Source organism: Dromiciops gliroides, chromosome 3 (genome assembly GCF_019393635.1).
Source record: "Dromiciops gliroides isolate mDroGli1 chromosome 3, mDroGli1.pri, whole genome shotgun sequence".
Taxonomy (NCBI): Eukaryota; Metazoa; Chordata; class Mammalia; order Microbiotheria; family Microbiotheriidae; genus Dromiciops; species Dromiciops gliroides.
In genome coordinates, this window is record NC_057863.1 from 238,232,582 (window position 1) to 238,293,529 (window position 60,948).

At 35.7% G+C, this 60,948-nt stretch overlaps 1 non-coding gene and 1 pseudogene across 1 annotated transcript; one reads left to right on the plus strand and one right to left on the minus strand.

Moving 5' to 3' along the window:
• The first annotated feature begins 46,255 nt into the window (after positions 1–46,255).
• Positions 46,256–46,360, plus strand: LOC122752109. The gene has a single exon (XR_006355909.1). It is a non-coding gene; the product is annotated as a U6 spliceosomal RNA (small nuclear RNA).
• Positions 46,361–57,196: 10,836 nt separating this feature from the next.
• On the minus strand, positions 57,197–60,101 carry LOC122751792 (annotated as a pseudogene).
• Between the last annotated feature and the right edge of the window lie 847 nt (positions 60,102–60,948).

Genomic DNA, 60,948 nt, shown 5'->3' on the forward strand with positions numbered 1-60,948 from the left:
TTAAAATTGTAATTTTCCCATGAATCCTTCATTGTTAAAAATGTCACAACCAATACACACTCACCAAACTCCCCTTCCTTGAGTTCAGATCTGGTTTCAGACACTTACTGTGTGACCCCAGCAAGTCACTTAATCCTGTTTGCCTCAGATTCCTTTTGTGTAAAATGAGCTAGAGAAAGAAATGGGAAATCTCTCTGGTATCTTTGGGGTCACAAAGAATAGGACATGACTGAAAATGCCAGAACAACAACAACAACAATAAAAATGGATGGAAAGGGGCAGCTTGGTGGGGCAATGTATAAAGTACTGGCCCTGGATTTAGGAGGACTTGAGTTCAAATCTGGCCTCAGACACTTGACACTTATTAGCTGTGTGACCCTGGGCAAGTCACTTAATCCTCATTGTTCCACAACAGCAACAACAACAACAACAACAACAAAAGACTAGAAAAAAATGATCATATCCCTGTTTTCATAGGTATAGACAACTCCCTCTACTAACATAGATCAGAACCTCGCTGTATCATTTATAGCTTTATACTCAATAGTCTAGGCATCAAAAGGTTAAGTGACTTATCCAGAGTCTGATAGTTAATGTGTGCCAGTGGAAGGACTTGAACTACAGTCTTTCTGTTTCCTTATTCTAGCCTTAATCCACTCCATACTGCTTCTTTTACTGTAAGACTATATTTCAAAGGCAGGCCTTTGGTTATTGAGGAAACTTGTAGTCCTTAAAACATTATATAATTCCCCAAATACCTTTCTGCCTATTATCCTCTTCTTATTCTAGTTCTAGGCCCAGTTCATCATCTAGCTATACTGTCTATCTAAGTAAATCTCTATAGGGTTCCAGCCAACTGTATATTATAGTTTGGAAAATCATCTACTTGATTTTTCATGAAGTCTTTGGGGAGGCTTGATATCTTTTTAAAGAGGTTCTTCAATATTCTGGTAATTTTATAAATCATGAAGGAATAAAGAGTTGTTATACACACACACACACACACACACACACACACACACAAACACATGTATATATTTGTTTATTGCGGGGTAATGAGAGTTAAGTGACTTGCCCAGGGTCAGACAGCTAGTGTCAAGTGTCTGAGACTGGATTTGAATTCAGGTCCTCCTGAATCCAGGGCTGGTGCTTTATCCACTGTGCCACCTAGCTGCCCCGGACTTGCTATCTTTAAAACATAAGGCATCTTTTTTTTTTCCTTCTGAGTCTTTATTGCAATCACTTAAAATATCACTTTTTGGTTGAAATTCTACAGTATACCTATAAAAATATCTATACCTTTTTGGTTTTACATCACAATCATATCTTGATTTAACCTTCTTGTCTTGTAACAAAAAACAATAAAGTAAAAGCAACCAATTTAGTAGTCATATCTGACAAGGACATGTAACATTCTTTATCTCTTAGCTATTCTTTAAATCCCAACTCAAAAACTATCTTTTGCAGGGACCCTTTCATGATTCCTCCAGTTTGTGAGACTCTTTCTTCCCTGTTGACCCTAAATAGTACTTTTTATGCACATTTTGTATGCACCTAAAAAGTATTAATTTTTGTTTGTTTGTTTGTTTGTTTGTATATGCCATATCACTCTACTGGATTTTAACATGCTATGAAGGATTGGAAGCTATCTAACCTAAAACTTAAATCTCCTTTGTTAGGTAACCCAGTGCTTCTAAACAAAGTAGGCACTTCTCTATTGTTTATTTGAGCAGAATTCATTCATTTAATTTTACTCATTCAATAAATAGATATGAATAGATATTCAATGGAAGTACTATCCTTAAGTATAAAGATTGTGAGCTATCCTGTTTCCATTTTGTTGTAACTATTGTGCATTCATCCTGTAACTATTTGTGAAAGACCAATGTATTTAATGATATGTGCTAAGAGCATTGGGGGGATGCAAAATAAAAGTATGTGAGCTCAGAATTTAATAATCTTAATTTATGTATAAACTTAAATTACTTGGATATAAAACAATATTCTTATCAAGGGTATAGATGATATAAATATTATTTGGCTTCAAAGGAGAAGACATCATTGATTTAAAGAGCTATCAGTGGGGGCAGCTAGATGGCGCAGTGGTTAAAGCGCTGGCCCTGGATTCAGGAGTACCTGAGTTCAAATCCAGCCTCAGACACTTGACACTTACTAGCTGTGTAACCCTGGGCAACTCACTTAACCCCCATTGCCCCACAAAAAAAAAAGAACTATCAGTGATCTTAGAGAGCAGTCTAATCTTATAATTCTACAAATGAGGGAAGTGGAAAATAAAATTATAAAAAAAAAACCACAAAAGGAATGTCCATTTTTATTCAGTTGTTTCAGTCACATCTGATTCTTCATGACCCCATTTGGTGCTTTACTGGTAGAGATATTAGAATGGTTTGCCATTTTCTTCTCCAGCTCATTTTATCAATGAGGAAACTGAGGCAAATAGGCTTAAGTGACTCACCTAGAATCACCCGTAGTCGAACTGACAAAGATGAGTCTTCCTGAATCTAGAACTGATACTCAATACACTATGTCACTTAGCTTCCCCTCCCCATTCCCCTGCAAAGACATGCCCAACAGAGGTTAAATAGCACCCATTTGCAATGAACATCTCCCTCCTATGATCATGGCCCATTTACTATTTTAATCACTCATTTAACTTACTGTAATTATATGCTCCCTAATGATATACCTTGTGTTAACATTTTAGTTGATAAGTAAGCTAGCATTTATTAACATCTACTATGTTCCAAGCACTATGTTAAGTTCTGGGGATATAGAGAAACTCTTTGTTTTTATAATATTATATGTGTACAGGTTTTGAATCTTCACAAGACTGTAAGCACCTTGAGGGCACATTTATATTCTTTCAGTACTCTTGGTACTATGCACATATTAGTCATTTAGGAAATATTTGTAGAAGGAATGAGTGGCTAGATAAATTTGTTTATCTCCACCTACTATAAGCAAAACTCCAAATATAAATACCCTTATGGTAATTCAATAGTGGCACAGTGGAAAAAACAACAATTTAGAAGCAGAGGAACTGGGTTTGCATCTGGACTTTACCTCTGACCATCTGTGTCACCTGTGTCACCTTGTTCAGCTTATTGAAGTCTCTGGGCCCCAGATAATGAGGGAATTAGATTAGAAGATCTCTGAGGTTCTTCCTAGCTCTAAAATGGTGTAAGGGGCTAAAATTCTAGCTATACTATCTAAAATCTAATGAGTGGTCATCAATAAATTATAAGCCTTAGCAAGGGTATTTAACTGTTTAAGTATTTTTAAAGAACATTAGGATCATAGAGAAAGGTAAAAATCTAACTATTTCTAAGAGACCCCATCATCCAACCAGCCATGGCAAGGTCAGGAACCAAAAGAGGAAGAATCCCTCTGCCAGCATCTACTTCTTACTTCATGTCCTCCTCCCAGAAATAGGAGGCTCCTCAAGTTGATTGGCTGGTAGCTTTGATAGACAGTATCCATGAACAAACATCACTTCCTGATGCCAAGGAACTGACCATATGGCTTGCCCTCTGATGCCTTCTCATCATGGTGGAGCTTTCCTACAGTAGCTCTCCAGAAAGTGGCATCATTCCAATTGTTACAATGGGTTTATGTCCCTCAGGAGTTTGCTTCTTAAAAACAATATGGAAAAGAAACTACTTTCTTTAAGAACATAATCAAGAATAATATGACCACACATGAAATTCTGAGATCTTTTTATATTCAAAATCTAGAAAATATTTCCCTCCACCAGCATGACTTCAAAAACTTATTACAGGTTTTATGGTATATGGTATATCTAGCCTTTAAAGGATAGATCAAATGACCAGACAATTACAGAGGTAGAATTATAAGGGACCATGGATATCATCTAATTCCATTCCATACTTCAGAGATGAGAAAACTAACATCCAAAATCACAGGCATAGTAAATGACAGAGTCAAGATTTGAACTCGGCTCTTTCTGATGACAAATCCAACACTTTCCCCTGCATTAAAATGAAGAAAAGAAACATTAGCCATGAAGGAACTCCAGCCCCCAAATGGAGTATCATATCACTTACAATTCATTTTCCTTAAATGAACCCAACTTTCCTCATGTTTTGGAGATCTTTTTGAGGAATAGACTTATATTAATTGACCTCTAGTTATTTTAGGATGTAAGTGGTTATCCTACAGTGTTTCAGATCTATAGAAACTAAAAAGAAAATAGGCTGCTTCTAACTTTGATATTCATTTAGGCCAAATAACCAAGGTGGTCTGGCCAGCTCCTTAAGTCCAGCAAAGACATTAGATACCAAAGCCAAGAGTTAATGGTATGGAATAATGAGATAAATGAGTTCTTCACTTAGATGTTAAGAATAATGAAGTTTTTTCACTTTTCTATTGACACCTTCCATGCATTAGAACATACAATTTCCCAAACATTATTCATTTACATTGTACTGCTCTCTGAGATCATTGCTGGCAAGAATACTCATTAATAACAAATCATTATCTCCCAGTCTTTTGGTTTCTTATAATATTTGCCTGTCTGGTATACTTCACAATGCCCCAGAGATATTTTTGTCTCATGATGACTACACCCAGTTCTGCCTACATACTATCAATTATCCTAATGATTCAGCATCTGGTATGGAAATAAAGTGTCTGGAATAATAAGCAAATGAAGGAAGAACTGATTTACTACTTTATAAAGGAAAAGGTAAAAAGCTTCAATGAGTTCATCTCTCTCTCTTTCTCTGATTTTATCTAAGCCCATCATGATGAAATAAGCAACAATCACCAAACAATGATAATGAAGGGGTTTTTTTGGCCATAGACATTTTCAAACATCTATCAAGTCAGACAGGGGTTGTGATTTGTGTCAATGAAGGAAGAACCCACAATGTTGAAATCACACATCTTCAAAATATTTTAATATTGAAGTAATGTCAAGCCACAAACCACTCAGCCTAAAGAAGTCATAGCATCTTGATTTTGGAAGGGACCTCATAGGTCACCTACCCCAACCATTACTTGCTGAAGTAATCCTTACAATCTCTTTGACAAATTGGTCATTACATGCATGCATCTAGTGATTGGGAACTCTGTACTTTGAAAAGCAGTTCATTCATTCAAAGTACAATGTAGTCACATAATATTTAGGACCAAAATCTATCTCCTTGTTACTTCTACTAAGTAGAAGTTTTGTGGTCTGGAATAAGAGAAAATACTGTTCCATAATGTGCAGGGTACTCCAAGTATTTAAAACACTCAAAATTGCCATAACATTTTTAGAAATCATGCCCTTGATTTATATTGAAAATATGGTCAATAACATATCTTTTTCATTTAAAATGTTGTCAATCCGGGGCAGCTAGGTGGCGCAGTGGATAGAGCACCAGCCTTGGATTCAGAAGTACCTGAGTTCAAATCCGACCTCAGACACTTAACCCTTACTAGCTGTGGGACCCTGGGCAAGTCACTTAACCCCAATTGCCTCACTAAAAAAAAATGTTGTCAATCCAAGTCTCCCCTATCTTGTATTTTGACAATTTATTTATTTGAATATAAGTGCAAATATTCACATTTATTCCTGTTAAATTTTGTTTTGTTTTGATGTCATCATTCTAGCCTGAAATGTAATTCAGCCACCTATCACATCATTAACCCTTTCTATATGAACATTTATTCAGCTGTCTAGTATAATTTCAACTCATGGATAAAATTGTTAACTAGGATTGACCATTACAGGACCCTGTGGTGCACTGCTAGAGACCTCTCTTCAGGTTAACATCAATCAACAGTCTTTTTAAAAAAATATGTTCAGTTAGATATATGATTATGTACTGTCTTTTCCAGGTTATTCCCTGAGAGGAGACATGAGATCTATATAAGAACCATACTCTTAGATAACATCTGCATGAGTCTAATCTGGAATAGTTTCTCATCAATGTTCATCATGTAGAAGTATAGCTGGGTGTTACAGTGGTTGGAGCACAGGACTTGGAGTCAGAAAGATCTGAGTTCAGCTTCATCTCTGACACTAGCTGTATGACTTTGGGCAAATCACTTACCTCTATCTGTCTAAATTTCCTCATCTGTAAAGTACAAATAATAATAGTACCTACCTCCCAGGATTACTGTTATGATTCAACCTTAAATTATTATTGTTAACCATCATCCCAAGTAATTTGTGGAGCAGTGTCTAGATTCTCAGTTTACCTTGCTATTCAAAGACTGATATGGTCTAGTAAGTTTTCCTACTCAGAAATGTTTACTTCCTTGTTGACACAGAAATAGAATTTGTTTCCCTTGTACAAATCTAAAAAGGACTTACCTGGAAGGCAAGGAAAACACATAAACTCACATCAGAAATCAGTTGGAACAGAGATCCTAAATACTGCAGGAGAATTTATGGGTGTTGATTGACATATTTCTATATGATCATTCCAGCTATGAAAACATAAGGAGCTAATTATACAAAAAAAAATTCTTAGCAAAGTTGAGAAAGATGATTTTCTCAGACAAGATCACTAGTGTCTAAGTTGTCCTTAATCATGTTTGTTTTTTTTTTAAGTCTGTTTAGATGGTACTTTTTCTGTTTACAACATTCTATGGAAAGTAATTTTGCATCAAAATTAATTAGCCTTTCCAGGTCATGATAAGGATCTTTAAAAACAAAGGGACAATGAAATACTGTGGTAAACTGAATCTCACTTGGTAAGTAAACAGCTTTACTCACAAGGGAGACAGAAGATATTAGCAAGTACTTGCAAACACAGGAAAATATCTAACTCAATACAAACATGTAGCCCTTGTAAATTCAGAGGATCCTTACTTCAAATCCCCATCTCACAAATGAGTTTTGTATCTTGAGCAAGTTCACATCTTTCACTCAGGGTTATGGGAGTACCATAAGGAGTCAGAGAATAATTCTCTAATGAAATCACTTCATACAACCCTGGCAATGTGCTTTCTTGTCAGACTATCTATTGGAAATCAATTTATTCAGCCAGTCTTAAGTAGCTTTTAGAAAATAATTTTTACTAAGATGATTTGATTTTGTGATTTATGTGAGTATCCTCACTCCCTCCATTGCTCTCACTCCAACTTCTTATATGAAACTCTCCTGAAGATTTCTTTAAATCTACATATGTTTACTTCTTGTTTCTTAATTTATCAAGGGACCTCCAGGAATTTTACTGTTGACAATTCAATTTATATTAACAAATATTTGTTGTTATTGATATTAACCCAGCATTAGGGGTATGAAAATTACCTAAATTTCAGGAAAGAAGTATAAGGTGGGACATGTGCTAATCACATAAAATCATCTGCCTACCTTTCTGATATAAGGTAACTATTGTAGGAAAGTTTACATTGCTCAACAATAAAAGTATTCATTTATTGTTTTTCCTTTTGCACCTAAGATCTCAGAATTGTTTACAGTCAGTGACAGCACCATTGTGAAACAGGTATCTTTTGCTGGGATCAGTTTTCTTATATTTTTGTCTCCTTTCTGTTAGCAGAATTTCCACTGGCTTTGAATGATGGTCTGATGCAAATGAGAAATTACTTGGAGACTTTTATAGGTGACTAAAAAAAATAGCTCATCAAAATAGGACCAGATGTTAGTCTAGTTTTTTCTAGCCCCTTAAAGGACCCAAAAGAATAGGCTATGAAAACTACTCTGGGCCTTCCTTCTAATGCTGCTTTACAAGAAGTTAGTTAGTCAATAAGCATTTATTAAGAGCCTACTATGTAATAGGGTAGTCCCAGTATAAATTGCTTTTGTCCATCCTTATTTTGGCATTTTTGGACCCATTCCTTCAGTTTCTTTCTTCATTCTGATATGATGACCAATACTCTCTCATCAGATTTTAACTCTTGTCTATGAGGTCTCAGGCTCTTCTCTTCTTTTGGTTTAACTCTTGGTCCCTAAAGAAAAAGCGTCAATCCAAATCAACAGCAGAATTGGAAAGATGTAAATTGTCAATGAAGATCCACTTATCACTCACTGTTTTCCCATCTTTAATACACTGCCTGACCCCAGTTTCTTGCATTCTTCAATTTGTTGGCAACAACAATGTTGGAGCAAACCTAACATAAGTACCCTTTTGGTTCTGGTTCAATGATGAAACAAAATGAGGTACTTTCAATGCTAAGCACTCCCAAGATGTTTAGTTTGCCATAACACAGCAAAGATATGCAACAAGTAACAGTGACATAGCTTCTCTGGACAATGGTCCCTTTCCTCCAATCATGCCATCTCCATATAGAAAAGTATCTGATCAGCAGGGCAGGGTATGGTTACTTGAGTGTTCTTCAGATATCTACCAAATCCAAGGGATACCAACTCCACATGTGTGGTTGTCTATCAGGAAAGTGCATCAAAAGGAGCCAATCAAATTCTAGGCACTGTTTTGTTGCTCTTTATGGAAAACTAAGCCTAATTATGGGGAATTGAGGGAACCAGGGTCCTATCAGAAATCATAATCAAGAATATTAATAATCTAGACCAACGCTTCTTAAACTGTGGTTTGTGACCCCATGTGGAGTCACATAACTGAATTTGGGGGTCACACAATATTTGAACAGTAAAAGGTTATGTATACTTATTTTATATACCTATATATCCAGGGTCGCATAAAATTTACTCTGGCAAATAGAGGTCGCCAGTGGAAAAAGTTGAAGAAGCCCTGATCTAGACAATGTACAATACAGTCAGTCAAGATTTAAATGGATTGAAAAAAAAACAGCCTTCCTTTTAAAATATTCATCATCTTATTCTCCTAAAACATATGCCAAAGACCTCCAAAGCCCTTTATTTTCAATGTAATTTTCATATTTATGTTAAAAAGTATATCTCATGTTCTTTTTTTTTGGAGGGGGCAATGAGGATTAAATGACTTGCCCAGGGTCAGTTAGTGTCAAGTGTCTGAGGCCAGATTTAAACTCAGGTTCTCATGAATCCAGGGCTGGTGCTTTATCCACTGTACCATCTTGCTACCCCCTCATGTTCTTTTAAAGTCTGTATAAAAATTAGGGCCCTTGCTCTCCAAAAATCTTAGACTTTGATAAGACTTTCCCACCTCTCTACCTACTAAAAACAGGGCAGCATGATATGTAGGTGTTTGAACTCCATAGACTTGAGCCTTAGTAACTACATTAACTCTGAGAAGTGTTTATCCTTCATAATCCCCTTTTAAGAAGAATAAAAACTGTTTGCATTGAATCCTGTGTGATATTCCCCTGGTAAGGCCCCAAACAGCCACTGTGTCCAGACATACCTTGAGAAATTCCATTTCACAAATCTGATCATTGTGGCTATTAAAAACATATTTAATAATGATAGAGAATTTCAGAAACAATTGAGTAACTCTGTGAGGTAGAGCAGGCCAAGAGTAGAGAGGCTGGATGGTGTCACTCCTCTGGAAAGAAGAGCTGGGCCAGGAAAGCTTCACTCCATCAGGCATAGGGCCCAATGGAACATTAGCAACAATGCTTCTCTTGTCACCACTTGACTGTCTTTCTTTTTTAGTTCCTCTCACTATATAGTACAGTTCCTTGTTTTTTACTTCCTTTGCCTTCCCCCAATTTTCATCAACCCTGATTCCTTCTATATTTAGCAAATAACCTAATTTAAAAAAAATAACCTCTAACAAAAAAGAGTTCATCCTCTCCTAGGAGTGGATTTTCTCTGTCCTTGTGTGATCTACTCTAGTCTCTTTCTCTTTTTTTGGGGGGGGGGCACCTTTAGAATACTATCTTGTATCACAATGAAGTGGGATTAGGAGTTTCGGCTCTGCTACTAATTCACTGCTCTAAACCTCAGTTTCCTTATCTCAAAAAGGGTTGGACTGAAATATCGTGCTGTAAGAGATTTGATGTAAAAATCAAATTAATGTAAACCTAAAGACACTATTTAAATGTCAGCCATTATAATTATTCAGGTTGGAGATTTCTGAATAATGAAATTTAATAAATATGCAACTTTAAACTGGAAGAAAGCTCTACTTTTTATGAACTCAGCAATTAATATTTTCCCCTTGATTTTTATTCATATCATAAGACATAAGCTTATTGATCTGGTGCACTGGGAAAGCATTGAATTTAAAATCAGGAGGCCTGAAATCAAGTCCTATTTCTGCCATGCAATATTTGTGTGACCTTGGGAATGTCACATAAGTTCTCTGAATCTCTTCTGCAAAAAGAGGATAATATTACTATCCAGGTAGGACTGTAGAAAGGGAAATACTTTGCAAACTGAAAAGGAGAATGTAATACCTGGGGGACATCTCCAACTTGCAGAATGGTCCTCTAAACAAATCTATCCTGAGTTCAAGGTCATCCGCAGGTTTTTGCCCACTCAAAACCATAGTTCATGAGCCCCTGCCAGTATATATCACATCACAAAGAACATCATTAATTCAAAGACATAGTAATAGTAAGAAATAATAGTGAGAAAAGTAGCACAAAGTTATTTCTCCATAAAATTGGGACATATTCTCTAACAAATAGGCATATAATCAGTGGCAAGAACAATACACATTAGAAACACATGTAGCCAGTACATATTCATGTAGAGTGGCCAATGTCTTTTGGTTGTTATTGTGCTATTACTGCTAGAACTGCTCGTGCTGGTGTCTTGTAGCATTCAGTCTCTTAGAGATTTGTAATTTCTAATGGACGTTGTGAATCCTGTAGCCAGGACTTAAGATTGTTTGGCTGGTCCCATGTTTGCTGCTAGTTATTTCCAATTACTCTTCCCCTATCCTTGGTGGATATATAGCTTCTGGATTCAACTGGCATCTGTAGCTGAGATACTGCTTTTTTCTCTTAGATGAAATGGATTCTGTCATTCTATTATTTAAATCCCAGAGACTTTCTTTTACCATAGTTTGTTTTAATATGCAAAATCCCTAATAAAATCAGTCATCAAACTAGAGGGGGAAAATCTTCCTTTGCTTTTAGTTTACCAGAATGCAATCTGTCTGTTTCTCTGAGCCTTTACTGGAATGTGTGCTGCTCCATACAATGCCTTTGGGATATATCATCCTTCGTTTACTATTTTACTTTTGTAGCATAATCAGAAAGTTGTTATTCCAGGAATTTTTGAGGTTTTCACCAGTTTTCCCAAGAGTTTTTCTTAATCCTTCAATATTCAAATCATTGTCTTTTGAAGCTCCTATTAACTATTAGGAACAGACTGACTAACAAAGACATAACCTAAATGGGTGGAGATGACCATGGGTAGTCACTCATATTAATTTTAGAAGAATGCTTAATTTTAAAAGTGATCAGTTTCTTATGGGATATTTTCATGTTTTGGCAGTCTTTGCTTCTCTATATGATCTCATAGGGAGGTAGCCTGGTGAAGTGGTTAGAGAGCCAGTCTCAGAGACAAGAAGACCTGGATTCAAATCTCAGCTCTTTTATATACTGACTGTATTATCCCTTAGTAATTTACAACTTCTTGGTGCCCCACTTAACTCTATAAGACATTAAATTACTAAATCTTGATTTTTTTTACAGAAATACCCATCATGTTTTCACTCCTCTCCCGACTTCATTTGACTCTTGGGACTTCTCAAATTCTCATTTTTTAGCTCCTTTTGTTATTTGTTGTCTTCCATCTTTAGAATATAAGCACTTGGATGGCAGGACCCATCTTTCTTTTTGCTTATAGTTGCATTTTCAGCACTTAGTACAGATCCTGACACATAGCAAGTACTTTAAAATGTGTTAACTTGGGGGCAGCTAGGTGGTACAGTGGATAAAGCACAGGCCCTGGCTTCAGGAGTTCTCTGAATCAATGAATTCACAGGTCTTAAATAAAAAGAACAAGAAGACATAACCTTGTAACTTTAGGGACTCAGGCAAAAAAAGTTCAGATAATATTGATCCCTTATATATGGCTGAGCTATTATTGAGAGAGAAGATGACATAATGGTAAGGATATGACTTGCAGTTTTAGAAGACCTGGGTTTGATTCTCAGGTCTGACATTAACTAGACATTTACTAAGACTTCACTTCTTTGAATGTTCCCTCCTCTATAAATAAACATTACTGGACTAAAGGATCTCTTTGATCCCCTTGAGCTCTGACTAATATTTAGTTTGATAAGATTATCAATAATTTGACATGATTAAATCATAAATCTTATTACATTATCTAAGGACAATAGATGGCATCTATACTGACCTATGATTTACCAAGTATCCATTCTTTGATATCTCCAACAACTAATTATCTAGCCTTTGCTTTTGACTCCTAATGTGAGAAGAAATTCCACTATTTCCTCAAGCAGTCTATTCCACTTTCTGATAGTTCTAGGCATAGGAATACACACTATATTTATGATTTCATTGATAGAAAGAACACTTGGGGCAGCTGGGTGGCACAGTGGATAGAGCTGGGCCTGGAATCAGGGAGATCTGATCTGTCCTTTGACACTAGTTGTGTGACCTTGGGCAAGCCATTCATTCAGCCTTTGTTTACCTCAGTTTCCTCTACTATAAAATGAAGGTATAACAGCACTTATCTCCCACTTTTGTTGTGAGAGTTAAATGAGATATTTATTAAACACAATAAGGTTCCTGGAACATAGTAAATAAGTAAATATAAAATACAAATATTCATGCTTATTCCCTTTCCTTCTACTCCATTTCCTGGATTAGAAAACTTCCTCTTTCGATGAAGGTGGCTATAGTCTCTGTAATTTATAGTTTTTAAGGGCTTTGTAGAGCACTAAGAGGCAGAGCACACAGACAACATGTTTCAGTGGTAGGACCTTAATCCAGATGCTCATTGTTTTCTATTCACTATACAAATTTTTAGGAACTGGGCTCTTACAACAAGAACAAATATGCCAGGGGCAGCTAGGTGGCACAGTGGATAAAGCACCGGCCCTGGATTTAGGAGGACGTGAGTTCAAATCCAGCCTTAGACACTTAACATTTACTAGCCGTGTGACTCTGGGCAAGTCACTTAGCTCTCATTGCCCCACCAAAAAAAAAAAAAAAAAAGAACAAATATGCCTCTTTGCACTTTTTACTTGTTTCTTGTACTGCTCTCTGGAGTCAAGGATCATAAATATAATGGCTCTCCTACTTGATAATCCTTCAAGTACTTGAAGATTGTTATCATATCTCCCTAAAATCTTCTCCTTCAGCTGAAACATCTGAAGTCATTCTTTTGATCTTAAGTCTCTTAGGATTCACATCACCCTCTTCTAGACACATTCTATTTTGCATATACGTTTTCTCAGAAGTGAAACCTAGAACTGAACACATCATCAAAGCTATTGCCTAAGATCAGGACAGAACTATTTCTTCCCACTTTTTTAATGCAGCATAGGATGCCATTTGGTTTTTTCTTTCTTCCTCAAAACAATTCTGTGAAGTGGGCAGGATAGCCAACACTATCTCCATGATACAGATAAGGACATAAGGATCACACAGCTAATAATTCTCAGACAGGATTTGAACCCAGTTTTTGTGATACAACAGATCTACACTTAAATACTTTTATTTTAAAAGGTCATAAACCAAATTTATTGCAAAAAGATCCACAATCCTAGCAGTTGCCTTATCGATAGGATTTCTGGTAATGAGCCCAGGCTCCAGGTCAGCCAAACTTCTTGGACTCGCAGTGACTAGGGTCAAGCACCAGCAGAGTTCAGTCACACTGGATAAGGATGTCCTTTATTTCCTTCTTGGAAGCCTCACCCGCATATTTCTGATAATAGGCCACCAGGGCTTTGCCGGATAATATAAATCTGGGGGACATGGCTTCCTGCTTTCACTCGTACCCAGATATCTATGCCAGCAAAATGTTCCTTGCCCAGTAGGAGGACAGGTTCCAACAACTTGTACTTCAGGGTTCTAGGCTCAATTATTACCTCTTTTGCAGTGCAAATAATTATTTTAAAGCAGATGACATTCCTTGGTTCTATAAAAAGTGATATACTCAAATGCCAACAGCCATTCAGATGTTAAAATTATTTACATATCATCTGAAGATATCCCTATCTCATTAAGAGTTATTAGTCAGGGCAGATAGGTGGTACAGTGGATTAAGTACCAGCCCTGAATTCAGAAGGACCTGATTTCAAATCCAGCCTCAGACACTTGACACTTAATAGCTGTGTGACCATGGGCAAGTCACTTAAACCTCATCCTCCCCCCCCACCCCCCCCCGCCAAAAAAAATAATTAGTATTATAACCGTCTATTTATGTAAGATATGAAATTCAAAACAAGGTTCTAAAAGCAGTAACCACAAACTATTCTCAATTAAAATAAATAAACATATGAAAGAATGAATCCTTCAGCAATTCCTACTTCTAATATATTAATTCTGAAGTGTATCTAGCTAAAATGTATTCTCCATCTTCAGGACACTGTTTGGCATTTAGGGCATTGAGAAATGAAATGAAAAGTTGATGTAATTCTATGATGATAAACATTTGGTTATAAAAAGCAAACTTGGAGCATAGAAATAAACACAGTGTTAGTGAAGAGAGGAAAGGAGAAAAGAGAGGAGAGGAGAGGAAAGGAGAGAAGAGAGGAAAGGAGAGGAGAGGAACAAGGAAAGGAGAATATGAATTTTCTTCAACCTGGGATTTAAGAGAAGTTAAAGATTGGCTTACTTTGCATATTTGTCTTCCAAGATGTGGAACAATTTAATGGATGGATACTCGCCATCTGCTATAATCAATTTAAAGTTTGTTTGATCATGTTATTTTCCTCTTTCTACTTTTTTATTTTGTTTTAAGCGACCTGAATAGTGACAGTTAAAATGTGCATTTATTCTAAATGGCTACGATTTTTGAGGACTTTGCCAGAATCACATAAGCATTTTCAATTTTTCTTTCTTCATATACTCAGTTTTTTTCCTTTATGTGTGTCAGCTTCATGTAGTTTTGAAAGACGTGCTATAGTACGTAAAATATTCAAAGGTATCATACCAATTAAGGATACATTGTCTATTTCTTAAAATAATCTCCATTTTAACCAGTTTGTGTCTTGTGGAACATTCATAAATTCCCAGTTCATTCAAATGCCTACGCAAAAATTGTGGACAACTGAGGCCCAAGAAATAGTTAAGGGATTTAGAAGAAATGTGAAGGAGAGTACTTTTTTATCTAGAATATAGGTGTTCCTAAGTGGCATAATATTTTGCAAATACTTCAGTGTAGTTATGATCTTGTTGAATATTATACATTTCTTATTCATTTTAAACTCTATTAACAATTTTAAATATGTTTTCATTCTCTGAAAGAATTAGTCAAATGCAAAAGTTTGAAGAAATATTAATTCCCCTAGTCTTGGCTACATGAGTAATAATGAACTCACATGTTTGAGTACCATCAAATAATAATTATGACCAGTCACTAAGATATATTCCTTTTAAAATGATAGGATTTTATTTATCAAATATTACATGTTATAATTTACAAATGCCAAATATGCTAATATAACACCTATTTTTAAAACAATTTCCTTATAAACACTATAGCTGTGGTTGTTCTAACTTTATTTTAATATAATGTTATTTCATTAAATATTTCACAATAACATGTAAATATTATCAACATTAATTTTTAAAAATTTAAGTTCTAAATTCTCTCCCTCTCTCCTTGAGGTCAAGCAATTTCATACCAATTATACATATGAATTCTTACAAAATATATTTCCATTTTATCCATGATACAAAAGAAAACACAAACAAAACTAAGAAAAATAAAGTTAAAAAAATACACTTCAATCTGCATTCAGAGTTTATTAGTTCTCTCTCTGGAAGTAGATAGCATTTACTATCATGGGTCTTTTAGGATTGTGTTAGATCATTGTCCGGACAAGAGTAGGTAAGTCTTTCACAGTTGATCATCCCTCTAAAATTTCTATTACAATGTACAATATTATCCTCTCTGTTCCCTTCAATTTGCATCAGTTCATGTAAGCCTTCCCATGTTTTTCTGAAACTATCCTGCTCATCATTTTTTTAATAGCACAATAGTATGCTACAATCATATAACACAACTTATTCAACCAAACCCCAAATACTGGGCATCCACTCAATTTCCAATTCTTTACCACCACTGAAAGAGGTGCTATAAACATTTTTGTACAAATGAGTCCTTTCCCTTTTCTTTGTTCTCTTTGGGATACAGAACTAGAAGAGGTATTGCTAGGTTGAAAGGATATGCACTGTTTTATAGTTCTTTGGGCATAGTTCTAAATTGTTCTCCAGAATGGTTGGATCAGTTTACATCTCCAACCATTGGGACATGAGTGTCCTAATTTTTCCACATCACTTATAGCATTTGTCATTTCCTTTTTGTCACACTAGCCAATTTGAGAGGGGTAAGGTGGTATCTCATTTTTGATACTAGTAATTTGATATTCCTTTCTTTTTGTAAGTCAAATTAGCTAATGTTTTATTTCATTGGTTTTTTTTTCATAAAGCCAACTTCTAGTTTTATTTATTAGTTCAATTTTTTTAAACTTTCAATTCTATTCATTCTTCCCTTGATTTTCAGGATTTCTAATTTGGTATTTAATTAAGGATTTTTAGTTTGTTCTTTCTCTCTATGTTTTTTTTTTAATTGCATGCCTAATTCACTGATGTACTCTTTCACTATTGATGGGTGTAAGCATTTAGAAATATAAATTTTCCCCAAAGTACGGCTTTGGCTGAATCCCACAAATTTTGGAATGTTGTCTCATTGCTGTCATTCTTTTAAATAAAATTATCGATTGTGTCTATGACTTTTTTCCCACTCACTCTTTGGGATCGGAGTATTTAGTTTCCAATTAATTTTTAATTGTTAATTTGTGCTTTCATGGCCCTTTGTTGAATGTAATTTTATAACATTTTCATCTGAAAGGGGTGCATTTAATAGTTCTGCTTTTCTGCATTAGGTTGTGAGTCTCTTATGTCCTAATATATGAACAATTGTTGTGAAGGGGTCATGTAGGGTGGAGAAAAAAAGGTATACTCTTTTCTACTTCCAATCAGTTTTTCTCCAGAGGTCTATTATATCTAACTTTTCTAAGATTCTATTCATCACCTTGGTTGCTGTAACATTAAGAGTTAAATGAAATGCTTAGGATTTGATAATTAGACCTGGCAGTTTGGGAATAATTTAGAAAAGAATTAATGGAGATGGTTTGGAAGAGCTGTCATCTTATTATATGAAGAAGTATTATGAAGAAATTGTATGTGGGATGAATCTGTTGAAATCTGGAAAGGACAGAGATAAATACAGTGGAGAGATCTTTCTTTATGAAACTGTTTTAATCTTTGTTTTGTGAAGAAGATGAATAGGATACTTGAACAATGACTTTGAATAAATTGTATGGTGGAACTCTGTTCATAAAAGAAGTCATCATACATTATAGTTATGGTTAGAAATTACTCTAGTTGTGATTTTTTTCTCATAGTTAAAATATATTAAATAATAATATATTTTGTATAATAATTAACAAACAAAATTAATTGTGCAATATCCAATACTGATATAATAGATAAAACTATAACATACAAATATTAAATTATATGAGTAATTATAAAAATATCAATATTGATATACAATTATATATCAGCTAAGAGAGTACTGGGCTTGGAATCAAGAAGATTCATTTCCCTGAATTCAAAACTATCCTCAGACACTAACCAGGCAAATCACTTTATCCTGTTTGCCTCAGTTTCCTCATCTGTAAAATGAGCTAGAGAAGGAATGGCAAACTACTCTTGTATCTATACTAAGAAACCTCCCCCAAAGGGAAACAAAGAGTCAGACACAACTGAAATGTCACAACGACAATATATATACATATATACTTTTATATTTGTCATATATATACATATATATATATATATTTATACACATACACACATAAAATTGGTTTCATTATCACTGAACTATATTCATTAACTTCTCTATTTGCTCCCAGGAGATTAAGGTAGGTCATGTAGAAAAATATGAATCTGATTTAGGAAATTATAATTATTCATTTTTTTAAACAAATATATAACAAACTCAGGAAGAGGATCTGAAATTGATTGAGAGATGTGTTGAAATATCATTAATTAATAAGGAAATAAATAAAGGAATAAATATAACCCTGTATTACCCTAGAATTCAGTATGATCATATTAAATATGGGAATGAGTCAAGTAGAAAACAGTGAAGTTTTGTAAAAGTGAATATGGCCAAACCACGTTTTCTGTTTTATCTTGAAATACTAAAATTTAATCAAATCAAACCCCAGAAATTTAGTAGGCTTAACATAATAAAAAATCAATACATCTCCCATTCCTAAAGACAGGCATTAAAAACTCAGTTTTAGCAATATGTGAACCAAGAATTACAAGAAGAGGAGGGTAGTTTTTGAAGAAGCAGAGGAACTAATGACCAAATTACCCATATTTGCTGGATTATGAAGAAAGCAAGGGAGTTCCAGAAAAGTATCTACTTCTGCTTAAATTACTACTGTAAAGCCTTTAACTCTGTGGAGCACAACAAAATGTTGCAAATCCTCAAAAAAATGGGAATAACAGATCATATTTCTTTTCCCCTGAGGAATCTATATGCAGGGCAAGAAACAACAATTAGAACTGATTGTGGAACAAATGATTGGCTTAACATTTCAAAAGGAGTAAGAGAATGTTTATTGTTACCTTATTTTTTTGAACGGATATACAGATTTTATCATGCAAAATGTCAGGCTGGATGAATGAAAAGTCAGAATTAAGGTTGCTGGAAGAAATAGCAACAATCTTAGAAATACAGATGGTACCACTCTGATGGCAGAAAGAGAAGTGGAATTAAGAAGCATCTTGATGAGAGTGAAAGAGGAGAGTATAAAAGCTGGTTTGAAACTAAGCATTGGAAAAAAAAACAACACAACCAAAACCTTGGCAATTAACACTATCCCTTCCTGACAAATGGAGACAGAAGAAATGGAAGCCATGTCATATTTTCTATTCTTGGGCTCAAAGATCATTGTGGATGGTGACTATAGTCACAGAATTAAAAGATGCTTACTCCTGGGTGCATTTGTTAAATTATTGTTGAACTAGGCTGGGGTTTCTAATATATTGCGGGCCAGACTGGCTTTTTAAAAATATTGCTACTTATAAATTAATGGCCATTGCACCAGTTTTTTGGCAATAAGCATTTATTGTTAAATCATATTAAATACTAGGAGAGCACTGACTGCACTTTAACATAAGCCAAAAATCTCCCAGCATCATATTGTCTCTAGGAGAGAGCACATGGCCTCAAGCCCTACATTACCTTATCTGGAGAGGGCTCACCAACTGACAGCCTTCTGTGCCTAGAGTGGCAGCCTAGAATTGTATTCACTTAGTGGTCTGTCTATTTCCACTTCTGATAGGGGTGGCTCTTACACACTGATCAAAGCTAATTGGCTAGCATCGTTCAATTCCATTGGTTAACATGAACTGAGTGTGGTCCATATTAAAATGAGCTTTATGTGATGACATTAGGGTCAGCACCCTTCCCCCCCCCCAAGGCACATTCAAAATAGGTGTGGTTTTAATCTCCTTACTTCACTGAGTTAGTCAGAGTCTCATCTCTTGTACCTTTTGGCTGGCTCTGAAAGAGACTAGCTAAAGTTTCTGAGCTAAACTATTGAGTGGGGAGGGGTCCCCCCAAAAACATTATTAATAATTATTTTCTCACATTAAAAAGAAAGCTATGGCAAATCTGTATAGCTTACTGAGAAGCAGAGACCTTGCCAAAAGAGGTCCATATAGTCAAAGCTTTGTTTTTTTCTGGAGCAGTGTGTGGCTGTGAAACTTGGTCCATGAGGAAAGCTGAGTGCCACAAGATCAATGCTTTTGAGTTGTGGGCCCAGAGAAGACTTTTGAGAGTCCCTTGTACAGCAAGGAGATCAAATCAGTCCAAACTTAAAGAAATAAATTCAGGCTATTCACTGGAAGGTTAAATGTTAAGATAAAGTTTAAATACTTTGACCATTTAATGAGAAGATGGGTCTCATTCCTGATGTTGGAAATGATTGAAGGCAAAAAGAAAAAGGAAGGGTGGTGGTGGATGGCAGAGGATGAGATGGATAGAGAGTGTCATGGAAAAAAGATGTATGACTTTGGACAGACTTGGAAAGATAGTGGAAGGGCCTGGTGAGTTCTCATCCATGGGATCACAAAGAGTTGTACATGACTGAAGAACAACAAATATCTACATAAATATATGTATACATACATTATCTATTTGTCTATCTATCCTCTCTCTCTCTCTCTCTCTCTCTCTCTCTCTCTCTCTCTCTCTCTCTCTCTCTCTCATCTCCAAGATTATACAAACCCCTTGAAGCCAGGGATTGTTTCATTTTCTCTCTTTGAAAATCTCAAACTATATTGTCCAGCCATAGATATCTGAAACTCAACATGTTCAAAATTGAGCTCATTATCTCCTCCCCCACTAAAAAAAAGTCATCCTCTTTTCCAAATATCCCTATTACTTTTTGGGCGACTACCATCCACCCATGTTTGCAATCTATATGACCTCTATGGTTCTTTATTTTGTCATAATCCTTCCCATTTTATCTATTGGCAATTTCATTTCTCTTATATACTCCCCCTTCTCTTTCTTCTCTGACACTGCCACCACCCTGGTACAGACTCTCATAAGCTCATCCTTGGACTATATTACAGTAATCTTTAGTTTGGTCTCCCTTCTTCATTTTATCCCCATTCCAGTCCATCTTCCACTCAGCTCTCAAAGTAATCCCTGATCCTACCCCTCACCTATTGAATAAGATCTATTGCCCCCCTATGACTTTCTGGATTAAAAAAACAAAATCTTTTGGCATTTTAATGTCCGTCATAAATTGGATCCTCACTACATTGAGAGTTATCTTACTCTTTATTCCGTTGTACTCTAATTCAGTGACACTGGTCTTCTTGCACAAGACATTTCATCTCCCAAACTGAGTACAACTATCTCCCAAGCCTGAAACTCTCTCCCTCCTCATCTCTTGGCTTTCCTGGCTCCTTTTAATTCTCAAATAAAACCTCATCTTCTGCAAGAAGTCTTTCCCAATCTCTCTTAATGCTTACCATCTGTGATAACTTTTGATTTATCCTGTATATCCTTATTTATACATAGTTGTTTGCATGTTGTTTTCCTCATTAGATTATAATTATCCCCATGCCTGGCAAATAGTAAAACACCCAGTAAATGTTTGTTGATTTTTGTACCAGATTAAAAACTTACCAATTGATACAGGAAGACAGAAAGAACATTTCCACTAAAAAGAAGGATTACATTTCTAATAATGAGTTGTAAAAAATGGGAATGAGCTGCTTTGTTAGATAGTGACCTCCTTGTCACTGGAGATACTAAGACAGCCTTTTGAACCTCCTGTCAAAAATGTTGTAGAAGGGATTCCTGCTCTCTGTCTGTCTGTCTGTCTGTCTGTGTCTGTCTGTCTGTCTCTGTCTCTGTGTCTGTCTCTGTCTCTCTGTCTCTGTCTCTCTCTGTCTCTCTGTCTCTGTCTCTCTGTCTCTCTCTCTGTCTCTCTCTGTCTCTCTCTCTGTCTCTCTCTGTCTCTCTCTGTCTCTCTCTCTCTCTGTCTCTCTCTCTCTCTCTCTCTCTCTCTCTCTCTCTCTGTCTCTCTCTCTCTCGTGAATAGGTTCATGTGTTTGAGGGAGCAGATTAAATAGCCCTTAAGGTTCATTTCAACTCTCAGGTTCCACATTCCACTCATTACAATAAAAAATAATCCCAGAACTCCTGAAAATAGACTTAATGTCTATCATCAAGGGGAAATTATTTTCTACAAAGTGTGGGTTAGAAGAATAAGACTATTATTGATAACAACAACAACAATAATAACATTAACAGCAACTATAATAGCATTTATTTTTCCCGGATCCAGAAAGGCATTGCTTTGTTTTTGATATTTGTGATATTATTTTTGCCTGAACTAGCACCCATATAATGTTGAAAACCCAAAGGAAAGAAGGCCTAACATAGGATAGGATAATTCTTCTATGAATCTTTTCAAGGATATGATTGATTTTACCCTCTAATATTGAAAGAAGCATGCACATCAGTGAGCATAAATTCTACAAAAGCTTGAAATATTGAAACAATTTTATCTCATTCGTTGCTTGCGTGAGACTTTGGTTTGAATTTTGTTTCATTTTTTTTCCATTTAGGAAATTTGTAACAATTTCACTAACAAAATATTCTTAAGGAAAAGTGAAATAGATATTAGAGAAAAATAATTCACTTTGTCTTTTGGAGTAAAAAAAGAATCTTCTGAAAATCATTTTAACAAATGAATTTTGTTATATACTGAATTCCTTAGGCAGTAAAATTTTTATATTGAACTGGTTGAAGGTGGTGAAATAATATGGGCAGTAATATGTTTAAATTAAAAATAAAGGAGAAACTGCCATTGACATCTGTTATAAAACCTCATGCTTGTGGAAAGTGGGAATGGAAAACTATAATCTAATTACTAAGGTATGAGAAATTTCAACATACATGCCCACAGCAGACTTCACAAACCCAAAGGTCAATAAACTCAGAATCATCAACCAAATGGCATGCTCTATCAAGACTGATTCAAGAAATAGGTGGTGGTGCAATTCTTTGTGAAAAGGAACAATCTGTAGGAGGTGGTTTGAAGGCAAGGGGCTAAAGTTGATGAAATCCAATTATTAGTTTTTTAGATAATGAATAGTCTTTTCAAAATAACCCTAAATTTTGGTAAGGAAATCATTCGAAAATAGATGTGTTTCATTTTCACATTTTTCTTTTAATCAAAGTGATTCAGAAGGAACCAGAGAGGTTTATTCTAGAGAATAGAAAACTTAGGAGGGGCATAATAATTAGCTTTAAATTTTCAGAGGGCTATTATGTGAGTTCAAATGGAAGAACTAGGATCTATGGTAAAAGTTGAAAAAAGGGACATTTCAGATGAATAAATGAATGAATGAATATTCATATGAATAATTTCATAATTATGAGAAGTTTCTGAAAACAAGTGGACAAATCTTTAGGTTTTAGAGTGGATATAATGCCTGGTCTAGAGTAATGAAGATCTAAGTTCAAATCTAGCCTCAAACATTTACCAGCTGTGTGACACTTAACCTCTACTCATGTCAGTTTCTTCATCTGAAAAATGAAGATAATAATAGCACTTACCTACCAGGGTAGTTATGAGGACCAAATGGGGTAATTTAAAGAGCTTAGCATGGCACTTATTATGCTCCTGGTACATAGTAAGAATTATATAAATGTTAGCTAGATAATCATCATCACCAACACTAACACCATCATAATCATGGAAAGTTATGAGCTCTTGATCACTGGAGTTATTGAAGTAGAATTTTGATGGCTGCTTAATTTGTAGAGAGAATTATTAACCAGTTAAGGTCTGAATCTGATGAACTCTGAGGTCCATTCTAAATGGAAGTCTAATTCCCTTTCTCTATAATCCATCTTATCTTTCAGAAAAAAAAATAATCAAGTTAGTGGTTTCTGCCAACAGAGCAAGCACATAACCAAGCACCAAACCTTTCTTTTAGATGACAGTGTGATATACTTTAATGCTGTTTTAAATAATTTCTAGTCTTCTAGTTGTACATGATTTTGCATGCTCTTTGAATACTAAATAAAATAGTTATCTTTATGAATTAAATATTTTTTTTTGTATTTTACTTAATCTAGGATGTGCCATGCCTCTCTGGAAGTATCCTGGGAACCAAAATGACAGGGAGAGAATGAAATAAAGGGCTACTCAACATGATCTTCAGCAAACAAATTGGTATTTTCTCTTTTGGGGGGTTGTTTCCATTACTGTTTTTTTGTTTGTTTGTTTGTTTTTTTAGTGAGGCGATTGGGGTTAAGCGACTTGCCCAGGGTCACACAGCTAGCTATTAAGTGTCTGAGGCCGGATTTGAACTCAGGTACTCCTGAATCCAGGGCCAGTGCTCTATCCACTGCGCCGTCTAGCTGCCCCCATTACTGTTAATCCCATCTTTCCAATTAAAATTCTGCCAATGCCAATTACATCTGAAGGGGAGATTATTAAGGTTATATTCACATTAAATAGAAGAATAAATTAAAGTATCATTCAATTTAATAAATTAATTTATTTGAGAAATACAAGTTGACAACATCACATGTTGAAGTCTTGGGGAAGAGTAAACTTGAATAATTTGTCTCAAAGCTCAGTTTTATAAAAAAGAAGATAGGGAAAATAAATTTAGTACTATATTTAAGGCAGGCAACATAACAGTAAAAATCTATAGAATGTGTAGCTCAAGACTTAGTCAAGGGGGCAGCTAGGTGGCACAGTGGATAGAGCACCGGCTCTGGATTCAGGAGGAGTTCAAATTTGGCCTCAGACACTTAACACTTACTAGCTGTGTGACACTGGGCAAGTCACTTAATCCCAACTGCCCTGCAAAACAAAACAAAACAAACCCAAAACAAACAAAAAACTTAGTCAAGGACAAACTTAGATTGTATTTCTTTAAATTATTAGTACAGCTAATTTGCATTGGTTTTCAAAGGATATGTTAGCAGAATGTCAGATTGGACACAAACTAGCAGGCTGGGAAGATTCTGGGTTAATCCGTTTGGTTGTAAGCTCCTTGATGGTAGTAGAGACTGTTTTATGCACAGCACCTGGCAAGAACGAGTCACTTAACAAATGTTTATTGATTGATTTGAGTCTGGGATTAGCAATTCAATTCAATTACATCCAACATGTACTTATTAAATACACAGATATGAATGTAGGGGGTACAAAGAAAGTATTTACTTTCTCTGGTAGGAGTTGGGGAGGGCAGGGATGGTAAAACATACACCTAAAAATAAGGTGTGTGTCTTGGTCACAGAATTTCTATGTATGTCCATGGTTTGTGTAAATCTGGCTAGTGGGAGAACTTACAGATATCTTAGTATTTTTCCCACTCCCTTACAAGAAAAAATGGTTATTCTGAAGGGGAGCGAGACTGAGAGACATAAAGCTGGACACTCTTCTGTTGCTGGGAGGCAAATGTTGGGAGAATTTGGCTGTGTACTCTACTCTGTCATCTTGGCTCGGTTCCCAGAAGCCCTAGCTTTTGATCTTGCTCAGTTTCGTTTATATAACAGTTAAGGAGGACTTTTGGAATGGCTAAAATCTGCATCCTGAGTGTCCACACAGAACCTATGGTTTAAAAAAAATGATAGACTCCACAAAATATGTTTTGGAGGGAATAGGATCTCTAATAGTCATATAACATGGATTCAAAGGAATTAGCTGTCTGGATCTATGAACAAAGCCAATGAAAAGTCAAGGTGAGATATTTTTCTAGCCTAAGGCAACTTAAAATGTGATTAGGAGATGTCTGTGACATTTGGGAGGTGGCCAGTTGGGAGCACATGTAGTGGTAGTAATTTGGGTGCATCTTAGAGGAAGGCTGTAACAGTAATAGCAGCAATTTCCAAAGTTCTCAGTAGAGAGACTGTAAAGGGAAGGGATAGGTCATTCAACTACTCAAATAGTGTTTAAAGTAAATTGTTTGTTGGGGGACAGCTAGGTGGTGCAGTGGATAAAGCACTGTCCCTGGATTCAGGAGGACCTGAGTTCAAATCTGACCTCAGACACTTGACAGTTAGTAGCTGTGTGACCCTGGGCAAGTAATTTAACCCCCATCACCCCACAAAAAAATAAAAACAAAAAAAAAATAAAGTAAATTGTTTGTTGGCACTGGGGGTTGTTGATGCTGATTGGCAACTCTATTGCTCTTATACAGTTCTGGATCACAGTTCCATGGCAGAGAAGAGTACTTGTGATTAGTTGGTCACAAAGGGGCAGGAGTGTTGGTTACAGTTCCAGGGAAGAAAGGAACCCTAGCACTTGGTAGAAAAAAAAATCATAGCAAAATTCATCTGGAAGTACAAAAGGTCAAGAATATCAAGAAAATTAATGAAAAATGTGTGAGAGATGGTTTATCAGTACCAGATTTCAAACTGTATTACAAAGTAGTAATCATCAAAATAATCTGATACTGGCTAAAAAGAGAGTGGTAGATAAGTGGCATAGATCAGGTACATAATATGCAGTAATGAATGATGATATTTATCTAGTGTTTGAACAAAACTAGATTTTGTCCAAAATTTTGGGACAAGAATTCACTATTTGACAAAAATTCCTGGAAAAACGAGAAAGCAGTTTGGCAGAAACTAGGTATAGACCAACATTTCACACCATATGCTGAGATAAGGTCACAATACATAAATGATTTCAGACATAAAGGTAAGCACACTGGGGAAACATGGAATATTTTACCTGTCAGATTTATGGATAAGGGAAGACTTTATGGCCAAAGAAAAGATGGAAAGCATTAGGGTATGTAAAAAGGATAAGCTTAACATCAAATTAAAAGGGTTTTGCACAAACAAAACCAATGCCGGCAAGATTAGAAGGGAATCAGGAAACTGAGGCAAAAGTTGTGCCTTTTTTTTTTTACAGAAAGTTTCCCGAATAAAAGCCTTATTTCTCAAAAATATAGAGAATTTAGTCAAATTTATGTGAGTATTTCATTCCCCAATTGATAAATTATCAAATGATATGAAGAGGCAGTTTTCAAAGAAATCAAAGCTATCTATATTCATAGGAAAAGCTCTCTAAATCACTATTGATTAAAGAAATGTAAATTAAAAGAAATTTGAAATACCACATCACACCTATCAGATTGGCTAATAGGACAGAAAAGAAAAATGATAAATATTAGAGGGGATGGAAAAGTAGGGACACTGATGCACTGTTGGAGATGTGAAGTGCTCTAACCATTCTGGAGAATAATTTGGAAGCATGTACAAAAGGCTATAAAACAGTGTATACACATTGACCTAGCAATACCACTACTAGGTCTATACATCAAAGAGAACAAAGAAAAAGGGAAATGGCCTGTATGTACAAATGGCTAATATGGAAATGTTTTCCATGAGCACACATGTATAATCTATATTAAATTGTTGGCTTTCTCATTGGATGGAGGAGGAAAAGAGAAATTGGAACTCAAAACAAAAAATGTTAAAGTTTTTGCTTATATGGAACTGAGAAAAATAAAATAAAATTGAAAAAAATTAAAGAATTTCAGCATATGTGAAAGTTATGATAAAAAAGAGCCTCTACATCATAATTCAAGACATTATCAAAGAAAACTGCCCTTATATCTTAGATCCAGGGAGTAAAATAGAAATTAAAAGATACCACTGATCACATCTGAAAGAGATCCCAAAATCAAAATTCCCAGGAACATAATAGCCCAATTCTAGAGCTCTCCTGTCAAGGAGATAATATTGCAAGAACCAAAAAGAAAATAATTCAAATACCACACAGCCAAAGTAAGAATCACAATAAAACTAGCAGCTTCCACATTAAAGGAGTGGAGGGTTTGGAATATGATATTCGGGAAGGCAATGGAGCTACAATGAAAAATTACAACTAAACAAAATTGATTGTATCCTTCAGGTGAAAAAAATAGATATTTAAAATAATAGAGAACTTTCAACCATTCCTGATGAAATGTCCACAGATAAATATAACAATTGACATTTAGACACAAGATTGAAAAGAAGCATAAAAGGTGAAAATGAGAGAGTAATCATAAAAGGCTCAATAAAGTTAAGCTGTTTATAATTCTATATGGAATTGTGATACAAGGAACTCCTAAGAACTTTATTCTTATCTGGGCAGTTATAAGAAGTCTAGATAAACTGAGGGCATGGGTATGAGTTGATCATGTTGGGATGATCTCAAAAAACAAAACTAAACCATGAATGAGTGAAAAAGAGGGAAGCATTGAGAGGAGGGGAAAGAGAGAGCTAGAATGTGGAAAATTATATCACAAAAAGATGTATGTAAAGAAAAGCTTTTGCTGTGGAAGTGAAAATGTGGGGGAGTGGAGAAGTGGCAGGCAATACTTAAATCTCACTCTCATCAGAATTGGTTCAAAGAGAAAAGAATATATGTGTATGTAGATATACACACACACACACACACACACACACACACACACACACACTCAGTTCGGTACAGAAATCTATCTTGCCTAACTTGAAAATAGAAGGGGAAGGGGATAAAAGAAAAGAGTAGTGTTGATAAAAGGGAGGGCAAAGTAAGGGAGACAATAGTTACAAAAACCCCAGCAGACTTCTGAGGTGGGATGGGATAAAAAGAAAGAAAAGGATAAACAGAAGAAAATAGGATGGGGGGCAAATATGAAATTAATAATCTTAACTGAATGTGAATGGGATGAGTTCATCCATGAAACAGAAGCAGATAGAAGAATGTATTAGAAACTCGAATTCAATAATATGTTGTTTACAGGAGACACACTTGAAGCAGAAAGACACAGAAAGTTAAAATAAGGGGCTGGAGCAACATCTATTATGCTTCAGTTTAAAGGAAAAAAAGACAAGGGGCATGATCATGATCTTAGTCAAAGAAAAAGGAACAATAGACCAATTAAAAAAGATAATCAGGGAAACTACATTTTGCTAAAGGGTACCATAGACAGTGAAGTGATATCAAGTATCATATAGCAAGTTTCTATAATAAAGTCTCATGTTGGAAATATATAGGGAAATGGCTCAAATTTATAAAAATAAAAGCCATTCTCCAATTGATAAATGGCCAAAGGAAACAAACAGAAAATTTTCAAAAGGAGAAATCAGGTCTATCTATAGCCATATTTTTAAAAATGCTTAAATCACTATTGATTGAAGAAATGCAGGTTAAAGTAACTGACTCACTGGCTTACATTTAGAAATTTTAAATGCTGGATGGGATAGGGAAAATAGGTACTCCAATGAACTGTTGATAGAATTGTGGACTGGTCTAAATATTTTTATACAAATAGCTGTTTTTAAATCTTTTTTGGAATAATTTACAAATTATTAACTGAATGTCATATATATATATTTTTAAAACTCATTTAAAAATATCATCCCTCTGCTTGACCATTATTAATGGTTCTAATCCATTTGATCTCTTTTTAAGCTAAGAAAAAGCAATGTAACAAGATAAGTAAATGTTATATGCTAATATTGAATAGACAATGATATTATTTTAAAGCTGAAGAGACCTTAGAGACAACATCATTGAACTTCATTTTACAGAAGAGGAAAGTGACATGTTTTAATTAATACTAATAAAAAAACAGGATTAAAATCCAGTTCTCAACTCCTAATCCTGCTGCATTTTTATTGTTCAATGTTTCCCATAACAGAAACATATTTTCAGTGTTCATGAAATTATATTAACTTATTGTAGTTGATAACTCCCTTCCTCAGGATTTTTGTGATTCCTCAGTCCATTATATTTGGGAGGGGGAAGCATATTTGAAAAAATCTTCAGGAACATCTGTACCTCCTCTTTTTTATAGAGAAGACATTTACTGGAATAACAATGATCAGAACAATTTTGGGAACCTATTTTTTGAAAACATACTAAGAGCTGTGATCGTTGCGATATGCTATTAGGTATAGCTAGAACATTGTAATCAGGGTTTTCTTAAATATATTTGCAAATAATTAAACAATTCTAATAAGTAAGGACTTGAACAAGGACAACTTCATTCTGGAGAGAAAGATACTGTCTCTCATAGGGCACCTTAGTACTTCACATGGTACCTTTTTTGTTTTCAAAAGCATTTTGCTTATATTGTCCCATTTAAATTTCATGATAAGCCTATGGTATAGTCAGGACCAATATTATTTTCATTTTACAGATGAGGCTATGGAGGCAAGGTCCCACAGCTAATGAGTGACATAGAACTGAAACCCAGTTTTTTGACTCATGTTCAATGCTTTTTCTACTTCAAGACCACTGTTTTCATAATAATACACTCTCTAGCTTCCTCTAATCAATTAATATACAAATATTTATCAAGTACTTACTTTGTTCCAAGCAATTCCAAGGCATATGCTAAATTCTGGACATTAAAAGAAAAACAAATTGTTGGCCCTGACCTTGAGGAACATACGCTTTATAAAAAGACAACAGAGGAACACTGAAAAGTATAAATGCACACATACCTATACATCCACATATACACATATAAGCATATATACATTAACATATGCACACATATATTCTGTATCTTCTATGTGTATCTGTTATATCTTTTTGTGCGTGTGTCTGTGTGGTTTGTTATTGTTGTTCAGCTGTTTCAATCATGTACAATTCTTTTTTTTTTTTTTTTTAGTGAGGCAATTGGGGTTAAGTGACTTGCCCAGGGTCACACAGCTAGTAAGTGTTAAGTGTCTGAGGCCGGATTTGAACTCAGGTACTCCTGACTCCAGCGCTGGTGCTCTATCCACTGTGCCATCTAGCTGCCCCATGTACAATTCTTCATGAATCTATTTAGGGTTTCCTTGGCAAAGATATTGGAGTGGTTTAACATTTTTTTCTGCAGTTTATTTTATCGATGAGGAAACTGAGGCAGAGTTAAGTGAATTTCCCTGGGTCACACAATTAGTAAGTGTCTGAGGCCAGATTTGAACTCATGTTTTCTTGACTCCAGACCTGGTGCTTTAATTATATACACAGACACAAGTAATTTTTCAGGGAGAGGCATTAACAGTTGAGGAGATTAGGGAAGACTTAATATACAAAGTGATGTTTACGCTAATCTTTCAAGGAAAGTAGGAATTTTAAGAGGTAAAGGAGAATTTGGGATATTCCTTTAAGGCTCAGCTCATGTGTAACTTTCTAGTTAGTGTTTCTTCCTTCATCCTCCCACCAGAATTTGTTTTGCATCAATATTATGTTTACTTGTATGACTTTATGTTGTTTTCCTTTAGAAGACTGTAAAGTTCTTGTGAATTTCAGAACTCCCTTATCTTTGTTTTTGTGTCCCCAGAGACTCATGCATTCCCTAGAATATAATTGGTACTTAATAGCTGCTTTTTTAGGTTGGATTAAAATGGAGAAATGAAACATACACACACACACACCTCCTGGGCAATATTAGCTTATATGAGAACCAATTATTGAGAATACTTTTTGAAAAAACTAAAATTATGAAATAATCATTCTCCATTTGCAACAGTTATATAATAGATTAATGGTATATGTCACTTGAGGGCAAAGAACAATATGCTCAGTAAAAACCACTGATCTTCCCAAACCTTTGCATGTCTTGATTTGTTTTATGGGAAGTAGTTGGCAATAAATTTTGAAAGTAGTTATATTTGAAATTCAGTGATCTATTTCCTGTATACAATAATAAATTAAAGTGAGATTTAAATAGAAAGTTATGTAATTTTATGTACAATCATTAGCTGATTTTTTTTGGCGAGGCAATTGGGGTTAAGTGACTTGCCCAGGGTCACACAGCTAGTAAGTGTTAAGTGTCTGAGGCCGGATTTGAACTCAGGTATTCCTGAATCCAGGGCCAGTGCTCTATCCACTGTGCCACATAGCTGCCCCTATTATCTGGTTTTTTTTAAACTAAATATTTTAAAAATTAAACTACTGTTTTAAAGAATAAAACAGAATAAATGACCAAAAACAAATGAAAAACTAAGCTAAGTATCCAAGGAAATGGCAGAGTATAAGGGAAAGAGCTCTAGAATTACAATTAGATGATTTTGTAATATCAAAAACTAATCCACAATTCAAATTCTGAAACTATTTATTACTTATATGACCTTGAACAAATCATTTTTCCTCTTTGGGCTTCAGTTCTTTCATTGGAAAAGTGAGTGGGCTAAACTTGGCTCCCTTTCAGCTCCATATATGGTTCTCCAGTCTTAAGGCTACCATATCAATTAAGGAAAAAAAAATACAATAAGAAGTAATTATTTTGTGAAGTGTTAATTGTTACATAGAATTTAGATAAGATTTGGTCTTTTTTAAGCCTTCTTAATTTATGGTTCTGTTAGGGCCAAATTCAGTATGGGGAGAGTTAATTGGGCAGCTCGCCATAATATTGGGGTTCAGAAAATAATGGGGGACCTCTAGGTCCAGAGTTTCCTCTTCTCCAAACTGCCTCTTTTCTAGTTATGTCTCTCAGACTAATAAGAAAGGAGATTAATAGCCTCTTTTCCACAAACAAATCAGATTTTATTAATGAGAACAATAATACAACACAAGTGGAGTTAATAAAGCTAGGGACAATGAGAAAGGGGATAGAGATAGTTAGAATCTAAAACTCTAAGAGTAAAAAGGCCCCCAGGTAGCTCGAATAAGCTCTGCCTTCTCAGGTACTCAGAACAGTTTGGGTCTGGCAAAAATAACTCAAACACTAAACTTGTTTCCAGCTCAGCTGGCTTAATGAGCCAGCCTGGGTGGAAGGAACACAAACTCACCACCACCTGGGATCTTTAGTTCTAATGAGAATCAGCTTTGCTGTGTCTCCTGGTTGGTTCAAAAATCAAACACATCAGCTTCTCTCTTTCAACCTTCCTCATCCCTCTCTCTGGGAGTCTCTCACTCTCCCTCCTTGCCCTCAGCTGTCCCCATTATAATTTCGCCAGGCCCATGTGGGTGTGGGGGAACTCCAGATGGAGCCTAGGTACTTTAGTTTTGATACTTTGACTCAATAAATGTTCCTTGTGTTGTTTGTTCCATAATCTCTTAAAGTACATACCAATCTTCTTTTAGGCTTTTAAAGCTTGCATCTTTTCAGTCTGACCATGATGAAGCAACAATGGGGTCATAAAAACTCCAAATCACAACCAATTCCTTACAGTTAAAAATATACATACATGCACAAAGGAGTTCTGATTTGTCTGAGCTTCATTAGATCCCAATCCATCTATGACATTGTAAATAGATCCTAGGAAATTACTTTGGGCATATAATAATAATAATAATAATAATAATAATAATAATAATAATAATAATAATAATAATAATAATATTTATATGGTACTTATGTTCCAGGCATTATGCTATGCACTTTATTACAATTATTATCTCTCCTGATCCTTACAACCATCCTGAAAGGTAAGAGTTATTATTATCCAAAGATAAAGTGACTTGCCCAGGGTCACTCAGCTAGTAAATGTCTATGGCCAGATTTAAACTCAAGTCTTCCTGATTCTAGGTCCAAACACAATATCCACTATACCCCCTAGCTGCCCCACATGCTCAGAAAAAACAGGTAATTTCAGGAGTTGGATTTGAACTCCAGTTTTCCTTCCTACAAGATCAGTATTTTAGCCACTATGTGACATTGCATCAAGACATTACAAGTATTATCTTTGTAATGAGTTATTTTTTTATATAAAAAAACTAATTACATCACACGGCAGCTAGGTGGTTCAGTGGATAGAGAACTGGATCTGGAGTCAGGAAGATGTGAATTCAAATTTGACCTCAGGCACGTAACAGCTGGGGGACCCTGGAGAAATCACTTAACCCTGTTTGCTTCAGTTTCCTCACCTATAAAATGATCTGGAGAAGGTAATAGCAAACCACTCCAGTATTTCTGCTAAGAAAAATCCAATGAATCTGTTCATGCAGCTACTTAGAAGAGTTACCTAGGTGATATGATTGCAGGCTACAGAGACAAGGTCAATACACTAGTGGGGATACATGACAAATTTGTCAGTTGTGGGGTATGTGAAATCTACCTTTGTTGGGAGGTATTGCTAATATCTCATATCAATCAGTCACTGTGCTTTTCTTTCATTTTTTACATTAATACATTTTTATAGAATATAACAAAGTACTATAAAAAAGATGCTTGTACATGAAACTGCAATTGACTAAGCACAGATTGCTATTCTTTGCAAATATACAATGAAATATCATGTAACTTTCTTTTTTTCTTCTTTTTTTCTACCCTCTCCCCATTCCACCCTAGTGATGGCTACCATTTGATACAATGTGTGTGTGTGTGTGTGTGTGTGTGTAAAATTATTTACAGTGTACTTTTCCTAGGTGATATTCTTTGACAATTACAAAAAGTTGGAAGGAGAAACCCCAAGATAGGAATATTTCCACACAGTGATTAAATCTAAGAGATCTAAGCTCAATGGAAGCCATAGCACCAATATGAATAATTTGCTTTTAATTCTTTTTAGCATGTAACTTAAACCAAATGCTCAATATAAATGTCATTTATCTTCTTTCCTCACCGTCCTGACTATTTGAGCTCTACAGAAGTATTATTACCTAATTTTAATAATTCAGATATTCAAGTAATCTTCAATCTCACTGATATGGATACATCAATCCATTTCCTAGAAGTCAACACACTGGTGTTCAAGGTCCATACTAAGGTTCATTGCTGGTAGAAAGACAAAATAAATAATAGATTAATAATAGTCCTTGATAGTCCCTTTCGCCAAATAACTTATGCTGGATGGAAGAAGAGAGGGAAAGAGAGAGGTGAAGGATGGAGATAAGAATAGAATATGTATGTAAACAGATAAGCATATAGATGATTATTTGAGGAGGGAGAGAGAACTAATAACAAGGGGATCAGGAAAGGCTCTCCCCTGGAGGTGACACTAGACCTAAGCCCTAATGGAAGTCAGTGATTCTAAAAGAGGGAGTGCTTTCTAGGTATGCAAAGTCATGCAGGTGGGAGTTGGAATGTCAAGTTTAGGGAATAACAAGGAGGTCAATTTGCAGGGAATTTGAAGGCATGGGAGATACACTGTACAGAATCATTGAGGTGGGAGTTGGAATGCCTAGTATGGGGAGCAGCAACAAATCAGTCAATTTGTCTGAAGTGGAAAATGCTGTAGTTACAATTTTGAAAGCTATTTTCCTAGAGTAAGTAGCATAATAAGAAATATGCCTGGAAATGTAGGGTTGAACTAGGTTATGAAAGGGTTTTAATTTGTGTTTTATCTCAGCGGAAACAGGAAGCAATTGAAAGTTCTTGAGGAGGGGTGTGACCCAGTCTGATCTGTGTTTAGGAAGATTATTATTTTGGTAGCTTTATGGATGGGTTGAAGAAGAAAGGTTTTGTGTCCATGGTTAAATCATTTAACCTTTCTCTTATTCTCAGTTTTCTATCTACAAAATGGGTATAATACTTATAACATCATAGCATAATGGATAGAGAGCAAGACAGTTCTGGAATCAGGAAGATCTGAGTTCAAGTTTAGTCTCTGATACAATACTGCCTTTGGGCCCTTGGGCAAATACTGCCTTTGGGCCTTTGGGCCCTGTGCTGCAGGCATCTCTGTAAGAATATAAAGTGGTAAATTACATACCAGTTGCCAATGTGTAAGCCTTCAGAAAAGGAAGCTCTTCCTGTCTTAATAATTCACATATGCAATTGTTTTTGTTTGTTTGTTTTATTGTTGTTTTTGGCAGGGCAATGAGAGTTAAGTGACTTGCCCAGGGTCACATAACTAGTCAGTGTCAAGTGTCTGAGCTTGGATTTGAATTCAGGGCCTTCTGAATCCTTTCCTGAGATTTGGAAGTTACTTTATGACCTGGAAGAGATTTTCCTTGGTTTTAAATTAATTGACAATTAATTTCCCTAATTAACCTCATCCTCGAGCTCAGAGGTGTCAAACATGCAACCTGTGGTCCACAACATTCCTGATTGCTGCCTAAACCAGATTAGTCTGTAATTGGGAAATATTTAACAAAATAAATAAAAATACAATAAAGCATAGATAAAATTAACGTGTTTTTCTAAGTCAGTATGTGCCCCACAGATATCCTTATGTATGGTTTAAGGCCCGCCCCCATTTCTATTTGAGTCTGATACCATTACTCTAGTCAAATGAATCCTACTTAGAAAAACATTATACAGTTAAAAATAGATGTTTTGACATGAATATTTATAGTACACTTATTTCTAGCAAACAGTTGAATGATAAATTAAAGAAAAATAGTTCATTTAATGTTTCTCTGGTAATACCAAAAATAAAAATTTCCAGCACCTTTTCTGTCAGGATCAGGCTATGGGCTGTACCTGTGATTTGATTGGTATAGGGAGTTCCTACTGGAACTTCTCTGCAGTTTAGGATCTCAGTGAGTTGCCCACATCACTGAGAGATCAAAAGACTTGCCCAGGGTCACACAAACAGGACAAGAACTTGAAGTGAGATACATCTGCCTCTGATTTCAGTTTTCTATCTATTATGGAACACTGAATAATAGAAACAAATGTAATACAGAATATTATTAGAAAAAAACAACATACTCATAAGTTTTGAAAAGAACACATCAATGTCTTGAAGTTCTACCTCTATGTTTTCTTATGTTCATCAAGAAAATATGTGTTTTAAAAAAATAAAATACATGCAGATTCCCCCTAAACTTACAAAAAATGGAAATGAAGATATGTGTGTATGTACACACATAATTTATGTGTATATATAAACAAATGTGCATATATACACACGTGTATACACATAAACATGTATATAAGCATATGCAGAATACATATATGTATATATGTACGGATGGATATATATGTAACACAAAGCTCAAAGGCCATTTACATAAGACTCCACATTGGAGAGACTGATTAATCAATGGTACTCCATACCTGCATGAACTTTGGAGAAGATAAATCCTGTTTATCTGTCTTCTTGCTTCAAGAAAGTAGACACAAAATTCCATCCATCCATATATGTGTATACACACACACATAATTCCAGATTCTCTTCAAGTCATTAAAGAGATAGAAAGAGTCTGGGATGAAGCCTACATATAGAGGAGTCAGAACCTCTATCATGTCCCTATCCTACGTTTGCTAAACTAGAAACTGGAGAATTTCTCCTTGCATATGATCTGGAACTCTCTTCATTGAGCTAAAATATTTTGCTACCAATGGTAGAACCCATTCGCTCTGAGTATTGTGTGGTACATATTTTTATTTGTATACCTTCTCTGATTTCTGTTTTCTATTTGGTTGGACACTGAAGACAGAAATGCCATCCACTGTATCCCAGGCCATTGCCAATCATCTTGACTTTTGTCTCACCACTGGACTTCGATGACTCTGGAAGAATGAGGCTAAAGACTTTCACAACTCTGTCTCACTTACATTCAATTCATGTACAAATCAAGACATCACCCTGTGATGTCACTGGTCCTCTTCAAAAAGGAAGGATGAGTAACAACAAGAAAATATATATTCTAGTTGTCTGACTCAAAAAATTGCGTTTTCTATTACATGTTTTAATCTGGGAAATAAGCATTGGTATTCTGGAGCCAGCTCCTATTGGCTCTCCAAAGTTCCTCATTAAATTTTCAATGTAAGCATTTACACCTCAGAGATCAGGAAACACCATAAATCAGGCACTGATTTATTGTTTCTTATTGTCTTTAGATTTAAGGAAGTGATGGAGAAAATAGGAATAATGTAGAATAAACTTAAACTATTGGACCAATCTCTTTTCAGTAGTCATAGATGTGAATTGGGTGATCCAACAATATTCCAGGGATTGATGCAATCTGCATATAGTGATCTACTATCTGGAATAACTGGAGAACTTTATTGTAATGAATCTATCTCCCATTTGGATTTAATGCAGATCATCCTCTGCCATAATGACAAACACTTTAGACTAACTAGTCTCTATGCTTTGTCTCATATGCTATGGATAAACAGAATCTCTAACTAGTTTCAATTGCTTGACAGAATTGTTAGTTATCTCTGTAAGTAACTTCTAGAAAGAAATATTATATGAAATTAACAGAATCAAAAGAAGACCTTTCAGGTTATGTTTGTTCCACTTTGTCAATTTTTTTTTTTTAGTGAGGCAACTGGGGCTAAGTGACTTGCCCAGGGTCACACAGCTAGCAAGTGTTAAGTGTCCGAGACCAGATCCGAACCCAGGTACTCCTGACTTCAGGACCGGTACTCCATCCACTGCGCCACCTAGCTTCCCCCACTTTGTCATTTTTTTAAAAATTGAGAAGTGATAAAGATAATAATCTTATTTTTTCTATGACTATAAACATATTGTGTGACAATGAATATGTGGTTGACTATTGATGAAAGCTTGCCTATTCCTTTCTCATATTTTAATCAAGAGTACCGTAAGTATCATTCTTCCAATGATTTTTATAGATATCAGAAAATAGATATATGGTACTATAATATCTATTGTCTTCTTGGTCACTTTTTTAAAAAAATAAGACTGACTATGATGATTTCTATTCTTTTGGAATTTTGACCTCTTTGAGAAAACTTGAAAATCAAGCCCTGAGTGCCTTAAAAATTATTTTTCCTCTACCATGGATTTTTCTGTACAGATTAAGGGAGGTTTAGCTTTCTTCATCAGTACTTTAAGTTCCTTAATTAGATTTCTATATTCTTATATAGGATATTATTGCTGACATTACTTGGAAGAGGAGTATTTAACTGTCATTACTCATGATAATAAAGCAATTTAGAACTATGCTACTATAGTCATCATATAAATTGTTCTTCTGGTTCTTCTTACATCAATCTGCATCAGTTCATGTAAATGGTCTTACATTTCTCTGAAACTTTTCTATTTTTCTTACAAAACAATAATATTCCATTGCTTTATATATTATAATTTGTCCAGGCAGTCCCCAATTAATATAGATACATTTTCTTTCTAGTCATTTATAAGAAAAACACACTATTATTATCTGCTTTTTTGCATATGGGTCCTTTCTGGGTTCTTCTATCTCTTTGTGGCATATACCTGATACTGGTATCATTGGGTCAAACAAAGAATAGTTCCTCTTTAATGAATTTTCAATATAGTCTCAAATTGCTATCTGGAATGGTTTTAGAAATTTTCAATTCAACCAATAATAAATACATATATTAGTGTGTCTGTCCTCCAGAGCCCTTTCAACAATTAATATTTTTCTTTTTTTTAATATTTGCTGACTTTATGAATGTAACCTTTTCTAATTACTATAGATCTGAAAGATCATGTATTGTACCTGTAATTTTTCTTTGCTCTTTTCTATATAAGCTGTTCCCTTTTCTAAATACTTGTTTCACTAAAGTTTACAATTTAGATAAAAACTGAGAGGTGAAAAGGAAATCCTTTATATGAAAATTAAGGCTTTCTGTTATGTATGCTCCCTACTTTTATCCTCCATGTAAAGTGCCACAAGGCAATTCATAACAAATTGCCAATAAACCATTAAAATAAGTAATTAACTAGCAATTATTAAGCTCTTAATGTGTGCCAAGTGCTGTCAAATGCAAGAAAAAACTAATGCTAACAGAAAGAAATATTGTTCTTGAGCTCATGGAGTTTCCATTCTGATGGAGGAGGAAGACAAGACATAAAGGGAAGGTGAGGAGGCAGAGCCAAGATGGAGGAGAGAAGCCAGGAAGTTGTCTGAACTCTCCCCAGTTTCTTTCAGAATCAATATTAAATCAAGCCTCTAAATGGATTATGGTGGTATAGAACCTACAAAAAGACACAGAGAGGGCCCCAGCTGAGAGGGCAGACTTCCAGCTAGAGGGCAATCCACAGGACAGGCAAGACTAGGTCAAGTAATCCTAGCACAGGGAGCAAGCCAAGAGCAGTGAGGAATCTGCAAACCCAAGAGGCCTCAGAGCAAAAAGCCAGTTGCCAGTCTTCTAAACCCCAGCAGAAGAAACTTATAACAGTGGCCTCTGTGCCCCAGGAGCAGACCTCAACTTTAAAAGTAAAAAAAAAAAATAGGCTAAGAAACAGAAAAGGACCCTTACCATAGAGATCTTCTATGGTGACTGGGAAAAGCAAAATACAAACTCAGATGAGGAAAATACTGTCAAAATGCCTACATGTGAGGCCTCAAGGGGCAAGATGAATTGGTCTCAAGACCAAAAATGCCTTCTTGGAAGAACACAAAAAGGATTTTAAAAAATCAAATAAGAGAGGTAGAAGAAAAAATGGGAAAAGAAATTAAAGTTATGCAAGTAAATTACAAAATTAGCACCAACAATTTGGAAAAAAGAAGCACAAAAATTGACTGAAGAAAACCATTCCTTAAAAAATACAATTGGCCAAATGAGGGGAAAAATGGCCAAATGGAAAAGGAGGTGCAAAAGCTTACTGAAGAAAATTATGCCTTAAAAATTAGAATTGGGCAGATGGAAGCTAATGACTCCATGAGACACCAAAAATAAGTCAAACAGAATCAAAAGAATGAAAAAAATAGAAGGGAAGGTGAAAGCAGCCTGAGAGTTGCAGAGGTACCTGGGTGGGGGCAGGATAAACAAAGTCAGAAGTGGAAGTTAGAGAAGCATGAGGCTGGCCTGAATGCTTTCTTTAAAAAGGAAGTTCAGGGGGCAGCTAGGTGGTGCAGTGGATGAAGCACTGGCCCTGGATTCAGGAGTACCTGAGTTCAAATCTGGCCTCAGACACTTGGCACTTACTAGCTGTGTGACCCTGGGCAAGTCACTTAACCCCCATTGCCCCTCCAAAAAAAGGAAGTTCAGGGAGAAAATATTAAATTAGAGAAAGGGGCTATGTATACCTGCAGTGTGAGAATTCCAGGGGTGCAGTGAACTAGCAGAGTGAGGAGGCTTCTGTGGTATGGAAGAGAAAGTATGAACAGTCAGGAGAGGAACTCAAACATATTTTCTTTTTGGCTTGCACATAAACTTCATACATTGCAAAGACGTGTGGCTGTGTTAATGCAAATAGAAGACTGAGATGGTAATTTTACACTTGCCAGGAAAGTTTGAATCATGAGCCTTTCATTAAATGCTAAGCAAAATACGAATAATCAATAAAATATGAGTAATTAATAGATATCCAGAAAGTGTTTCATCAATATGCATACTTGAGTGGTGGTACACATGTGGAGACAAGAGAAATTGTTCAACTATGCTGTTCCCTGAGGCAAGAAGTGCTAATCCAGAGAAACAGAAAACAAAGACAACCTTTTCTTGATAGAGGGGAAGAAATTCTTCAGCAGTTCAATCACAGAACTTACTTTTTCTTGAGCTGAGTGGACCTAACAAAGAAGATATCACATGATCCTTTCTGGTCAGTGGATATAGTTTATCAGTTGCTGATTCTTCCATCACTTTTATTTTTCATTGAAAATGGCCCGGGGGTGGGGGGCAGCTAGATGGCACAGTGGTTAAAGCACTGGTCCTGGATTCAGGAATACCTGAGTTCAAATCCGGCCTCAGACACTTGACACTTACTAGCTGTGTGACCCTGGGAAAGTCACTTAACCCCTATTGCCTAAACAAAACAAAACAAACAAACAAACAAAAAAACCCTTGCATTTACAGGGGGCGGCTAGGTGGCACAGTGGATAAAGCACCGGTCCTGGATTCAGGAGTACCTGAGTTCAAATCCGGCCTCAGACACTGGACATTTACTAGCTGTGTGACCCTGGGCAAGTCACTTAACCCCCATTGCCCTGCAAAAGAAAGAAAGAAAGAAAGAAAGAAAGAAAGAAAGAAAGAAAGAAAGAAAGAAAGAAAGAAAGAAAGAAAGAAAGAAAGAAAGAAAGAAAGAAAATGGCACAGGGGTGGGGCAGAAGTTGCAGGGAAACCTGAGAAGCATCATAAGTGTATAAGGAGCATCAGACACAGGCATCTGTTAGAGCTAGTTCAAAATGACTTGACAGACAATTATTAAATTTTCATTATGTGGTAAAAATTATTTGTGGTATAGGCAGCTTTTGAAGGACCTCCCCTTTTGGGGGAGAAAAGATTGAATGCTCCCTGAAGGGAGGTTAGAGGGCACTTCCGGAACGCTAGCTCTGGAGTCACTTCCAGAACACTAGTTTGCTCTCTCTGTGTGGTGACTGGTGTCCTGGTGGCACGTGCTGGTTCTCAGTCTGGTGGGCTGTTCAGGTGTTTGGTGAGTTAATGATGGAAAACCCTAAATTCCTTTGAACTAGCTTAATTGGAAAATGGTCTGGGGATTGCATAGGCTAAGTTTAGAGATAAGAATATCTATCTGTATTTCTATTTTCCTATTTCCTTATCTTTGTTTTTTATTAGTTTCACCTTTGTTGTTTAATTAATTCCCAACTAATAAAATCTGATCCTTTTGTGAACTAAAGCTTAGAGGCTCCTTTCTTATTGGCCTGGGAGAAATATCTAAAAAGGGCAGTTCAGAAAAGAGGGTTAAACCTTAAAGGGCCCCTATATTTCCGGGACCCCAGTATTAAGGTGAGTCACACAAATAACGCTGCATATATCAAATTTTGGCCCTCACAGTTATTAACATTTATACTTCAGAAATTGTCAAATGCTATAGATTAGGGCCTGATTTATTTCTGTTATCTTAGAAAATGATGAAGAAAAATGTAAATAATGCAGGTTAAACTTTAAATTGTGTTACACATACTTTTTTTTTTTTGAAAGTCAGTTGTTGAACATTTATCAACAAATACCTGATGAGACCTCAGTGGAATCAGAGAGTCTATGTTTAAGTCATAAAAGATGCATTATCTATGAAAGGTCTCAGAGATTATCTAGTCCAATCACTTAATTTTCACAAATGAGTAAAAAGTCAGAGGTTAAGTATATCAGAGGTGTGCTGACAAATGTTTAAGAATTGTCTTTCTAAAAAAAAATGCATTCATGTTGTTGGTGGACTTGTGAGATGATCCAACCATTCTGGAAATAAATGTGGAACTATGCCCAAAGGGATATAAAGCTGTGCATACCATTTGACCCAGCAATACCTCTACTAGGACTGTATGCTAAAGAGATCACAAAAAAAGAGAAAGGACCCACAGCTAGCAGCTTTACTGTGGTGGCAAAAAAAAAATAGAAGTTGAGGGGCTGCGCAATTATTGGGAAATGACTGAACAAGTTGTTGTATATTAATATAATGGAATACTATTATGCTATAAGAAATGATAAGTAGGCAGATTTCAGAAAAACCTGGAGTGAATCGAACACAACCAGGAGAACATTGTACACAGTAATAGCAACAACATGTAATGATCAACTTTGATACTTAGTGCTTCTCAGCAATATAATGATTTGAGACAATTCCAAAAGACTCATGATAACAAATGCTCTCCACATCCAGAAAAAGAATTATGACATCTTAATGCAGACTGAAGCATACTATTTTCACTTTTTTGTTATTTCCTTTTTTTTCTTGTGGTTTTTCCTTTTTGTTCTGATTCTTCTTTCACACTACTAATGTGGAAATATGTTAAACATGATTGTATGTATATAGCCTAAAATGCAATTATTATGCATTTAAAGGTTAATCTGCATTATTAACATTTTACCCACCACTTCTTATTTCTAGAAAATTAAACAAACAAAAAATCAAGCTCTGATTTGTAGCTTTTTCCCGTTTCTGAAATGGAAGTGCTCACACTGAAATTTTAACCATCAGTTCTCATGAACCAGTTTGAACTAGCTCCAGCAAACCCTTGGGGATTGAACTCTAGATTGGATTGCTAGTGAATGGCAAACTCAGAACTGGAACACTTTGAAAAATCATTCCAATTCTTGTGTTCTTTTTCAAACTATCCTGTTGCCTCTGATCAAAGTACATTAACATAAACTTTTATATCCTGACTCCCATCCTAAAATATTTCCATTTCTTTCTTACTTCACATAAACCTCAGATTATAGATTTAGGATTGAAAAGGACCTTAGAAATAAGAAAGTCTAATACCCTCATTCTGCAGATAAGAAAATTGAATTCTAGAGAAGTTCTGATTTGCTTAAGGTCATATAAGTAGTAAGTAGCAGAGCCAGAATTTGAACCCAAATACCCTTATCCCCAAATCTCCTTTTCCATACCATTCAATGCTACATTTATTAATTATGTGAACTTCCTTTTATTTATCTGTCTCATCATTTTCTACCCAGCTGCTCTTCTTATGATCTACAAGATGACATAATTCAACATTGTTGCTGTTTGTCCTTCCTTCTCAAAGAAGACCATGACATCAGGGTGATGTTATGACTTGAAATGAATTATTTTTAAATGAGGGAGTGCTGTGCAAAATCACCAATCTCACTCTCTCCTCCAGAGCCATCTGGATCCAGTGTAAAGATATTCATTAGGATAACTGGAGATGGCCCCAGATATTTTAATGCAACTGGGGTTAAGTAACTTGCCCAGGGTCACAGAGCTAATAAGTATCCGAGGTCACATTTGAACTCAGGTCCTCCCAAGACCAGTGCTCTATCCACTTTACCACCTACCTGCCTCTTAGAGTGGAAGACCTGGATTCAAGACCAGTCTCAGACACTTGTCATGTAGTCTTGAGACCACCATGACAATTTCCCGTAAAGGGAGGCTGTAGCTTATAAAATCTATTCATGGAAACCATTAGTATAAGATTAGACCATGGAAAAATACTGCCCATGGTATTTTAAGGTTGATACAGCTGTGTATCCAAAAATAATATCTTACTAACTTCTAGTTTGTCTTTCCCCCCTACACCTGTATACCTCCAAAATTCTCTATGTGCCCTGAACCCTGACATGCAAATCAGCCAAGCTCTAGGTGGCAACCAAGATCAGGACACTTTGGTGTACATCCCCACTGCATGGGAGTAGATCTCTTCTTTTCAAAAGCTAGCTGCTCCCAAAGGACCAAGTTTTCCCTTCTGAATGGACCAATTGAATAGATCTATACCTCTGTACTATTCCTACAACTCTGTACTGTGCTAATTAACATTATTCTATGTTAATATGTACATGTCTGACTTGTAGATCAGGTCCCCTTCTGCCATCCCTTGACTCTTCCCTATTATTTGTCAATAAAACTTAAATATTAAACTGTCTCCTTCTTGTTACGACATATTATTCATGGCATTCAAACTCATTAAGTAGCTAGTTTTGCCCCATATCACTGTCTGTTCCACAGGATTTTCTTTAGCCATAAACCCTGACTTTTCCTTTTGACAGTTGCACCTCAGGTCAGGACTTGGGCACTGTGATTCCTGTCTTAGAAAATAAGGGTTGAGAGGAGAACCTCTGTCTTTCCAGCAGATACTCATTTATGCCAGAGGACTGTCACAAGACATGTCAACCCTGAAGCATATTCCTCCTTAGTATCCCCTGCTCCTGGTGCTCTTCCCTCCCTCTGATTGTAGAGAAAAGAGGGTGGACATTATTCATTGGAGAATTCCTCCTTGATCCTCTAGCATTTAAGGAGGGCATCCAAGGCAGTCACCCCATCATTTCCCACCTTGGCTGAATGACTATATATTGCTTCTGAGCTGAGTACCCTTTTCCCTCCCCCTATCCTGCCCCTGGACCCTTCAGCTTTCATCCTGTGCCCACCAGATTGTGAGCTCCTTAAGAGCAGGGACTGTCTTTTGTCTTTCTTTGTATCCAAGCACCACAGTGCCTCACACATAGTAAGTGCTTAATAAATGTTTACTGACCATTGAGTTTCAAATTCTTTTTCCCATCTATACAATAAATCCATTCTAACTTGCTATTGCTCTAACAGAGAAAGATAAGTTCCTGTTACGTCTCAAATATAAACATATATACATATACATATACACATATGCATGAGATGGGTATGTATGTGACAGTGTGTACATATATTACAATACACATACCATTAACCCTTCCATATAGTGACTTCCCACATTGCAGATTCAATATATTGCAGGTCAGCATAAGAAGTTAAATGGGAAATTTTGTGAGTTTTTCACAAGCTATAGACAATAAATGGAGGTCAGCAGATGACACAGAAAAAGCTCAGAAACTAAGAAATGCATAAAATATATGTATAGCATTATATAGTATCAACATGTTTTATCTTTTAATATCATAAACATTCAGATTTCTTCTCTTTTATGAAGGGAGGGCAAAATAATTTTACACAAATTTTTCAGGTTGTGGAGGCACAGCATTCCCCTGTGATGTGGACGGGATAACTGAACACTACACACACACACACACACACACACACACACACACACATATATATAGTATGTATGTATATATGTATATTATACTATAAGTATATATTGTATGCAAAGCATATGCATACTTGTCAATATAATTATAATCTAAGAATCTAAAACTTTTTCATTATTCGTATTCCCTTTGTCAATGCAGAAAGCCCCTCTGGGCTTTGACCAAAAAAACTTATCACCTTGTGGCCAAATTGACCATAAGGTTCTGCATTTGCTCCTTAGAAAGATACCAGTCACAGATCTTCAAGAAGTAAGGGTCACCTTTATAGTTTGATGAGGTTAAAAAAAAGATTAATTTAAGTTAGAATTATATATATATATATACACACACATAAATATATATGCTTATATATGTACATAACACCCATTTAATGAAATAAATAGGGAGTGTGCTCACTTCGGCAGCACATATACTAAAATTGGAACGATACAGAGAAGATTAGCATGGCCCCTGCGCAAGGATGACACAAATTCGTAAAGCGTTCCATATTTTGAAGCCTGGAAGGACTCGCATGAATTGATGATGAGTGAGATGAGCAGAACCAGAAGAACATTGTACACAGTATCATCAACATTATGTGTTGATCAACTGTGATAGACTAGATTCTTCTCACCAATACAATGGTACAAGAATGGTCCAAAGGACACATGATAGAAAAGGCTCTCCAAATCCAGAAAAAAAAAAAAGGAACTATGGAATATGGATGCTGATTGGATCATACTATTTCTTTTGTTTTTGGTGCTGTTGTTTTTCTATTTTGAGGTTTTTCCTTTGTGCTCTGATTCTTCTTGTATAACATAACTAATGCAGAAATATGTGTAATGTGATTGAACATATATAACCTATATTAGATTGCTTGCTGTCTTGGGGAGGGGGAAGGGAGGGGAGGCAGGGAGAAAAATTTGAAACTAGAAATCTTATATAAACAAATGTTGAAAATTATCTCTACATGTAACTGGAAAATAATAAAATACTTTTATTTTAAAAAAAGAAATAAATAGGGAGTCCAATGGTTCTCTATCACCTCCAGGATCAAATATAAAATTTCCCATTTGGAATTCAAAGTCCTTCATAACCTGAGCCCCTCCTACCTTTCCAGTCTTCTTATTCCCTTCTATGTCCTCTGTGGTCCACCAACACTACCTTACTTGCTGTTCTATTCATATTGATGGGTCACAAAGCTATAAAAATACTGAAGTAGAAATTGGAATTGATCCCTTCCAGCTGTAATTCTGTGATTCCATGCTCTCAAGGTAGTCGCTTCCTATTTCCCCTAAAGAAAGCACTATAATATGGAGATATTGCTTGTACATTTTCTATAATTGAAGGTCCCTTGATATACTTTGAAACAAATGTAGTTTAAAAACAAAATCACAGATAACTCTACTGGATTATCAGAATGGAATGAGGCATGTTGTATATTTATAGTCATGTGTAATATTTACCCTATATGGACTATATAATATTAAACAACAACAGAATAAATATTTCCCCATAATATAGTAAAAATAACCTGGTTTTTTTCATAATTTATTTAATATCTTCTATCACAATGCCATTTTCAGTTTCATTGAATAAGATACAACAGGCTATAATATAGAACAGTTGGAATAAAGGCATGATGTGTTGCAGTAAAGAGGAAAGAACATCATTTATTATCCATATACAAGTCACACTAACATTTTCATTTAATAGGCTACAGAATTTTATTTAATGTATTTCATCTTAATCCGGAAAAGTACATGTCAGTTAGGAAACAGCAGCTTCTAAGCTGTTGCAGCCTTTCTGAATCTTCACTTATCTTTATAGAACTTTTGTAAATACTGTGACAATTTGGTGTTTTTAATAATAATAATAATGCACACTAAATTCAGGGAGATTTTCATTGTCATACTTTCTGATTTATCCTGTATATATCTTGTTTTTTCATAGTTTGAATGTTGTCTCTATTAGACTATGAGTTCCTTGAGAACAGGAACTGTTTCTTCCCTTTCTTTATATTCCCAGTGCTTTACAGAGTGCCTGATATATAGTGGGAGCAAAATAAATATTTGCTGATTTGACTTGACTCATGCTAAACACTTTATAAAGATAAAACTCTAATTTGCAACTTTGTTTATTTTGTTGTTTGTTTGTTTTTTTGTGGGGCAATGAGGTTTAAGTGCTTGTCACAAAGCTAGTAAGTGTTAAGTGTCTGAGGCCTAACCTGAACTCAGGTCCTCCTGAAGAATCCAGGGTCGGTGCTTTATCCACTGTGCAACCCAGCTGCCCTACCCTACCTTTGCAAATTTGAATAAAAATCCCTTATTGGTCAAAGGAGCCTTGCTCAAATTTGGAAAATAAGTTAGGGTAATCAAAATTAAAAAACAAAACAAAACTAATTTGATTTAAGAATTTTACAAAAAGAAATTTTCTTTATCTTTAAGTTATCAAAGAATGTTCTTATAGATTTATCATAATCATAATCACTTTATAAAAAGTTTATTGTACAGTTTAATCTACTTGACTCTGGTAAATTTGCATCTACGTTAGTATAAGCTGTATGAGTCTATATACGATGGTGATTATGGTGATTAAGGGTCTCCTGATCATCTGAATCCCCTTAGTCTACTTGGTGAGATTGAAAAGGTTTATTAAAGGGAACAGAGACAATGAAGCGTTAAAGTTTTGCTCATTTTAGACTTAAAGTAGTACACATTTGTCCCTTGTATGAAGTTTCAGACTGTGGGGGGGCCTATTCAAAGCAGATGGTAAAGTTGGGAGGCCCATTCACAGCTTGTAAAAAATTGGTAAAGTATTTATGTCATGTTCCTTTAGGAGGTATGAAGTTGCTCTATCAACCTGATGAAATTATATGGAAGGATAAGCTATACTTTTTGTGGACACAAAAAAACAAGCTACCACCTCTGGATTCACATATACTCTCTAGGGAGTTATCTCTAAGAGTGAAGAGAGGCATCTATGGAGGAAGAACTCAGCTCTTGACAAAAATACTCTCTTCACTTTTTCCCGTGGGCTTCTTCCAGAAGACTTGAGAAAATTTTGTCTTCTCCACTCATCAGTAAGATCTGACAGCCTACTTGGTAGTAAATATTTTAATCCAACAGAAAGTTAAGACCAGAGAAGAATAACCCCAGGGAATTTAGGTCTCAGATATGCCCAGCAGATGCTGTTCCCAAGATGAGAAGTCTGAAAACAATAGAAGAACAAGAAAAACATACAGTCTAATACTTATAGTTTCTGAGGTATAAGTTTCCTTGACCACTTGAGTTTCTTTTGTGTGTATCTCTCTACTAGTGTCCTCTATGTGTATACCCACTCTTATTGATGTGATATATATATATATATATATATATATATATATTTATGTTATGGGAGTGATTTTTAGCCACTTTTATTATTATATCATTTCAATAAATGTCTTTTTTATTAATCAATAAACATTTATTAAGCAGCTAGTAGAATGTGGCAGGCACTGTACTGAACATGAGAGATGCAAATACAAATAAAAATCAAAAATACTTCCTGCCCTCAAAGAACTTACAATCTAATGGGAGAAGATAACACAAAAAAGGAAGCTTAAAAGAAGGGGGCATGGGGAAAGATGGTACCTTATGCAGAAGCATGACGGAGAGTTCCAGAAGCACTGTAGTTGGTGGGAAAGGGGTGGGGGTGGAGAAACTGTGGTGAGCACCTTCTTTAGAGAGAGACCTAGAGATTCATGAACCTGCCCTTTAGTCATAGAATCCAATCAGAGGGGCAGAGGGGACCAATCAGATGTGAATACCAGGCAGATTCTTTCTTTTACCATCATAAGATTTCCCAGTGATGAATTTCCTAGGAGAACATGAGAGAACAGAGAAGTCCAAAAGCATTATAAGTGATGGGAAGTGGGGAGAAAAACCTGTGCTGAATGAATGCTTTGTGGTAATTATGTCCTTGGATTTATTATTAAAGGTAAATGATTCTTGATATCAACAGTGATAGTCCTGGGGCAGCTAGGTGGCACAGTGGATAAAGAGCTGGCCCTGGATTCAGGAGGACCTGAGTTCAAATCTGGCCTCAGACACTTGAAACTAGCTGTGTGACCCTGGGCAAGTCACTTAACCCTCATTGCCCCACAAAAAAGCAAAAACAGTCAAAGAAACAAAAGGTAAATGAACTTTTCATTGACCCCTGGTTTTAGGGATACACAACCATTGAGTACCTTGAACATAGAGTAATTATCTCTTCCACGGTACCCAACTTATGAATGAAAGCTGGAGAGTAGCTTTAGAAAGGGTATTTTACATGCAATATATACATATACATACACTGGGGTGGCTAGGTGTCACACTGGATACAGTGCTGGGCCTCGAGTCAGGAAGGAAGACCTGAGTTCAAATCTGACCTCAGACACTTACTAGCTATATGACCCTGGGCAAGTCACTTAGCCCTATTTGCTTCAGTTCCTCATCTCTAAAATAAGCTGGAGAAGGGAATGGAAAACCACTCCAGTATCTCTGCCAAGAAAACTACAAATGGGGTCACAAAGAGCCAGATGTAACTCTCTCTCTCTCTCTCTCTCTCTCTCTCTCTCTCTCTCTCTCTCTCTCTCTCTCTTTCTCTCAATCTATTATTCTCAATTAATTGAAATTAGCTGATTTTGAATAGTTTCATATTGGTTTCCAGGTTTGCTCTTTTCACAGATAGAGATACATGTATAAATGAGGAAGTTCCTGGATATTTATGTCATGTCATATATAAAGTGAACTAAAAAGAACTTGCTTCTACATTGAAAATCATTAATGCAGAGGTGTCAAACAGGCCCACCACTTGAAGTTCCTGTAAAAGTAACAAGTTTGGGCCCAAACCATTTAAAATATAATTGGGAAATATTTAGTAAAATAAATAGAAATGCAATACAACATAGTCAATTTGTAGTTTTCTATATCAATATGTGACCTACAGGGATAAGTTCTATTTGAGTTTGACACCACTGGTTTAACATAAATATACTTGCCCTATATATGAGCAGAATTACTTAAGTACTCTCAGAAGTCAATTCCTTAATTATTTTTTCCAGGACACTCTTACTGATTTATGAACTCAATGACTTAGCAAATGTTATATTATTCTGTGAGTTAAAAGAGTTAATAGGTAAGAAGGATTGTTTCAGAACTTTTCCTCACTGGATAGTACCATACATTTGCCTTTAGTGAAAAGAGAATAAAAATATCTTTTATGATGTTCTTTTCTCCCAAGTTTCCAGACCAACTTCCATATGAAATCCCCCACAAGCCTCTTGGTTTCCATCCTGAGGCAGGCCAGCTGCCTATAATACTATGTGGAATGGTGTCAGCATAAATGGTAGCCAAAATGTGTTGTAAAAAATGGCCTCTGCAAACGTGACAAAATAATTTTAAGTATTCAGCATTGACCTAATGTATTTTTTTTTACAATAAATGCTTCCATGTGTAAGAGTAAGGATTCTTTTAGATATACAACTCTGAAAAAAACAGGAGAGAGAACAGTTTTGTTTTTCACTGTTTTGCAAATGTCTAATCAGTTGTTTATGCCAACAGCTACTGAAAAATTGCAAAATTTCACAGAAAGAAGTGTACAAGGTAAGTGTATGTGGTATGAGTTACAAAACTCATCTTAACTGCCATTTTATCTGGTTTTCTACATCCCCCAAAATAGAGAACAGACAGAAGGAAGGGGTTTTTGCTTTTTTGGTTTTGGTTTTTGATGTGTGTGTGTGTGTGTGTGTGTGTGTGTGTGTCTATGACTGTGTGTTTCCCATTACCATTTCTACTTATGAGGGCAACTCCTGTTCCCAAGGACTGTTAGAGAAAAGTCATAAATTAACTTATGGATGCATGTACACAGGCATTTGTTGTTGTTGAGTTGTTTTAGTCATGTCTGACTCTTTGTGACCCCATTTGGGGTTTTCTTGGCAAAGATACTGGAATGGTTTGCCATTTCCTTCAGCTCATTTTGCAGATGAGGAATTGAGGCAAACAGGATTAAGTGACTTGCCTAGGGCCACACAGCTGGTAAATATCTAAGGCCAGATTTGAAGATGCCCTTACTTTTCTCTAACTGTTGTTTATTCATCTTTTCCCCCAATGAAATTCAGTTCTGGAACAACACTCTATCCTATTACTATTCTCTTACATTTTGTGTTCTGCATATAATTTCACAGGTGGGTAAAAGAATTGATTTTCCAAATTGAATAAAAGTATTGGGTTAGATCCTCATCTTTTGTAGATTCACTAAAAGTGCATCACTAGCAAATAGGATGACAGGGGTGGTGGTATATAGTTCATATTTTCCCACATGATTTTCATTTATTCCACTATGTGACAGTATTTTGAAATATTTTTCCATATAACTTAGAGATTATGAGCTTCTGGTATGGTGACATCTGTTAAAATGCTGTACTTAATTGTTTACAGATCAGTATTATATCTGAGGCAGTTAGTCAATAACCATCTTTTTAGCACCTTCCATGTGTCAGGCTATGTGCTAAGTATTAAAGATACAAATACAAAAATATTGAAAGTCCCTGCTCATTAGGAATTTATAAGCTAATGGGATAAGACAAAGCACTAAAGGAAGATTAAAAACTGGGACCAGAGAGGGGGTTGGAGGGGAAGAAAATCCCCCGCACCAAGGCATGATGGATTCTGCTCCAAAGGAGAACAATCATGAAAAAGCAAGAGATAGCTGGCCTTGGACCTTTCTTTAAAGGGTGTATTTGGAAGGAACTGATGCCTTTTAATTCCACCTTTGTATCTCAGCCATTTAGCTATTTAGTTTCATTTACCAAATCCACTGGCTTATAGCTTTTGTCAACATTTACTATTTCTTTGTGAATTGAGATATGCTATTACTCAAAGGGTTTCTATAAATGTTTAATCTGTTCACAATGTGCTCTGGAAACATCTATCAGTACTCACTTTCATTTTTGATGAAAAAATGTTCATATTTTTATAGCTGCCTTCATGCTTAAGTCAAGACATCACCTTTATGTTGTCATTGGTCTTCTTCAAGAAGGAAGGACAAACAACAACAAATAATGAGCTCATTGTTTTGCTAATGTTATATGAGTTTTTGTTTGAATACTTTCTAAATCCATTGTCACCCATTTTTACTGTCCCAAATCTCTAATACTTCTATTATGTAGGAGTTCGTTGTTCCAATTGTGCTCTTTCCATTAAGCTTTGACTTCAGGATGCCAGTCAGTCTCTTAACATATAGCTTTCTTCTTGCTAACCTTGTGTTTTTTTGTCTTGCCTGGGCAAAAACAATATATTTGTAGGTATATCCTTCATTCATTGATTCAACTTGACCTTCATGTTAAAATCCAAATCTTGGGGGCAGCTAGGTGGCACAGTGGATAAAGCACCGGCCTTGGATTCAGAAGGACCCAAGTTCAAATCTGGCCTCAGATACTTGACACTTACTAGCTGTGTAACCCTGGGCAAGTCACTTAACCCTTATTGCCCTGTGAACAAAACAAAAACAAAAACAAAAAATCTCAAATATCTCAGTTTCTATTTTCCTTGATGCACATTTAAAATGTTATGCTTATCTTGGAGGCCAAATAACATGTTGAAATTGTTAGAGAAAGTTTCCACAAGATGAAGTAGTTGTTAATTGGTTTTTTAGTTGATCCATATAAGTCATTGATTTCCATGTATACAAATTTATTAATAGCACAAGATGGTACAACTACCTCTTTTACTTCAGTCATTCTGAGTTCTAGTCAGGGGAGATGATAATGAATTTAAGAATAGATAGAGGAGGCAGCTTGGTGGCACAGTGGATAAAGCACCAGCCCTGGATTCAGGAAGACCTGCATTCAAAACTGGCCTCAGACAATTGACACTTAATAGCTGTGTGACCCTGGGCAAGTCACTTAACCCTCATTGCCCTACAAAAAGAAAAAGAAAAAAAAGAATAGATAGAACTAGAGCATGCTTAAAATGTTTCCATGGAAGATGGCATGCTTTCTAATAATAATTCTTGATATTATTGTGTTGGTGGTTGTTATAAATACAAAATAGTTTTCCATGTAGACATCAAATACCTAGTATTCTCACTATGCTTATATCTATTTTGCATATTTGGAATACATTACTAAGCCATAAGTGTGGAACTGATTCAAAGAGTTTGTAATAATCAATAAAAATGGTTGATTTTTAAAAATTTATACTCTGGGGACTTTTTCACAGATTCTTTTTGCTCCTTACCCAATATTGTTTTCTATAAGTATTTATGGATTTTTGAGTGATACAAACAGTAATTTCTTTCTAGAAAGTACATAAACTTTATTATTTATTATTTAATTGCTTTATATTTTTATGGGTCAGTGGTGTTATCTTTTTGTAGAAAATATGTAGTAGCCTCTGATAAGAGAGGTAAAATCAGTCTTGCATTAGAGAAAGAGCAATTAAAGTTATTTAATAGTAGTTCATGTTCAACTGTGAAACCTTTGAATAAGTAATTATGGATCTCATTAAAATCTATCACTTTTAGGTTTTGCAGGAAGCCAGAGTTTCAGGTATCTGTGTCCTGACATCACTACTGTTTTGTCATTTGTTCTTCCTTGAATGTGTCTATTATGAAAGATAATCCCCCCTCCCATTCTAACTTTTCCTTCCTCTTTCTCCCTGTGAATCCCTCTTTCTCACTCCTTCATTTATTTTGGTGATCATCCCAATTTAATTGACTCATACCTATATCCTCTGTCTATGTTGATTGCTTCTAACTGCCCTAATAATAATAAAGTTTTCAGGAGTGACATGAATCATATTTCCATATACAATTGTAAACAGTTTAACTTTATTAAGCCCCTTATTATTTCTCTTTATGTTTACTTTTTTATATTTCTTGAGTCCTGTGTTTGAATGTCAACTTTTCTATTTGACTCTGGTCTTTTCATTAGGAATGCTTTAAATTCCTCTATTTCATTAAATATCCATTCCTGCCTCTCCACCTTGAGGACTATACTTAGTTTTTCCGAGTACCTTATTCTTGGTTCTAATACTAGATCCTTTGCCTTTTTGAATGTCATATTACAAGTCCTCCAATTCTGTAATGTGAAAGTGGCTAAATCTTGTGTAATCTTAACTGTGGTTTCATGATATTTGAATTATTTCTTTCCAGCTGTTTGCAACATTTGCTCTTTGTTCTGGAAAGCATGGACTTTGGTTATAATATCTCCATGATGATTGAGTTGTTTCTTTCTGGCTGTTTGCAACATTTGCTCTTTGTTCTGGAAGGCATGGACTTTGGCTATAACATCTCTGGGAGTTTTCATTTTGAGATCTTTTTCAGGAGGTAATCAGTGAATTCTTTTAATTTCCATTTTACCATTTCGATCTAAGATATTAGGGGTTTTTTCCTTGACAATTTCTTGAATGTAATGTCTATGCTTTTTTTTTTTGAATCATGGCTTTCAAGTAGTACAATAATTCTTAAATTATCTCTCCTTGATCTATTTTTCAGGTCAGCTGGATTTTTTGTTTGTTTGTTTGCTTTTTGTTTTTTCTGTTTCTTTGTTTTGTGGGACAATGAGGGTTAAGTGACTTGCCCAGGGTCACACAGCTAGTGTCAGATGTCTGAGGTCACATTTGAACTCTGGTCCTCCTGAACCCCGGCCAGTGTTTTATCTACTGCACCACTAGCTACCCCTCAGCTGTTTTTCTAACGAGATATATCACTTTTAAAAATATTTTTCATTCTTTTGACTTTGTTTTACTGGTTTTTGTCATCTCATGGAGTCATTAGCTTCTACTTGCCCAACTCTAATTTTTCAGGAATTATTATCTTCATTGAGCTTTTAAAAAAATAATTGATGAAATGTAATCTCTGCTTTCTTAAAGTGTTCTTCATGATCTTTCAGTGCCTTAACTGTCTCAGAATAAAAAAAATAACTTGTAATTATATACTACTTTACACTTAAAGTGCTCTCCATAGATTATCTCATTTATGCCTCACAACAACCCGCTGAGGCAGATAATACAAGTATCTTGATCCCAGGTTTACAGAAGAGGAAAATAAGCTTCAGAGGTTAAAGGACTTCCCCACGTCTATAATCTCCCATTAACAGAGGCAGAATTATATAATAGAATCATTAGTTTTCCATTTGGCCTATTCTCCTTTTAAAGGAATTATTTTCTTTAGTGAATTTTTGTTCCTCTTTTAACATTAGGCCAATTCTGCTTTTTAAGATATTATTTTCCTCAGTATTTTTGGTGCCTTTTAAAAACTGAGTTGATAATACTCCTTTAATAATTTTCTTGCACCAGTCTCATTTCTTTTTCCAATTTTCCCCCTACTACGCATCTCTTTCTTGGACTTTTTTAGGAATTCTTATTGGGCTTCTGTCCAATTTGTAATTTTTTCTTTGAGGCTTTGTTTGTAGCTATTTTCATATTGTTCTTTTCTTTTGTGTTTGTGTCTTGATCTTCCCTGCCATGCAGTAGATTTTTATGGTCAAGTTCTTTTTGTTGTAATTGTTGTTTTTGTTGTTTGCTCCATTGAATTCTGCTCACCTGAGAGTGGGAGGCACTGTCTTAAGCTTCAGGCTTTTTAATGCTCTGTTCCCCAGAAGTGGTTCCAGGACTTTACAAGTTTTTAGTTCTTCCAAGGTGGTGTGATTCAGGGGGAGATGTGGTCACGGCTCTCTTGGCCTAAGCTCTAATTTTTACCCAGATAGGGTCCCTGTTACTCTGCAGCTGCAAGTACTAACACTTCTCTTGGCCTTAGAACTGTGACCAGGTTCCCTGTACTCCTGCATGAATATTCTCTTTCTTGAAACTTCCATAAGGGCCTTTGCTCCCTTGTGATTGACCAGAAGTGCTCCTCTCTGCCCTGGAATTACAGAGAACTATTTATGAGCAACAGAGTTGTTAATCAGTCCCACCTGCAAGCACTACTAGCAAAGGGTCCTTTCTGACCACATAATTGTCTGACCCCCTTACCATCTCTTGGTTGAGAGCTCCGGACATCATTGCTGCCAATATAGCAGCTACCTCCAAGTCCCACTACTTGTGCTGCCACTGTGTGCATTCCAGGTAGGTCATCCCCTTCCCCACTGTCATAGACCTTTCCTGCTGACCTAAATTTTCTTTAGCTGGAAAAATGTCTCACCCTGACCCTTTTTTTTTGTTCCAATGGCTATATTTTTGGAAGATGCATATTTAATCGAAGTATGCATTATTCACAAAAAATCTGTTTATATCTTTGGTAAAGAGAAATATTAAGGTGTTCTAAAAAATCATAATATAAATCCTTACTAACATAATGAGAACATACGAAATAATTGCAGCCCAGATTATGAATCTAAGTTAGATACATGTTCTTCCACTGCATCCACCAGCCCAGCAGATCCATTGTCAACACTTTCTTGGATATCTGCAGATGGAATTAATTCTTCCTGCTCACATGATAGGATGAAGATTCTTCCTCCTCCTCTTCATCTTCCTCTTTTGTCTCTCCATCATCTTCTATATCCATTTAAAATATCTTAACATGATAAAGATTTGAGCTTAATACACAAGAGACTTTCTGAACACTATTCATAGCAACATACTTTGCTTTCATAGTCTCCAGTATTCTCCATTGATTCTCTAGGAAGACATTATGTGTAGCTATAATATCACTCCATTTATCTAACTTTTTATAAGTTGTCCCAGTGAACTCCTTCTCTGAAATGGCTTTCTTAGTATATACCAAACTGTGTAATTTAAAATTCTAAATGTGGGCTCTAATCTGTCCCCCAGTTTTTGGGGGAAACTGACTAAAATCACTGATAAATGAGTTTAAGATTTTTAACGGTTAATTGAAAAATAGTAAAAGAAAGAGAAAGATTGATAACAGATTTCTTATAGCCTGGAAATCCTCGCCTTCCTAAACCTCCCACTTCTGAAGTCCTCTGCCACCAAGCTGATGTCTCTCACCACAAGAGGAAGAACACTCTCACCAGTGTCTGCTTCCCCCTTCATGTTCCCCTCCCAGAAATGGGAGGTTCTTCAAGCTGATTGGCTAGCATCATTCAAATTCATTGGTTCACTGGACCCAAAGGTGGTCTCGATGTAAAGTTCAAAGTTTTTAGCTTCTGAGAACATACCCTTCTATGTACCCTCTTAAGTACCAGCCAGATGTGCTTACAATCTAGTTAACTAGAAGTAAGCCAGTCAGCAGTCAGTCACTCTCCCCCAATTCAATCAGTTTAAATCAATCTCCAGGTGGGCCCCTGAGTATCTGCTAAATTTCCTCATCTACTACATTCCATTATCTTGGCACAAAACATAATGGTAACTTTCTTTGCCTTCTTGTTCTTCATTCTTCTTAAGAACTGCTGTTATCATTTCATTATAATAAAAACGTGATCAGCTGTAGGAGCTATTTTTGAAGCTTTCATTTGTTGTATTGAAGAAATTTCCAACCGCACCAACAAGTAGTCCATTATTGACAGACCTTGATATGTCAGTATATCTCCTCAAAATGTAAATTTTAGAAGCTGAACTACCTGACATAGTAAAGAGAATGCAATATAGATGTGAAAATTTGTTATTGGAGAGGAGGGGCAATTTGAACAATATAGGTGTAGAGTCCTCACTTCTGGCAGCTTTGTATAAGGGAATAAAGACAAATTGTTTCACTGATTTTACAATAAAATTTACTGGCTTTTGTAAGAGATGATTGATAATGCCCCACATCTGTCTTTTCATGAAATGCAATGCCTTTTCAGGACAATAGGGAAACAGCAAAGAACTTGATATCCTGAAGAAAATAATACCAATAGTTCCCCTCAATATTCAGTGGTGACACAAGATCATCCTCTTCATCTTTCAAATACTGACCAACTCTTTCCACCTTGAAGCACTGTCCTTTTTGTTTATAAAACTCTGGAGGTTCATTGAAATGCTCAGTAAGAAAATGTTATATCCTTTTTTGAGTCACCTTATTCAGTTCTGGAAGCACATGGTCTTTTGACATTCTCAACATCACTACATACAGTTATCAGAAAAAATGCTTTGAAGTTTTTCATATTACTTCCTATAGCTTGAAGAGGTCCATCTGTGTTTAATATGAATGAATCTACAGAAGTAATAGCATCTTCAATTCCAGTGGCATCTAGTCCAAGCAGTTCATATTTTTGTTTCGAAGAAGCCATTCCATTCAATTCATTCATATGGTACAGTAAGGCCTCAGAACCCCTCTTCAAGTGACTTATGACAAATTTTTGTGTGCTAGAGTATGAAGACCATAGAATGGGAAAGTTTTTTAAAGCATTTACTGTCACCTGGTACATTAAGAGGGACTGAAGCTCAAGGCTTGTTTTCCCGCATAATCACAGCTTCATCAACTCATCCTGCACTGAAGTTGTTGTGTTCTTTTCCTGTATAAATTTGGTAAGACAAGAATCCATTGGCACTAATATTTCTTCCCAGACATCACACATGAGTGCCAATGATAACATTATAGACTGCAAAAGAGTTGAAATATGAATAAACTTTCTGGTCAACCAATTCATTTCAGGTAAGTAAATAGACGAGTCTAATATCAAGCTGAAAATATGAAATTTCTCATATAATACTGGTGGAATTTCCTATCTCTGTAATAATTGATAATGACTTCAAGTCACTTGATAAGCATAAGCTGAGACATGAACTAGAAAATCCTATAATAGTAGCAATTTTGTATATTCCATAAGCATAGATCTCAATAAACCCAGAGTTTCCTCCTAAGACAAGAACATTAAGCTTGACATCACCCAAGAACTTCATAATTTCACCTGATTTTTCATCACTAATTTTTTTTTGCAGTGGTGCTATAGCTTTTCAGCAATACACGTAGTTTAGGCAGGAGGGGATTTGACTCTTCCTCAGCATTATTAAAGGTTGTTAAAACTCTGCTTTCTTCAGTTACTTCCTTTCAATGCATGTAAGTACCAGGTGTATCCATAGAAAATGGGTGCAAGCTTTCAGGCTTTTCAACTTGTCTGCAAGACCAAGGGCCAAATTTTTTCTATCTTGTTTCTGCCAAAGATATCATTTCTTTTCCAGTATTTTCGTTTGGTGGCAAACTCCAAACTCACTGAGAGTTTGCTAACCAATGAAGTGAAACCTCCCCACTTTCTTGGCTAAGTCAATTAGGCCCCTTTTGGGAGACCAGGACATGAAAATGATCTCCTGGGACTGTTGCTTCTTTGCCACCTGCAAGTAGGCCAGCATTGTGGGAGTGGTCCTGCAACAACAAATCTAGCTTTTCAAACTGGACCCTGTCTCCCTCCCCTCCTGCCTACCTGGCCCCTCCAGACTCCCCTCACCCTGGGATGTATTGCAGCTTCTACTCTGCCAGCTTGGCCCCATCCTATTTTTTCTTTTTCTTTTTTTTTTTTTGCCAGGCAATGAGGGCTAAGTTACTTGGCCAGAGTCACACAGCTAGTAAGTGTCAAGTGTCTGAGGCCAGATTTGAACTCAGGTCCTACTGAATTCAGGACCAGTGTTTTATCCACTGTGCCACCTACCTGCTCCTGGCCCCATCCCCTAAATAATTACTTTTCAAAATTCCTTTCTAAACATGTCCATTTTCTTTGAAAAACAAAACAAAGCAAAACATGTGACATAACCACTTTGACATTCATTTAATTATTAGGTAACATGCTAGAGTTTGTGTTGTTCTGATTTTCAATGATTTTAGCGGCCTCAACTCATCTCTCTTTAGCTTGACATAACTCCTTAATTTCTAATTTTATTTCATCTAACTTGTACTTAGGAATTAACTCATTTATGCATTAATCTGTTCTATGATCTTATGTTACTTGGAGCTAAGGAGATTACTAATAAAAAGCAATAGAAAGTCCTTGTCTATACCTGGTAAGATCCATTTCTAATTTCATCATGGGTATATTACTGGCATGATATAAAAATTTTCATATCTCCCAATAATTTAATACATACTCATTTTTTGCCCATTTTAGTGGTCAGCACCATTTTCACCAAAGCATTTCTAAACGGTATTCTGTTGATATTTATGATTTGTTCTGATGTATCTTGCCTTATTGTAGTATTATAATAT